At 54.3% G+C, this 69,930-nt stretch overlaps 10 protein-coding genes across 10 annotated transcripts; 7 read left to right on the forward strand and 3 right to left on the reverse strand.

Annotated features, from left to right (window-relative positions):
• Positions 1-3,712: 3,712 nt before the first annotated feature.
• Positions 3,713-7,218, forward strand: IUM83_03864 (Vacuolar protein sorting-associated protein 41; the record flags this gene model as incomplete). Its single annotated transcript, XM_067927897.1, has 8 exons — positions 3,713-3,751; positions 3,912-4,367; positions 4,436-5,057; positions 5,354-6,216; positions 6,296-6,562; positions 6,638-6,709; positions 6,779-6,807; positions 6,903-7,218. 8 exons carry the CDS (start codon positions 3,713-3,715, stop codon positions 7,216-7,218), a joined length of 2,664 nt encoding a protein of 887 aa, XP_067793762.1.
• A 418-nt stretch (positions 7,219-7,636) lies between these two features.
• IUM83_03865 (ribosomal protein S4) lies at positions 7,637-8,215 on the reverse strand (the record flags this gene model as incomplete). Its single annotated transcript, XM_067927898.1, has 1 exon — positions 7,637-8,215. The coding sequence occupies one exon, from the start codon at positions 8,213-8,215 to the stop codon at positions 7,637-7,639; it is 579 nt and encodes a 192-aa protein (XP_067793840.1).
• Positions 8,216-8,526: 311 nt separating this feature from the next.
• IUM83_03866 (Prohibitin-2) lies at positions 8,527-9,690 on the forward strand (the record flags this gene model as incomplete). Its single annotated transcript, XM_067927899.1, has 4 exons — positions 8,527-8,917; positions 8,991-9,115; positions 9,213-9,574; positions 9,672-9,690. 4 exons carry the CDS (start codon positions 8,527-8,529, stop codon positions 9,688-9,690), a joined length of 897 nt encoding a protein of 298 aa, XP_067794007.1.
• A 456-nt stretch (positions 9,691-10,146) lies between these two features.
• Positions 10,147-10,858, forward strand: IUM83_03867 (Mitochondrial Protein Translocase (MPT) Family; the record flags this gene model as incomplete). Its single annotated transcript, XM_067927900.1, has 2 exons — positions 10,147-10,555; positions 10,641-10,858. 2 exons carry the CDS (start codon positions 10,147-10,149, stop codon positions 10,856-10,858), a joined length of 627 nt encoding a protein of 208 aa, XP_067793752.1.
• Positions 10,859-11,408: 550 nt separating this feature from the next.
• Positions 11,409-18,666, forward strand: IUM83_03868 (putative transmembrane protein; the record flags this gene model as incomplete). Its single annotated transcript, XM_067927901.1, has 3 exons — positions 11,409-12,127; positions 17,422-18,163; positions 18,241-18,666. The coding sequence occupies 3 exons, from the start codon at positions 11,409-11,411 to the stop codon at positions 18,664-18,666; spliced, it is 1,887 nt and encodes a 628-aa protein (XP_067793839.1).
• A 236-nt stretch (positions 18,667-18,902) lies between these two features.
• IUM83_03869 (Methionine aminopeptidase, type II) lies at positions 18,903-20,374 on the forward strand (the record flags this gene model as incomplete). Its single annotated transcript, XM_067927902.1, has 3 exons — positions 18,903-19,445; positions 19,545-19,649; positions 19,718-20,374. 3 exons carry the CDS (start codon positions 18,903-18,905, stop codon positions 20,372-20,374), a joined length of 1,305 nt encoding a protein of 434 aa, XP_067793838.1.
• A 728-nt stretch (positions 20,375-21,102) lies between these two features.
• Positions 21,103-22,142, reverse strand: IUM83_03870 (uncharacterized protein; the record flags this gene model as incomplete). The annotated part of the gene is made up of 3 exons (XM_067927903.1): positions 21,103-21,502; positions 21,640-21,773; positions 21,855-22,142. 3 exons carry the CDS (start codon positions 22,140-22,142, stop codon positions 21,103-21,105), a joined length of 822 nt encoding a protein of 273 aa, XP_067793654.1.
• A 1,149-nt stretch (positions 22,143-23,291) lies between these two features.
• IUM83_03871 (uncharacterized protein) lies at positions 23,292-24,134 on the forward strand (the record flags this gene model as incomplete). Its single annotated transcript, XM_067927904.1, has 2 exons — positions 23,292-24,018; positions 24,100-24,134. 2 exons carry the CDS (start codon positions 23,292-23,294, stop codon positions 24,132-24,134), a joined length of 762 nt encoding a protein of 253 aa, XP_067793655.1.
• A 9,231-nt stretch (positions 24,135-33,365) lies between these two features.
• On the reverse strand, positions 33,366-33,773 carry IUM83_03872 (uncharacterized protein; the record flags this gene model as incomplete). The annotated part of the gene is made up of 1 exon (XM_067927905.1): positions 33,366-33,773. One exon carries the CDS (start codon positions 33,771-33,773, stop codon positions 33,366-33,368), a length of 408 nt encoding a protein of 135 aa, XP_067793794.1.
• A 2,522-nt stretch (positions 33,774-36,295) lies between these two features.
• Positions 36,296-37,228, forward strand: IUM83_03873 (putative secreted RxLR effector protein; the record flags this gene model as incomplete). Its single annotated transcript, XM_067927906.1, has 1 exon — positions 36,296-37,228. One exon carries the CDS (start codon positions 36,296-36,298, stop codon positions 37,226-37,228), a length of 933 nt encoding a protein of 310 aa, XP_067793653.1.
• Between the last annotated feature and the right edge of the window lie 32,702 nt (positions 37,229-69,930).

Consider the following 69,930-nt stretch of genomic DNA (forward strand, 5'->3'; position numbering starts at 1 on the left):
CGAACGTTTTGCCATATTGAATGGAGGTTCGCAATCGATTCGAGTCAATTTGCACCGGGGTAAATGATGGGTTGCATACGACCGTTTTGGCATCAGTAGGCCCAAATCTGGGTGAGCAACACAGAACGCTTGTGTGACATCACTTGATAGAGACTCACCACACCCATGAGCAATATTTGCATGACGACGACGCCGGGTAACACACTGATTCCTACCGTATCAGCGTACCGAATCCGATATGAGTTGTGCGCGATGGCCGTCCAGTTAGGGTTTTCCGCGCTGACGGTGCTGATTACTTCCCACTGAGTGTTGAAGTAGTTGCGAATGCAGAGGCCACCCGTGCTACACAGAGGCAAATCTTCTGGAGTCTGCACCATCAGACCATAACTCTCCAGTGCTTGGAGACCTCACAGGAATCTTCGATGTAGACACCAGTGGTATGCACTTCACGCACTCGACAGCCACCGTAATAAGCGTTCATCTCGGGTTCCAAAACGGAGGCAGCTCCGTATTTTGTATTCGAGGCTCGCATCACACGAGACCGTGCGGGCATGCTGCTCGTGAAACTATAAGGGTAGAGCTTCAGTACATCAGGTACATCAGAAAGTAGATCCTTGTTGTCGGTTGCGTATGCCAGCTTTGACCCGACAAGATTATTGTTAATGGCCACGTCTGGGGCGACACTCCGTGTACTCGGGGAACACAGTGATAGCCCCAGCAGAAATCTTGCCGAACTGCGCTTTACCCACCTCCTTCGTGAAGTAGAACAGCCGCACAATGGCCAGAATGCACCAGTTGGTCACACACTCAGCGTGCTCAACGCCCATCTCGAGCTCGCGCCGTTTGTGGTGGTATGTTCAGGTCGAGTACCTTGACGACGTCAAGATTTCCTGGGGCGTTGCTGTCAAGATGCTGGTGATGGCCCCCCAATCGTTGATGCCACTTTGGCAAATCGCGTCACTCTTATCGAGGTCTCTCCGAGCGCAATCGCCTCAGGACTCAAAGTGCTGAAGTTGTACAGCGATTCCTTTGGGATCGTCCCATTAGCGCTGAAAATCCAGGTGCACTGGTGATCGCCTCCCCGTTGAAGAATGCATACTTGAGGTAGACCGATCTTGCATGGACCGATCTGTGCACCTCCAGCCATCGACGGGTCGTGCTGCGTGTACGCAAAGCTGTGATCGATCTGGATGAGAACTGTCCCGTCCGAGAGGTAATTAGTGGCGGTAAACAAAAGCAGCATTGCGATCGGCCCAAGGATAATGCGCTCCAGCAATCGCTAAGAACGCAGCGAAGACGGAGGGGTGGAGTAGACTCTTCCGCGCTTTCGATTTATGCGTCGGAGGTTCTCTTGGTGGTAATACTGCGTTGCCCAGTGCAATGAGTCGGAGTCGTGAACTTGAGCATCAGACATGAGGGAAACAGCTGATGAAGCAACGCTAAATGAAAGTGCAGCTCATCGAATCGCTTCAAACTGTTCGCATTTTACACAACCTTGGCCATGCTTTTTTTTAACAACGTTACGGATTGGCGGGGGTTGGTCAGACAATGGACTCTTATGTACCAACAGCAACTGACTCAACTATTCGCGGCTGTGACGCAATAACAATACGAATAGTTGAGTCAGACAAAACTATCTTTATCATGCACGACAATCATCTTGGCTAAACCGCTATCACTTTTACTATTGAGTTAGGGATACTACGTAAAAAACGATTTGAAAAATCGGAGAAATGGACTTAAAGTCCGATTTTGCCACCGACAAATTAGCTGAAAGGCAATATGTGACGCTATCTTCTAATATCTGTACCATATATGAAATACAATAACCACAGCTTGAAAAAACTAGCCCATGAGCACCAGTTTATGTTCCTCCTTTCTTGCAGGAGTGCACATGTGTCAAGACGCCTGTCTTCGGATCCATGTACCAGCGTAGGATGGTCAATATTCCATAGTGATATTAATGAAGTTTGTGAAGAATCTGGGAATGAATAATTCAATTATTTGCATTATTTTGAGCGAACGTCTGTATACAAATAACATTTGAAATTGGCACTTCGTGTTTGTATGCCCAATTATTGTGCCTTTCACACATTTTGGCCAAGTCGAGGTCTTAAACCGGGAATAAGATAGGCGAAACTAGGTGTAGGGTGGGATTTGCTATGACCTGTGCTAAAAGTTAAAACTCAGATTAGGCAGTCGAGAAAGTCCGAATACCGCCAATCACCTGGCCATTCGGGGTTTTCTCGCTTACAATGACTTACTCCGAAGACCTAAGATGGAGGCCTGTTATTTTGCTGTATGCGTACGACACTCCGGTTCATATGGTATCTCTCGTGCTTGGCATTGCAGAGCGCACTCTTCGGCGGTGGCTACTGCATTTTGCTTGATTGGAACTCTTTGGGGGGCATTGTTGCTTGGTTTCAAATACACTATCGTAGTTTCGTCAAGCGGTTTCCGTATAGCCGACTCGAACTTGGTTGCTACCTTCGCCCGCAAAACATCAAGCACATCACCGACTGTGAAATCAAACCTCGCCATACGTCCCTTGTCACGGTATCTACTCAGTGCTTCACTTTCTTTATCGTCAAGCAGCAACGAACCGTACAAGGGATCGTGCCTTCTTCTGCTCCAGAGAGGGGCTCTTGCATGTTGCTATCTAAAGTAACGTTAGTTCTGAGGGCTAAAGTTATTCGGTCTGAAGTCTGTTTTACAGTTTCATAATCTGATTTTATCACCATGGTGATTATACTCAAAGTCCGATTAAGAAGCCCTGATAGGGTGGCAAAATTAGTGAAAGTGGCAATATATCTTGGGCTGCAATTTCATGAGAGCATTGCAATTAATATCCTGAAAGCACTCTTAAAGGACGTAGTAGGTTTCCTCGCTGTTGTAGGCTTGTTAAACCATCAGTAGGCGGGAAGATTATACGTAATTCAGCAGTAGTGACCACACGAGTGCAAATTGACTTGCTGATATTTTTAGATGCATAATGTACAGCAATCTGTAGGTATATAGTGTTTGCTGTTCACATAGCATTTTTGAAAATGTTACAACTATGCGAAAAACATATTTCCCTCAAAAATAAATAATTAAATATGCAATACGAGGTATTTATTTTTACTATATTTAACCGTCTTATTATTTTTTATGAATCACTGTCGCGCACGCCAGTTACAATGACAGCGCTGCACTACGGTTGGTGCAGTTCTTCTTACGGGGTATCTGTACCATGGCAAGCACATTTATCAGGCAGCTTCGGTCCTCGTAAGATCGACTTGCGCAGGGCTAGTGGTGTGTGCTGCACATATTTCAAGCCAAACTACGGCCACTGAACTGAAACGCAATCGACTCACTATTTGTGGTTGCTCCGGAAACATGGCGATTTCGAAAAAAAAATAGGTAAAATAAAGATAACTCGTGCATTCGCTATTTAGTGAGAAGAAATGCTCTTGCATCCATACGAAGTTTCTAGTACGGTAAAGCTTACTAAAGCGGTGATAAGCAGTTCTTCGCATCGCAACAGAAAGAAACGACTCTATTTTGTGTCTACTCTGTACTCAGTGAGTACAGACTCAGTGAGGACAGAGAGAGACACAAATTAGAGTCGTTTTTTTTTGATCCGGACCAAAATAAAGTCGGCTCTGTTATGTTTTATTGCTCCCTCGCTTTCTTCACTTTACTCAAGATCGCGGCTCAGTGACCATCGCTGATGTCGACCACGCCCGAGAGCGCGAGCCAGGAAAACAAGGTGCGTTGTCCCCGGGTCATGTGCCTGCTTCCCGTGCTCCCTCCCTCGTTATGCACGCCTGAAATGCGCCCTCCATCCCGAGAAAATAACAAGAAAACATTCCATGCTAATCAGATAATCATCAAAACATTTTATTATTATTATTATTATTATATTGCAGGAGGAGCCGGCGGAGCCGCTGCTCAAGTACGAGCGCGTGGGCGGCCACTTCCACGCCATCTTCAAGGACGACTCGCTCAGCTGCGTGGCGCTGCACGTCAACTTCGTGTGCGCCGGGACGTACGGGGGCAACGTGCTGCTGCTGGAGCTGGATGGCCGCTTCATCCGCCGCCTGCACCAGCACTACAAGAAGGTCAACCAGGTGTGCATCGACGAGACGGGTCAGTTCATCGCGTCCTGCTCGGACGACGGCACGGTGGCTGTGTACACGCACACGCTCTTCCCGGCGTCGTCTGCAGCAGGAGCAGGAGCAGCAGGAGGAGCTGGGGCCGCTTCGGACATCAGTGGGCACAAGCATGCCAGCAACCAGGGCAAGGACGTGGCGGCGAGGCAGATCTCCGTGTCCAGCACGGGCGGGGAGGTCAACATCTACAACTACTTCAGTGCAGTCTACGCGGTACAGCTGGAGGACAGATACGCCATGAAGCGCGAGAAGAGCTTCGCGTGCGGCGGGGTGGGGGACAGCTGATCATCAACAAGAAGGGCTGGATCATCGACAAGGGAGAGCACACGGTGCACGAGGGAGAGGGCCCCGTGCAGCTCATTCGCTGGAAGGACGGACTCGTCGCATGGGCAAATGACTGGGGGGTGAAGGTCTACGACTCGGACAATGACCAGCGCGTGACGTACATTGAGCGGCCGCCGAACTGCCCGCCGATGGAGCTGTGTCGGTGCCATCTTGAGTGGCAGGGTAGCGATGTGCTGCTTGTGGCGTGGGCGCACACGCTGCGTGTGGTGACTTTCAAGAAGGGGCACTCAGGGCAGCCAGGGTCGCCTACGTCGGCGGCTGCGTTGGATGCCGTGGAACACTCAGCTGGGACTATTACAGCGGAAGTGGTGGCACTGCTTACGTTTGACTTTTTCGTTGCAGGAATCAGTCCGTGGGGTGGTGGCTCGGTTGTGTCGGTGCTGGCGTTCAGACCTCCAGGCTCGGGATCAGGTCCGCCGATGGCTCAGGGAAAATCGACCAAAATTGAAGGCGAAGGCGAGAGCGGCGAGATGCCATACCCCGAAGTTCACGTTGTGCGATTGGATGGAAAGCAGGTCAGTGCAGATCTGCTGAATCTCAAGGGTTACCAGCGCCTGCGTGCGTCAGATTATATGATGCCGACGCTTCGCTACGCGCACGCACACCAGTTGAACTTGGAATCGACCGATCCGTCTTCAATTTACGATGCAGGTTATGGACAACTTGCTTACGTGTGTACTCCGAAGGACGTTGTTATTTGTCGCCTGCGTGACGCCGACGACCGCGTGCAATGGGCATTGGCAAGAAAACAGTATGCCAGAGCACTTGACGTAGCTCTACATGATCCACGTGCTCTTCGACGTGTGGTGATCACGGATGTTATGGAAACCTACCTTGGTGACTTGTTGCGCCAGAAAAAATTCCAGAAATCCGCAGAGGAGATTCATCGACTTTTACCGGTGGAGGCGAAGAATACGAGAAGCTGTGGGAAAAATACGTGTATGTGTTTGCCCAGCGTGGGCAGCTAAGCGCTATTGCGCGCTACATGCCAACGGCAAGCCCGCGGTTACCTAAGGTGCAGTATGAAATGGTGTTGAAGCATTTCCTGGATTCAGACCCGGGTCAGCTCCTTGAGCTCATTCGGAAATGGCCTAAACCCAGGCGGCAGGACACCCCCGCGGTGAAGCAACAATCGGAAGGGGACGTTGCACCTGAGTACACCGAGACGACGCATGTGTTCGATCCATTGTATGACGCTCAGGCATGGATTAACCAGCTAGAGACAGTTGTGCGACGTCGACGCATCGCCGAAGCGGACGCAGATCGGTTGAGCGTGGAAACGATGTACCTGATGGAGGCTCTTGCAGAGCTGTACACCGCCACGGAGCAGTATGACCACGCGCTGCGTATTTATCTTAGCCAAGGCGAGTTTTGTTCCAACAAGGACTTCGCTTTCAAGTTGATTACCGAGCACCAGCTGTGGTCACTCGTCGCCAACAAGGTGGTGAACCTCATGCGCATCGATAAGGCGATTGCAGTGCGTATGCTGGTCAATCAGACCGAACAGCTCAAGATCAGTGACATTGTTGCCCAGCTTGAGGGTGAGCCCGAGTTGCTGCACACGTATCTGCACGAACTCGTGTTACACCGCTTGGGTGAGTACAACTCGGAGATCTATTCAGCACTACACGAGAGGCAAGTTGCATTGTACGCCGAGTTTGCACCGGATTTCCTGCTCAAGTTCCTGCAGACAAGCAATTTTGTGCCATTGGAAAAGGTAAATTACGCGTTGCACTTGCCGTGCGGTCCTGTGGTGTGTGAGGTTCTAACATTCTTTGTTTTGTGTGGACTGGTAGGCCTACAAGTACTGCAGTGAACACACTCCTCCTCTTTGGGACACAATGATCTACATCCTGGGTCGCATGGGACAGCACAAGAAGGCTCTCGACCTTATTTTGACGCAGCGTGGCGACATCAACCAGGCTATCCAGTTCGTGCAGAATCACGACGAAGGCCTGTGGGATTACCTCATTGACCTCAGCCTTACGAGCAAGGACAATGTGGAGGAGCTGCTGAAGTTTGCTTCGCAGCACAAGATCGACCCGATCAAGCTGATTCGCAAGGTACGCAACGTGCTCCTGATGACACCTATCGAGCAACTTTTGCCTTACATACTGGTTTGCTGTGCCATTTGGCAGATCCCAGATGACATGGAGATCGAAAACCTCAAGCAGAAGCTGATCGCGATCATCACCAACTACCGTGTCCAGGTATGTGACCCTTGTTTCTTAGAGCACAGTGCCTGGAGCTGATGTTTTTACGTCGCTTATTGTCAACAGCAAAACCTATGCATCGGCTCTCGCAAGGTGTTCGACAACGACCGCGTGGAGCTGCTCCACCGCCAAGTCGCAGCGCACAAGCGTGGACGGCGCGTAGCAGCGAAAAGGCGTGCGCAATTTGCAGCGAGCTGCTGCGCGCGCCGTCGTCCGGCATGGAGACCGTCCACGCGTGCGTGTTCGAGTGCGGCCACTGCTACCACCTGCCGTGCCTCGAGGAGAGGATGCGCATGTGGAAGAGCGCCGAGGCCGTCGAGTCGGGCGACTTCAGCCGCGCGCTGGGGTGCTTCGTCTGCGACCACAGCACGCGCGCGTACGCGCGCTCCGGCGACTTCAACCAGCAGATCGCGGCGCTCACTGCCGCGCCGGCCCGAGGGGTCACGGAGGACCAGCTGCAGCGCGCCAAGGACAACCTGCTAACCATGGCCAGCGTCGCGGAGTAGGCCCACGTGACAGTTTGTGTAAAGGACCCTTTTGGTGCGCGTTTCAATATATCGGTTGCGTCAGCAGCTGTCGAGTCCAGCAGGACCAACGCGGACCAGCTTGGTCATCGATCGGTAGCTGCTGCAAGTCCCTGTGATCCCTGTCCTGTACCCTGTCCTGTGACCTGTGTGCTCCTGGCCGCTGCGGCTCTCCTGCCTCAAGACACAAGCAACAGACCCCGAGCGCAAGCGTGTGAAGTCCCAAATTCGCATGATATTTTATTTATCGGACGCCATTGCTGATCCCCCCGAAACAAACTCCGCAGCTGGCTGCTCGCCGCGCGCGTGTCGCCTGTAGTCGGTTCTTCCGCGCGCGCGCGCCGCAGCTCAGCCGGGAGAGAAAGCCAGAGCACGAAGTCACAAGCAGAGAGAACGTAGCTTACTCCTCGTCCTCCTCGCCGCCGGCGGCAGCGCGCTGGGCGGCGCGGCGACGCGCGACGCGGCCCGGGCGGCCCTGGCCGTAGGGCGACGTGACGGCGAAGTCGATGTGCTTCTCCGAGTCCATGCGCACGAGGAAGGAGGGCACGTCCACGAGCTGCTTGCCCACGCGGATGTGGCGCTGCTTGATCAGCACGCGCGCGTGGTGGATGGACTTGGCCAGGTTCTGCTTGAAGACCTTGGTCTGCAGGCGGCGCTCCAGCAGCTTCTGCACGTTCAGGCGCAGCACGAAGTCCAGCTCGTTCTCGTCCTCCGAGAGCATGCCGTAGCGCTTGAGGCGGCGCAGCAGGGCCGAGCCCTCGAACAGGCGCTTCGGGTCCTTCGGGTCCAGCGTCAGCAGCTCGCGCGCGGCCTTGCGCAGCTTGGACAGCGCGTACTGCACGCGCCAGATCTCGCGCTTGCAGCGGAGGCCGTACTCGCCCAGGAGCTTGAGCTCCTGGTCCAGACGCTCCTTCTCGAAGGCGCGCGACGGCGTGCGGTAGGTCTTGCGGTAGTTGCGGTGGCGCGAAATCTTCGGCATTTTGGCGACTTCTTTTGTTCAGGCGAATGCGATGGGAGTGGAGACGGCGAGGGCCCAAGACGCGCGTGCGCCCAAGCCCGCTGGCCACCAATATCCGCCAGCCAATCGGAGCGCGGCACCTGACGCGTACCGCGATTGGGGTACAACGTACCGAGGAGTGGGTACGCACCCACCGTACCGTTTTGGGTGGTACATGTACAGCCAGGGGGGAATGATGGTGCTGGGTGGGTACCGATAGGATGGTACACCGGAGCCTCCCGCCGACTTGTGTGGCTCCCGTGACTTTCGACTTGGAAGGGGAAGCAGGAGATATGGAGAAGGGCAAGGCCGCCATGGAGAACATGAAGAACATGAAGATGCCCCCGGGCAGCAAGGGCCCCGCCACCGCGCTGGCCAAGGTGGCGGTGTTCACGGGCGCGGCCATCTACGGCGCCTACCTGTCTATCTACAACGTGCCGCCTGGACACCGCGCCGTGGTCTACAGCCGTATCGACGGCGTGGGCCACCAGGTGATCGAGCAGGGCACGCACTTCCTCGTCCCGTGGCTGCAGCGCCCGCTGATCATGGACGTGCGCACGCGCCCGCGCACCTACGCGTCGCTCACGGGCACCAAGGACCTGCAGATGATCAACATCTCCATCCGTGTGCTGTCCAAGCCCGACCGCTCGCGCCTGCAGTGGCTCTACCAGAACCTCGGCCTCGGTACGCGCTGCGGCAGAGCAGCCTGGATTAAACATAGGGGGTGCAGGAGACTGATGACTTGTACTTGCTGCAGACTACGACGACAAGGTGCTGCCCTCGATCGTGAACGAGGTGGCCAAGCAGGTGGTGGCCCAGTTCACGGCCGCCGAGCTGATTTTCCAGCGTGACCACGTCAGCCGCCTCATTATCGAGAACCTGGTGCGTGCTACAGCAATCTCTGCTTACAGGGGAAGCAGTGACTGACGTTGCTGTGTTTGCTTCTTCTTGCCGTGGATCGGGGTTGCCACTCGAGCAGAAGCGTCGCGCTGACCGCTTCGCCATCATGCTGGAGGATGTGTCCATCATCCACCTGACGTTCGGTGCCGAGTACACGGCCGCTATTGAGGCCAAGCAGGTGGCCCAGCAGGACGCCGAGCGCGCCCGCTTCGTCGTGGAGCGCGCCATCCAGGAGAAGAAGAGCACGGTCATCCGCGCTCTCGGTGTGTCCAAGTCGGCCGAGCTTGTCGGCGAGGCCATCAAGAACAACCCGGCCTTCGTGCAGCTACGTCGCCTGGACGCTGCCAAGGAGATCGCCACGGTCATCTCGCGCTCGGCCAACAAGGTCTACCTGAACTCGGACTCGCTGCTGCTCAACATCCTGCAGGACACCCAGCAGTCGTAAGTGTCTTCCTGCCTTGCTAGATGTGGTGGTTGAAGTTGTGTCTGACAAGCAGCACGGAACTAACCACTATGCTATCGTATGCATTTGCTGCAGGTACGGCAAGAAGAAATAAGTTGGCGTAGCGATACCAGGGGTCGACAGACCGCGGGAGTCAGTGGCGTGGCCGGTCTCGTTAGGATGCGGCAGTAGTTCCTCGGTACGAAGGCAGGGTTAAAGTCGGATAACGAAGGATCTGGCCGTAGATCGGCGCGTGCGTTGGTTGATACAGAAAGCTGCATCCGGTGGGGCTGACGTGCATGTTGACGTTGCCACTGGCGATTTGCTGGTGTTCGAATGATCGGTACTTTTTGATGGGTGACACACCATCGAGGTTTGTAGGGTGAACAGGAAAAACCTCGGGGACATCAAGGTTTTATCGAGAAATGGTGTCTCACCCACCAAAAAGAACTGATCATTCGAGAACACCTGGGTGGCCACCGCAGAAGCGCAAGCGACGTCAGCGAGCAGCTCCGCTCGCCTCCTCCTCCTCCCTCCGCGTCAGTTTCGCCTCCCCACAGCCCTCGGCAGCATGAGCAGCAGCAGCTGGAACTCGGACGACCGGTGGCAGGACTCGAGCGCGTCGGGCGCCGGCGCGGGCTTCGACTCGAGCGCCACGAGCGGCCTCGAGTTCCCCGTGCTGCCCACGATCCCGTCGGGCAGCATCGACATCGGCGCCATCGCGCCCGTGTTCGGCGTGGCCTCGTACGACGACGACGCCGACTACCTGGACTACGACAAGGCCGGCCGCCCCTTCATGGAGCAGATGAGCGGCTCGTGCGGCACCGCCTACTTCTCGGGCATCATCGGTGGCGGCGCGTACGGCGCGCTCACGGGCTTCTCGCGCTCGCCCAGCTCCAAGTTCAAGATCCGCATGAACTCGCTCATGAACGGCGCGGCCACACGCGGCTCCAAGGCCGGCAACGCGCTCGGCTGTCTCGGTGCGTCCAATTGGCTTCGGGTGTGCGGCATTTTGGAGCTTTGTTACTGACGTTTTACTGTAATTTGTGTCTTTCGGCACTGCAGCGATGATCTACAAGGCCTTCGAGTACGTGGCCGACTCGGCGGAGATCGAGAACATTGTCAAGTTCGACCAGGTGACGCCGATCCTGGCGTCGGCGGCCACGGGCGTGTTCTACAAGTCGACGGCGGGCCCCAAGGCCATGGTGCTGGCGGGCGCGCTGGGCGCCGGCCTCATGACGGTCGTGCAGTTCGGCATCAAGCCCTTCTACCCGCGCCTATAGACGCGTCCGCTCGGTGTGCTGCTGTATTTTTGATCGATCTCCAGCGAGCCAAGCCGGTCAGTCAGTCGGTCGGGCGACAGACAGGGGCGATCGATGCAAAGGCTAAAGCGGGCGATGAACGGCGAGCGATCTCTCGCTCGCCGGCAGCGCCGCCCTTCGCCCTTGGATGAAGAGGTTGAGAGACTGGTAGACGCATGGCCGCTCCACCGACCGCAGGACACGGATAGTTAGAGGACAGGCAGAACCGAGGCAAGCTACTGCAGCAGAGTTGGCTACGGAGGACGACGCGGACGTGCATATGTAAGTTAGTACAGCGGATTTTCATCTCACTCCTCCTAGTGTCCATCTACTTGCAATCTGAACGGTCCATTCGAATGGCGTTCGTCTCGCACTTCAACGTCTTCATTACCGCCGATGCGAGTAGCCTGTCATCCTGCTATCCTTCCTATTTCATGTACATCCGCCACACCAACCTATCTCTCGTCATACTTCTCCTTTCCCGCTGTTATTTTCCCGCGCTGATTGGTTCAAATTCAAACGTCGCCGCAAGATGCAGGCGTCGTACGCGCTGGAGCTGCACGCGCTCAAGGCCGAGCTGCAGAGCTCGCTGGCGCGCCTGGGCCTGGAGCCCGTCAGCTCGTCCTCCTCTTCCTCCTCCAGTCAAGACGCCTCTCCGCCAGCCACGCCGCGCGTCACGCGCTGGAACCGGCGGCAGCTCATGCGCGAGGTGGCGGCGGCCTCCGAGCGGCGCCGGCAGCTCGAGCGGCAGCTGCGCAGAGACCAGCGCCAGCTCGAGCAGCAAGAGCAGCAAGAGCAGCAATTGCAGCACCAGAGCGGGCGCAGAGCCGCCTGGCGCCAGGCCATCGCCGAGCTGCAGCAGCAACACGCGCAGATCCAGCGCCAGATGGAGCAGGAAGCGGCGGCGGGCGCAGACGCAGCGGCAGCAGCAGCTTCAGAGCAGGAACAGGAGCAGGAGAGGAGCAATGGTGTGGTGCACATGAGCAGCAGTGAGTCGGCGTCAGAGATGCAGTACTCTATCGGTGGGGTGGTGACGCTGGAGCCGCTGTCTTCGTCGCAGCGGCAGGCGCTGTCCTTCCACGCTGCAGGACTTGCTGCGCCGGTTGCTGCTGTCGTTCCTCCTGTTGCTGAGGCTCCGGCGCGGACGGTGGATGCCGCTCCGAGAGTGCACTACAGGAACACGCCCGACGCGCTGAACGACGTGTTCTCGCTGCAGTTGAAGTTCGCGGAGACGATGCTGAAGCTGGAGAAGTCGGTACAGATGAGGGATCAACTGCTGCAGCACGGCGGGGCGGTGGTGCAGAAGCGCAGAGTGGGGACGCGAACAAGAGAGGAGGGTGGGGAAGGGCGACGGAGAGGGCGGCTGCATCGTAAAAGATCTTTTGAGAGCGGAGCAAGTAGCGACGCGAGTGTTGTGTATCGGGAAAAGCAGAACAGTGAGTCGTTCAGCTCAAGCGCGTACTCTTTTTCGTCGCTGGATTCGACGCCGCGACGTGGGCAGACGGTTCGGGTGAGATATCCGAACTTTGGAGTGTCGAGAGCGACTACGGCGGAAACACTTCCACCTTCCTCATCGGGTGTGGACAATTTGTCTGGTTTAGGGTTGACTGGAGTAGCTCCACCGATGCCATCTACCACCACAACGTTTTCACAGCAGGGTTCATCGCCTGATACTCTTCGGGGTACGGCTGCAGGTACGCGAAATGGTACTGCTGACCATGCAGCTCCAATCGAACCGTCCGATGAGCTGCAAGCAGAGAACCACAGAACACCCACCTCAGGTAGCAGTGTGACTACCCCGACCACCGGTAGTGACCAGAAATCCGCTGCTTCATCATCAAAACAAGTTCGCTTCGGTGATGACGCGTACGCCACTCCCGTGATCGCTCGCAAGTTCAATTTCGATGGGCTGTCAATCGATGAAGACGAGGACGACGAGAAGGAGGAGGAGAGCGTTCTGAGCTTTCTCGGTGGATCTAGCATCACCAGCGCTGAGCTAAATGACGCCTCTTTCCTGCGAGCTTTCGAACGTTTCCGTCGCGAGTTGACTGTGCCCAAGCATAACACTGTCGCACAGGCACCACAACAGCAACCCCTTGCGAGAGAGCTTTTTCCAGTGGAGAGCATGGTACAAGAAGTCGTCGCTGTGTCAGAAGTAGTGCCTAGCAATGCAGCATCCACCGGGTTTAGATCTGATGCACAAGATCAAACGACCGAATTTCCAGAACTGGAAGGCCTGGGTGTTGAAGAGTTGCAAGAAAGACGCAGGCAACTCTGCCTCGACATCCAGGCTGCAAGTGCACAACTCGTTTTAAGTTTCGGCGGAGCGCAGAGCATGACTGGCAGGACGCAAGCCACAGAGAACACGAAGGACCGCCTGATATCATTGCGAGATAAACTTAAAGCTATCGATTCCCGGTTAAATAAGCTGTAATAGAGGGATATCGCAGTGGATTTACACCAAACGATGTCGTATTAGCTCGAGATTTACTTGGGGGTTGCAGAACGATATCCCGATGCAAGTGGTAGGGACTATTATTCATGTTCGTCGCGCTGGTGTATTGTTGGCAACATGGATGAGTTATTAGAACCAGGGACTCTCAGGAAAGCAATCTATTAGAATCGCAGTACGATAGCGACGAAGTTGGCGATGCGTGGTTGTCTTCCCTTTGCAGACGTCGCACATCACGTGACTAGTGCAATGTGTGATCGACAGACTGGACGACAAATTCCTACGAGCAAGAGCAACTCCGTCGGAAAACTCGAAGATGGAGAAATCAGCTTCACCCGTCCGTCTTTGGTGCGAGCTTGGCCATCATGGGGCGCACCATCGTAGGACCGGTTGCCCTGCTGTTGTTATTTATCTGTACAGACTACCTCTCATCAGCAGCTACGTTCCTCATCACATCCGACAACAGCTTCTTTGCGTTCACTGAGCGCGGTCTGTCGCTGGCTGGCGGGTGCAGCGATTGTCGGGGTCCGTGCAAAATTGTTTTGCTTAAGTACAGTTTGTTCGAAGGGAGGGCACTTACCAGTGCACCAGCGTTTGCTGCATTTGCAGGCCAACCTACAACGGAATCGCTGTATGATTTCAGCTCTCTTAGCCCCGAGGTAATTGCGCTTGGAGAGTCTCTTGATGCAGAAGGCGCGATCTGGGAAAGCGGAATCAACGACTGGGGATCCGCCATCAGCGTCGTTACCGCTACACCGCAGCTAGTGATGAATGTAATCACGATAATGAATCTCAACATTCCTCCACAGTCGGTAAAAGAACTCCAGGCGAGCATTATTCATGCTGAAGAATGCCCGACGACATGGACTATTATGGCAATCCCGCGGCAATTTTCCTTACCAGCGGACAGGAAAATTGTGGCCCCACGCATTTTCGAGTTCAGGAAAATCTCGACAGTAGCCATCAACATATTCCCCGACTACACCGAGTGCTGGCCAGACACGTCTGTAGACGATAACTTAATTGTGTCGAAGCTGGCACTAGCGACGAATGGCCAAGACTTACTTCCGGTTGTCCCCGGACCCTTGACACTGTTTCCGTACGGTTTCAAGAGTAGCATGAGCCCAATCTCACGTATAATCGAAGCTGTGGACACGAAATTTGAGGCTAGCACTGTTCTAGAACCTCCGCAGCAAGCGTATTATGGCGGTTGCCGCGTCCGAGAGGTGAACACGACCGGTGTGTACATCGAAGGCGACTGTGAGACTTCGGGGCATTGGAATATCTACGGCTTAATTGTAAGGACCGAGACGTGACGAGCACGTCAAGGCCCGCACATCTAAACTACAACATCCACTACGCAAAGACAAGTGGGTAAGTAAGGAACATGCACTAGGGTGCATGATCTCTGTCGTGTACATTTACTCTTGTATAGCGCACGTCAACCCACTTCAACTTGAAGTGGATTGACCAATCAGATTCATTCATTTTAGCACCGCCTTGGGCACTGGCCCAGACGGCCGGCCACAAGGCCTTAACCAACTAATATCACTTTGCAATTTACGCCCAACTACCTACACGTTTCCACATCGCGGTACATCTTCACTCGCGGCCTTCTACGTATCAAGCCTTACATCTGGTAGCACTTACGGTCATTTTCGCCGGGCAAGTGGTCAGAAGATCTTCAATCGCCCGACTCGACTCGCTACTTCGGCTGACTACTGCTACAGTATCCGGGTTAGGGTTACTGCTTTCGCACTTACTGCTACTCTACGTGTTCCCTGACTTAGCGGCATTAACGCTTTTCGCTAGCCGTAAAGTCTTGCATAATCGACATTAACGCTTTTCGCTAGTCGATTACGCTAACTAGCCTCACGCTTATTGCTAACCGTTAGTTATCCGAAGGATTTGTACTAGTTTAACGCTTTTCGCTTCACTAGATCCAGCAAATGCATTTGACCTTGGGACACGACCTGCGCGCAGCGAAAAACGCCAGTCGGTCATGTTTGCTTGCCAAAAGTGCGCAACATCGTGAAAACACTCGCATGCGAAGCGGTTGGGCCGGAGTGGAGCAGTGAGTGGCTGCCGGAAGGCCCCGATTTATCAATTATTAAACAAGAAAGCTTGCTGTGACCGCCTCCACTTTGCCAAACGCACCCTAGTTCACAATACTACCGTTTGACGAGCATCCTGCACAATTCAACAAACATGTACGATACCAGACTGGCACGGCTCGTACCTGTCGACTTGATGCCCGAAAAATACTCGCGCCACATGCGGATCATGACCAAGCTCAAGCAAGTCTGCAAGGTACAGATGTCTCGCTCGACTACAGCAAAAGGGACTTATGTTATCGACGTGTTCACTCCGTCCCAGTCCACGAGCCGCATCCCGACAAGTCTCAAACTTGCAGATGCACAGCATTTTGCCATACTCTTCACCAAGCCAGACACCCGCATCGAAAAGCGATTCTTCGACTTCGTCCACGTGCGTGACGCGTTGTACGAAACTGCCTACCCCCACGCGAATTGCTGGTTCTGCAATGAAGTGATTCGTTACCTGCTGGCAGGAGCAGTGCTACCAGGAGCTTTGTCGACATGGATGCTGTCACACCACCAACGAACGATGGCTATACAGGGTTTATCGAGTCGCTACTACTACTTGCTACCCAATGCCCAGTCATTGACTCAAACGCGTGCTCATGCCATGAAACACTCCCAGAATTACTCTACCGACTGCTCTTCGAAATACAAGACCCGGTAGTGTGAAGTTAGTGCGCCTGACGAAGCACGAAATACCCCCGAACCATGTTTCTTCACTTTTAATCCGTGTTTTTCCGAGTTCGTTCTGTGGTTACAGAAACGCTCAAGAGCGAATTCGAGAACCAGCCCACTTCTCACATTGTCCGTGTTTAGAAGACGTTTCTGGTGCAGCTCTCATACGTCATTCTTAGGAATGTTCAGAGCTTGTCAATGAGCCCTATCGTTATATGCTCGAGACTATGCAGATCACGGAAAGGGGCGAGTACGTCCGAAGCAGACCGAGATGACTCGGAGAACTGGATGACAAATTACTACGAGCAGGAGAGACTTCGTCGTCAGGGTCACGGATGGAGAAGTTTGTTGCACCCGTCAGTCTTGGGTGCCTATCTAGCCGTCCTCGGGCGAACTGTCGTGGGCCCAACTGTGCTACTGCTGTTGTTTACTGCTACAAACTATTTATCCTCGGACGCCACCTTCCTCATCACGGCTGACAACAGCTTTTTTGCGTTCACTGAGAAAGATCTATCGATGGCTGGCGGGTGCACAGATTGTTTGGGTTCATGCAAAATCGTGCTATTGACGTATACCCTGTACAATAGGGTAGCTCTGACCAGTGGACCTCCGTTCACGGCTTTCACCGGCATGCCCCCAACGGAATCGCTGTATGACTTCAGCTCTCTCAGCCCCGAGGCGATTGCATTGGGCGAGTCTCTGGACGCCAGTGACGCATTATGTCAGAGTAGTGTCAATGAGTGGGGGTCTGCAATGAACGGCTTGACCGGAACACCCCAGCAAGTCATGGACGTCATCACCACGCTAAACCTCAGCATACCGCTGCACACACAGCGAGAACTTGAGCTGGGTATTGAACGAGTTAATGACTGCGTCACAACGTGGAGCATCATGACACTGCCTCGATTGTTTTTATTCCCGATCGTGAACAGCACCGACTTCGGCGAAATCCCTGCTGTGGCCATCAATATCGCCCCGGATGTGACTGAGTGTCGCCCAAACGTCCCCACAGATGAAAGTCTGCTCGGTTCGAAGTTGGCACTCGCTACAAACGGTGACGACTTGCTAGCTCAAGTACCCGAGGCACTCACACTGTTTCCGTACAGCTTCAATAGTAGCATGACTCCAGTTTCACGCGTTGTCAAAGCTCAGGAGACGAAATATCAGGTTACTAGCGTTCTCGAGCCTCTACTACACGCCTACTACGGAGCCTGCCGAGTACACGAAGTGAATACGACAGGTGTTTACATTGAAGACACGTGTGAAATCTCGGAACACCTGCTAATGGTTTAATCTCCTGACGACATGCCACTATGCAGCACTAGTGATGTGTGTGTTCACAACTACTACAACTCGCAGTGGGAATGGATAAGCGAAACCAGTGCGTCAAAGCCGAATCGTGTCGCCATGTACATGAACACATTTCGAAGTCGTTATGCCGATACTGTTGGCATTAACGTCCTTCCTGGCCTGGTCGTCATGCAGATTTTCGTCATGGGCGTTGTCAGTCTCTATGAAGTGATGTCGCACAAAAGATCTGTGCTGCTCACTCAGATCTGGGCGTATCGCTGCCAGAACGGCACCACCCAGGTGATGTACCTAGCCCAAGTTGCCTACCACCTCATTTACAACTCGGAGTTGTATTTGCTCGGGTTTTCCACGGGGACATTGACGACGGAGTCGCTCGCGAATCTCACGTGTTGCTTTTACGCCTTTTCGTACTCGTTCATCAATCTGGCAAAGTCACGTTCAGGAGACCAGCAACTGGATCGACACTTTCGACTGACCTGGGAGGCCACCCAGGTTGTCATTACGGCTTGTGTGGTGACTGCACTGCGAGTGGTCCAGCGCAACCCGATAGAGTCAATTATTTCGACGAACGCGCAGATTTTGCGGAAGACGTCGGCACTTGGGGAAGAATACTGCGGTCTGAACGACGCCTGCATCATTTTCACTGTGAACACGCTTACTATCATCACCCTCTTGTCTGCCCTTCTGGGCCTGATAGCAGTCACCACCTCGCTGATAGTGAAGAAATTGAGCCCCAAGTTGAAGCGCGTCGTGCTCTCATCTCGCGACTCGATAGGGAGCTTCATCATGGCCAATCCGATCCGAGAGTGGCTGTGTTGCCGAAGCAGACTTCGATCATCGCTTTCATGTCGTCCAGTAGCGCTCGCAACCTACTTGACGCTACTCCATCGAGCTCTCGCAACAAACTCACGTCCTTCGAGTTGAATTGTCTCGGCATGCCCTTCGAGAAGCACTTTCATGACTGCGACGACATCGCCTACGTGACGTACAATGGCAAGCACTGCTCCACCGTGGAGGCTCTGCTGCTAACGGGGTACCTCTACCACGGCGAGCACATCTACCAGGCTTCGTCTGTGCTACTCCTCGTTGCAGCTCGGCTACTGCCGCAAAAACTGCTGCGAACCTTCAACGTGCTCATTCTGCGCTGGCACTTGAACCTGGTCAAGGGCACGCTCACCCACGCGCTGTCCTGCACATGGCACACCGCCAGCACGGAAAAGCACACGTTGAACTGGATCACCCCTGTAGCCTAAAACAGTACAGTTGCAGTGCCCAAACAGTCACGGTACTTTTAGCAGTACCGTATCCGCCATGAACTTTATTAAAAAAGCGGCCAGACTGTGTATCTTCCACATAAAAACACGCGGGTGTAACTCGGGTGGGTTACCCTGGGGTACGTGGGTGAAACCGTAACCAGTCGTTTTCGCGACCCAAGCACTGCATCCATCACTATCCAAGAGTCCGTCCAAAGCGCAAGCAGACGTAACCCATGGCGAAGCTGGAGGAGCAGGAGCAGGCGGCGGCGGCCCCGGAGGCGCAGGAGGACGTGAAGATGGCGGACGCCGAGCACGGCGGCGAGGTGGCGCCCGCCGAGGGCGAGAGCGCCAAGAGCAAGAAGAAGAAGAAGAAGCACAAGAAGAAGAGCAAGAGCAAGGCCTCTGGCGCCTCCGCAGGCTCCAAGCCGCCGCCGTTCCGCGGCGTGGCGGGCTTCACGGACAGCTACGTGGGCGTGGGGCAGACGGAGCCGCCCTCGATCCCCATCGAGCAGCTCTTCCCGGACGGCAAGTTCCCCGAGGGCGAGATCCAGGCGCACCCGGGAGACTTCAACACGTTCCGCGCCACGAGCGAGGAGAAGCGCGCGCTGGACCGCGCGCAGGAGGACCTGTACCAGACGGTGCGCCACGCCGCCGAGGTGCACCGCCACGTGCGCAAGTTCGCGCAGAGCATCATGAAGCCCGGCGTCAAGCTCATCGACATGTGCACGCAGCTCGAGAACAAGAACCGCGAGCTCGTGGTCGAGGCCGGCTTCGCTGTACGTCGCTGAGCTATCCAGGACTGGACTGGTGCATACTGTTTTGGGGTTGCGTAGTGACAGTATTTGTTTTTTTGTTGTTGTTGCTCATTTCGGCAGCGCGGCATCGGCTTCCCGACGGGCTGCTCGCTGAACCACGTGGCGGCGCACTACACGCCCAACTCGGGCGACGACACGGTGCTGTCGTACGGCGACGTGATGAAGGTGGACTTCGGCACGCACGTGAACGGCCGCATCATCGACAGTGCGTGGACCGTCGCGTTCGACCCCAGTTCGACCCGCTGCTCGAGGCTGCCAAGGCTGCGACCAATGCGGGTATCGCCAGCGCCGGTATTGATGCGCGTCTCGGTGAGATCGGTGGCGACATCCAGGAGGTTATGGAGTCGTTCGAAGTGACTATTGACGGTAAGACGTACCCGGTCAAGTCCATCCGCAACCTGAACGGCCACTCCATTGGCCCCTACCAGATCCACGCCGGCAAGAGCGTCCCGATTGTCAAGACGGAGGACCAGACCAAGATGGAGGAGGGTGAAATTTTCGCTATTGAGACGTTTAACACCACCGGCCGCGGTTATGTCGTCGAGGACGGCGAGTGCTCGCACTACGCCAAAGCCTTCGACGCCCCCCACATACCCCTGCGTCTGCCGCGCGCCAAGAAGCTGCTCGGCCACATCACGCGCACGTTCGGCACACTGCCGTGGTGCCGCCGATGGATCGAGCGCGAGGACGGTGGTTCGGCCACGATTAACCCCAAGGGCGCCAAGCAGGAGAAGTACCTGATGGCTCTGAAGAACCTGGTAGACACGGGCATTGTCACGGCGTACCCGCCTCTGGTTGATGTGAAGGGCAGCTACACCGCACAGTACGAGCACACCATTATCCTGCGCCCCACGTGCAAGGAAGTTGTGTCTCGCGGCGACGACTACTAGATCTACCCCTAGCGTCTCTTACTACGGCGTGAAGACGTCGACGCAGGCGACTCCCCCACCCTCCCTCCCCTGCAAGTCGTTCGTTTCTTCAGCTGGCGCTTACTTATCTTGGGCAACCAGGTTTTCGATTTCCTCAGAGTAGTTTTCGTCAAACGTCGCTAAGTCATTGGTTAGCTTTGTATTTTCGTTTTCCACCGGTGCCGCTTTCTCATGCACCTTTTCAAGCTACAGGTTCTTTTGTGCTGCCTAGATCGAAAATGCAGCTCGATACAGTAGGTGTAACACAGCGGGCTGAAAACAGGCAAGTTGAGGCTTCAGCAAAAGCTTTGGGCACTCATTGCTGCACCCAACTCGTGCACATGGGACGGGACAGGATGGAGTTACGACACCCAAGCAGCACCCATCCCACCCAGTTGTGACCGTTTGGCACCCATTCTGTGCCCACTACAACACCCAACTCGTGAGAGCCTGCGTAAAAGTTATACACTATACGCGTATATCCGTAAGGTTTAAAAGAGCCGGAGCGACATGGCATTGATAAGTGGCGGCAGCCAGAGTCCGAGGCAGGAGAAATGTTCTGCTGGGCAGGTTTTCTCCTTCGATTTCTAAAGCCCACATCAAACATATAACTCTACAAACATAATTCAATGCAACGATTTCAGTGACTTAGCTGCTGCTACTCCTACTTATTTCGTGCTAACAGCCTTTAGCTACTGCTACTTCTTTCTTCATTCATGCACATGCGCAAGTAGCGGTAGTTTGTAGACCGCGTCCAGAAACTTCCTCTCCGCCTGGGCTTGGTAGACCATTATCGACACAATGCACTCATCCACTTGCATGAAGGAGTCCACAAGCTCTTTCAGCTGCTTCCACGAAGATTCGAGACGGTTATTTGTGTTGTTGCCTTGGGTGCAAGCATTCTGCCTTTCAAACGCGCACCACATATGACGACAGTTATCCCAGTTTTTCACGAAGTACGCCTCAAACGGGTGCTTGCACTCATCACGCGTTCCACCAACTGTGCCCAACTCCGTCTGACGTGTGCCCAACTGGTCACCAACGATGCCCAACTCCGCCCGACTGGTGCCGAACTCAATACCTCCAGACCAAGCCGACACAGCTGACACTCTACCAGTCCCGACATCGATAATATGGCGCATGTACTCGCGCAGTCGCAAGTACTGCCGCTCTGTCTTTGCGTACACCAGCAAGTTGATCAATCCGACCCTTGTCGCTTTCTCTTTCCTTGGCCTCGCGGCTTATACCTTCCTGCGTGGGTGCAGACGAATGTCTTTGAGTAGTGAACCCACTCCTCAGGCACAAGCAGCTTCGTGGACCCGGAATCTTGAATCTTCTTGTTTCGCGCCTCGACCTTGTTGTTTGTGCGAACACGGAAGCTCTGCATGAAGCAGTTGAATGAATAACAAGTTAGATTATGCGAAACCGTTGCAGTTGTCCTATTCAGAACAGCAAACGTTACCTGGTACGTCTCGGCTGAATATCCTTTTAGATACTCGTCCAACGCTCCCCAGGAAACAAACTCGGTCATCTCGGGGGACGGCGCCATCACAACTGGCCGTTTGTCGCTCTGCATTGTCTGGAGACGGTCGAAATCATCCGAACGACGCTGCTTGGACGTGGAGCTGCCGGTACCCGACGACTCCGCCGACACTTCAACCCACTCCTCGTCGCTGTCCACAACTACTTCCCTGTCAGTCGCCCACCCGTGGCGCGGCAGTCGCACCACCGCTTTGACGCGCGGCGCCATGGCTTCCTGGCTGCTGGTAATTTCCCCCGCTTTAAAAATGAGTGGTGGGAGTACCGCTACATATACGCTATGCGACGTATACCCGCAGGACGGATACGGTTTCCAAGGGTTAGGGAAAACTGGGGTCCTGTCCCATGTGCACGAGTTGGGTGCAGCACTCACTCTCAAAGCTTTGTACCAAAACCGCGTCGTCGATCGTCAAAGAACAAACCAGTGCTCTTGAGCTCCAGCTTCTCAAAAGAATGATCCAAGGTGGAGCCAGGGTGCGGCCTCAAGTCCTGAAGCTGGAGCTGCACGCAATGGTAGTGCACTCCCTAACGCTAATAGTTGCTACTACATGTATATTAATTATAGTTATTATACTTCAAATAGTACCTAACGGATTTCACCGAATAGTACCCGGGTCACTATTTACTTTTGGCCACAAAAAGCAATCACATTTGGGAGGTGGGGCTTCCAATCTGTGTAGGGTTACTTAAGATGCCGTAATGAGAAGCACTCATAGAGAAATAATTCCAAGTCGACAAAGAATACTTTTCCAGATTCACTCCATAACAAGGTTACATTTTTTTCGGTTCGTCTGCGGATCGGGTCGGGCTCTGGATCTGGGGTTTTAGAGAAGTTGCGTGCAGCTGATTTGAAAATTACGACCCAAGCCCCTGAACCCGACCAACCCTAGACATCCTCCGACATGCACACAAAACGAGCCGATAGGAGGGGTGTCACGATACAATATCCCCCAGTTACGCGCTCCGTGCGATCCCCAAAACCCTAAAGACTCGCTGCGCTCGCTGCGCCAGAACCCTAAGCCCGCTGCGGCTCGCACGCGTCGCCTCCGCTTGCTAGGGAGACCACTGCTGGGTCCTGGATTTGCAGCCGCGTGCTCCGCACACGGACTGTCAAACCGCAGGCGGGGGCTCACTGCGCTCGCTTCGTGCCATCCATCCCCAGGTTCCGACCAATCAGCAAACGGGGCAAATAATCTACGGCAAAGCTCGCGTCCAGGTATTGAGTAGCAGGTATTTGACAGTCCTTGAAACAGGTATTAGCCAGGTATGTAAATTGAAATAAATTTCCGAATTTTATTTTTTTCTTACCACCCTCCAGCCACTCATTCACTCAAATCGGCGGGAGCGGCACGTGGCAACAATGGCACGCACCCACAAGACGGCGCTGATCAAGCAGCGCATGGCTGATGAAGCTAGAGAGGAGCAGGAAGCCAGGGAAGCAGAGGAAGCACGCAGAGAGAGCATAAGGGCGGCACGGACGAGGTCGGAGAAGGCACAAGCGATGGCGAAGGCTGCTGAAGAGCGGAATGCTGGTGGACCACATGTGCCGCGGTCTAGTAGCACTAGCAATGCCAGCGAAGATGAAGGGATGCAAGACGAAGATGAAGGGATGCAAGACGAAGATGGGAGTGCTGAGGCTGACGAGGAGGAACGAGGTGAGGACGACGAGGAGGAACGGGCGGAGGATGACGAGGAGGATCGCAATGATGATGAATCTGATGTGGAGGAAAGGTCAGACGAAGCAAAAGCTGCAGCAGCAATCACATCCCGTATTAAGAAGAAGCGCGCGCTGAGTGATGTCGAAGACGAAGTCACGGTGACAGCTCCTGCATTAGGTGCAGAACAACGCAGCTGGCCTCTTTTCGAGGATGCCCTCAAAGATTACATGAAGAACACCAGCCAGGTTCTCGTCGTCAAGGAGAATATTAACGTCAAAAGACGCAACAATGCACTGCGTGCGCAGCAGCAGTACCGAGGCAAGTCAGACGACGAGATTCCTCTCATTCCAGCTGAGATGAAGCTATACCAGCGCAAATACATATGCACCCATGGGTGGGGCAAGCGCGAGCGATCTACCACCGGTAAACGTAAGGTTCACAAGTTACGACGGGCAGATTTCCCCTTTCAGTTTCTGGCTGTAGTGGGTCTAACTTGACTCACTACTTTAGCTTACACGTTGCGCAACGTGTATGAGGAAGCGTAAGTACTTAGTAATTACTTAGGTTAATTATATTTGAATACACAAATATAAGTTAAAATAAGACAGGATTCCAAGTGACTTAGATTAGGTAAAATGAGAACTGTATTGTTTGTAAATTGATCTTCCTCTAAAATCTGCTAAATCTGTTTATCATCTATGAAAGGGGCTGGCAGCGGCTGGCTGTCAGAGCCCTGCTAATATGCATGTCTCTGATTGGTAGAAAGATGCTGCTTTCTACCAATAGGATCTTTTTGGGTATGTGTGGACCACTCACTGTGGTGGCCCACTTCAATGTATCCATTGGTGTGTCTTACACCAATGTGATGAAGTATCCAAAACTTTTAATAGATAACCTATCTGTTAAATTCACAAGTGGCTTGCAGCCACTTGTACGTGCAACCCCGTTACACCATCCCCCCCTTAAGGTTAGACGCGCGGGGTCTCCGCACGTCAATCTTCGGAATCGACCATTCGTCAATTCTCCGCGTTTGGAGAAGAAATCAGCGCTCATTCAACGATGAGCGCGCCACAGAAGAAGACCTCGAAGTCGGTGGGGAGTCATCTCTCCATCGACGACTACTTCGAACGCCAGAAGGCGAAGTACGGCGACGTCGTCGACTTCGACGACGACGATGAAGATATGGAGGGCGAGGAGGACTCGCCCTCTAAGCGCAAAAACTCAGTGTCGAGCGAATCGCTCGACCCTCATGCCAAGAACATTCGCCCACGTGAAGGGGACGAATCGGACGCTTCGAGTTCGAAGCGTTCGCGTACTGAGAGCGATACCCCACTCGCTTCCGCTGGGGCTCTCAGTACTCCGCGCACTGCTGCTACAGCGCGTGATGTCAAAGCTCAAGGCTCTCCGCGCGCTGCGCCTGCAGCGCGCGACCCGTGGATGCCATCCGCGTCCGAGATTGCGGACCGCTATGGGAACTCGGTACCTCCGAATGAGGTACCGCTGTACGTATGCAGCGCCATCAAAGATGACGCTGTGGCTGCCGAGCTGCACTTTGATGCGGAAACGCATCAAAGGCGCGATTACTACATCGGACTCTTTCATGAGCTCCGATGGTTTCAAAGCAAGAAGACCTCTTCTCGCAGCAAAGTGCCCGAATGGCAGGCACTTTGTCAAAGTTGGAACGCCTTTGTTGATAACTTCAACAAGAGGCCGAGTGCTTACCGTGATCGGATTAAGCAAGCGCGTGATCGCTTCGAGACGTACTCGAAGCGTGGAAAGCTGGAGCAACTTCATGTTGCTGTTGAGGAGGCAAATGTGCCGTGCGCTGTGCCCGAGGGCTTTCAGTGCACGAAGTGTTTCCCAGGCGCGGTCCGCTTGAGCGACCGCGACCTGAACGGGTACACGTCGTTCCGTGAGCCCGAGAGTCTCAAAGAGCTCCGTGCTAAGTTCTTAGCACGTGAGGGTTCGGGCGCTAGCGATGATCGCAGCGCTCGCACTACTTCCGCTGCGCCAGCGCGTACTGTTCCTCGTACGCCCTCACCATTTCCGGAACGTCCTCCATCAAGACGTTCCGCGGCTCCCATGTATCTCGATGGGGAGGAAATCCTCTCCAACGAATACGAAAACGAGCCCCTTGAGGGTTCGTTTTCGGGATACTATGGTCAACAATCCGCTCAACAATCCAGCGGGTTGAGCCGCGGGCGTCACAGATCGGCGGTGGCGGGGGTGGGAACACGCCCCGGGTATGATCAGCCCCGGGCTGATCAGTATGCGCCTCTCCACGACCGGGTGACCGCCGTGGAGCGTCTGCAGGGCGCTGAGTTCGCTGCCCTGAAACAGGAGCTGGCGAACCAGAAGGCCCAAGTCGCGGCGGTCTCGCAGACCGCGAATATCCAGGTCGAGTTGGGGACCCAGATGAAGGGGTTACTCCAGCGCGTCCGCGCGCTGGAGGAGAGACTGCTCGTCGCCGAGGCCAAGTCCTCCGCTTCTGCCTCGGCTCCTGCCGAGGCTTCGGGTCAGCCGAGCTAGATGGCTCGTGCTGCAGGTATGGCTTCAGCCGTCCGACGTAAAAGGTCGGATGGAGGCGCATGCTAGACGGTATGTCTAGCGTGTATGCGTTGCCGTGCCGTGCCAACACAGTGAACGGCCCGATGAAGCGCGGAGCAAGCTTGCTTGCTCCGAAATCCGAAACTGCATGTCTAGGCAGGTTTTGTGTAGCTAACAAAACTAATGAACCAACTTTAAATTCATTTGTGTTGCTTCTGCCGGCATTGTCTGCGTTCAGCTTCTGTTGATCAACAGAAGCTGCTATTGTGTCTTGGACAAACCGAATTACGGCTTGTCTTTTGGTGATGAAACTGATTGCATCCGAGCTGAAGTCATTCAGCTCGCTCTCCGCTAGAGGCCCGGCCTCTGCGTGGTTCTTTGCGGTGTCTGCGCCCTGCGCAGACCCGTGGTTGTTGTCCTTGTTGGTGGAGGAGTCTGCGCCCTGCGCAGACTCATGTGGTTTGTTCATCGTTGCAGCTGACACTGTGCAAGTGTCAGCGGTTTTCTGCGGCTGCTGTATTGCAGTCGTAGATCCTCCCCCACTTAAAGTGGGAGCCATCACTCCGAGTAAACTCGGTAGACGTGGATGCCGCATGGCATTCACGTAGAACGGTGTATGCCCTGTCGAGGCATGCACTGAGTTATTGATGGCAAACTCTGCCATCGATAAGCACTCGCTCCAGTATTGGAACGAGTGAGCGTAGCTCTTCAACATATCGACGAGCACGCGATTCACGCGCTCGGTTTGACCGTCCGTCTGCGGATGATCCGCAGTCGACATTGAAAGCTGGCTCCCAAGAAGTGTAAACACTTCTTGCCACAGGTGCGTTGTGAAACGCGGGTCTCTGTCCGACACGATGTCGGACGGCATGACATGGTGTTTGAACACCATGTTGACGAACAGACGGGCCGTCTGCTTCGCGGTCACCTCTGCCGGCACTGCAGCAAGATGTACCATCTTGCTGAAGCGGTCGACGAAGACCACAACACCGGTATTCCCTCCGCTATCCGGGGGAAGACCAAAGATGAAGTCCAAAGACATGGACTTCCAACACTCCGACGGAGTCAGTAGTGATTGTAACGGAGCCTGTGCGAATGGCGCAGGCTTTACGCGTTGGCATACCTCGCAAGCACGGATGTACTTGCGCACCCACTATACTGGTGGTGCCAGTAGAAGTCGCGCGTGAGAAGGACGTATGTCTTCTCACGTCCGAGATGTCCCGCAGTTGGGGCATCGTGATACTCGTACATGATCCTGAGTCGCAGGTCATGGTCATTTGGCACGACAACGCGATCCGCGTTGTCGTCGACTGATAATAAAGCAGTAGTCCGTCGTGTACACGAAAGCGGTGTGCACGCGCTCGAAGGTGCTTGGGCAGCTTCTGACGGGACTTGTCAGAAGGTGCTGTGCCATAGGCCAGCAAGAGCTTCGTGTCCGCGTCGTGCGCGTACGCGGCCTTCACATCATCCAACAGAGACGATGTGGGTTTGCTCGATCGCATGACGTCAATGGCATTGACGTCAGCAGCTTCTGCGTAGTCCGGCCGACGTGATAACGCGTCGGCCACTACATTCAATCTTCCGGGTTTGTATTCGACCCGGAAGTTATACTCCGCAAAGAATGAGAGCCATCTCGCCATTCTTTGTGATATGTGTGGCGACTTCACTGCGGTACGCAGTGAAGCATGATCGGTGTAGACCACAAATGGTCTACTTCCAAGCAAATACACTCGGAACTTTGCGAGTGCGTACTTCATGGCAAGGAGTTCCTTGTCATGTACCGGATAGTTGCGCTCAGCTGGCTTCAGCTGACGCGATTGGTAGTAGACGACACGATCACGGCCCTCGTGATCGTGCTGCATCAATGCGCATCCGATTGCGAAGTCGGATGCGTCACATACGACGTGAAATGGACGATCTTGGTCAGCCACTGCCAAGATCGGTGCCTCGGTCAAGCCCCGCTTGACTGCATCGAATGCCTTTTGGCAATCGCTTGTCCAATTCCACACAGCTTCCTTCTTAAGAAGCTGTGACAGCGGGCGGATCTTGCCCGCGTAATCCTCCACGGACTTGCACAAGTACGTGGCCAAATAAGGAACTGCCTCAGCTCCTTGACACTTGAAGGCGTTGGCCATTCATTTATCACTCTGACCTTTTCCGGGTCAGGGCGAACGCCATTCTTTCCGACGAGACACCCGAGGACGGGTATCTCGCTTGCCCCGAAGATACACTTCTTCAGGTTCGCGTAGAGCTTATGCTTTCGCATAAGCTCAAGTAGCTTCCGGAGATGCACCCTGTGCATCTCTACGTCGGTCTTCCCGTCCACAGCCCGGCTGTGGATGAATACATCGTCGAAGTAGCTCGGTGCGAAGTCGCGCACCGAGCGCAACAAGTGCGTCACGCACCTGTTGAAAGTCGCAGGGGCGTTCTTAAGCCCCTGTGGCATTACTAGCCATTCCCAGAGCATGCCGCTTGGCGTGCTCACTGCCGTGAGAGGGATATCGCTCTCACGCATTAGGATTTGATAAAATCCATCTCGCAAATCGAGAGCACTGTACATGGTGCTCTCGGCCATCGAATCGATGATAACATCTTTTCGCGGTATCGGCGTCTGCGCCGGTACCGTCGCATCGTTCAGCTTGTTGTAAGCATGAACGATACGCCATCCGCCCTGTGGCTTTTCGACACAGAACGTCGGAGCACTGTGCGGGAACTTCGATTCCCGCACTTGTCCTGCTTTGCGACGACTTTCAAAGAAGTCGTCGATCGCCTTGACTTGCTCTCGCGGCAGTGGCCACTGCCGCGTGACACAGTACTTCGTGCCCGGCACGAGATCAATCTCGTGCTGAATGCCCTTATCCTGCGGAAGCTCCGCGAGAAATCTCTTCCGGGAGTACGTCTTTGTACTCCCTCAACAATTCGTAATAGGGACTCGACTTTAACGAGTCCCAACCTTGTTCCTCGAAGCGCTCTCGCTTCGTCTTCGCACTGAGAGTGTCTTCACTCAGTGGTACTTCCCATGAAGAGCTGCCTCAGCTCTTCGCTCTCGCTCTCCGTTCTTTCGCTGTCCGAAAGAACGCAGACTTGCTCGATGCGTCCATCGTGCAAGTCGCGCGTGAAGCGCTTCCAGCTCATGGCTGGAAGCGAAGTCAACTCCGACGCCATCGTCGGAGGACTAGCGAGTCCCATTTCGCGATACTGGAATCCAGTATCGGTGCGCGTCAAGACGCTTAGCGTCTTGACATTCGGCGTCACCGCCTCAGTCTGCCCAGCAGACTGTTCTTGTTGCGTCTCGGTCCCGGACCGAGACTTGCGCAGCGTTTTCCGCTTGCGCCGTCTTCTTGTTGTGCGGAGCCCGGCTCCGCACAGTTGTTCTTCTGGTCCAGGCCCGGCCGTGGACAGACAGTAGTTCGCCGGCGGACCCTGTCCGCGGGCGCGCGGTATCAAGCCCGGCTTGATCGCATGGCGCTTCGTCGTGCAGCCCGGCTGCACGACAGCATGCAAATTGCGTCAGTGCGGTACGTTTGCAACCGTCCGCACTGTTTGCAGCGTCAACTCCCGGAGTTGACACGCCTTCGTCACCTCGACGCCATTCATTGGTGGAGCCCCTCATGACCGAGGGTGCGTCTACTCCCGGAGTCGACGGGTCGTCGTCGACCTGACCTCTTCGGGTCAGGGACTGTCCCATGCGCACTTGAACGCGAGTGTTGGTTCCCGGAACCGACACATCTTTTCCTTCCGACGTCGGCAGCATTGCCGACGTGGATTCCTCTTGTGCGCATCCTCGCGCACCCCTTGGGCACTCCGGGACAGCGGCATTAAGCGCTGTCTCGACTGGCGAGTCGCGCGCACCTGCTGGTGCGTGCGCTGCGGTAACAGGGCCATCGCTCTCTGTTCCGCTGTCGAGTCCGAAGCGCACGAGCGTGCGCTTCTTCCAGTCTATCACCGGATCATGCCGTGCAAACCACGGCATGCCCATAACAACGTCGAACTTATCGTCCAGGTCCAGGACGATAAAGTGTTCGACAAACACTCGTTGTTTGTACGAGAAGCGCACGTTCACGACGCGCTTCTCGGTCTTCACGATGGTACCAGTTGCCAGTCGTACCTCCAGAAGACTTCGAGGTACATTTACCTCCTCGAAGTCAAGTCTCGACAGGCTTCGTAGTCGAACAAAGTTGTTCGACGCGCCTGAGTCTACCAAAGATCGAAGAGAGTCGCTCGCTCTCTTCGACGTTACCTTCAAGATGACCAGGTTCGGCCTGTCATCTTGCTTCTTGCAGCGAGATCTGATCTCACTGGGGGCTGCAGTCCTCAGTGTCGCGTGCCCAATGTCGGCACGCGTGACTGCATTACCAGTAGGGCGCCCCGCGCCTACTGGATGTTCACGTTTTTTGTTGGTCCGCGGCGATGCCTAGCATCGCCACGACGGCCACCTCCAGGGGGCATGGGAGCTGTACACTCCCGTGCAAAGTGACCGATCCTTTCGCAACGGAAGCATCGCACGTTACCTCCCTGCTGCTGGTAACCAGCAGTTGTTGCGTTCGAGAGGCCCATTGGTTCCGGACCTCCTGTCCTCGCTACCGGGCGCGGTTGCGGCCTCGGCACGTTCACATGCAGTTTAGCCTGCCGCAGGCTAAACTCTTCTTGCATGGCAAGAGTAATCGCAGCTTCGAGAGTACTCGGGTACTCTCGGAAGAGATAGGTCTTCACAGGCCCATCTCTAAGCCCCTTCATGAACGTGACGACCTTGGTCGCCTCGTCAATCGGGTTAGTCACGATATTTGATACCAAATATCGTGCGCGCTGCGCGTAAGCATGGACGTCATGCTTACCCTGCTGAAGGACGAGGAACTCCGCCCTCGACCGGAACTCGTTTTGCGGGGGCTCAAACGCTTGTTTGAGCTCCTCTTTGAACACTTCGTACGTGCTGAAGCACGTAGGATCGGAGAGTCGGCGTCCATACGCCCAACTCCTTGCGCGTCCGCCAAGGCAGGACATGGCGAATGCGACCTTCGACAGCGGGTCGACGATGCGTCGAGCCGCTATGGCTGTGTCGAGCTCGACAAGCCATCGGAGGAGAGGCTCGCCCTCTCTTCCCACGTAATTGCTTACGCTCAACTTTAATGGTTGAGCACGCGGTGTCGTCCCTGACGACGCCGTCACTGAGGAAGCAGCATCACGCTGCTCCTTCATGATGAATCCTAGAGCAACACCATGTTGCTCTGTCGGCGATAGCGTACGCAACATCGTAGCTATCGCCGCTTCTCCAATGACTGTTGACAGTCGTTGGAGGGCTTCCCACTCTGGGTCAGACAGGTGGGGGCCGTCTGCGCGTGCAACATGCGTTGCAGGCGTGTTGGAGCTCTCCATGGGCACCTCCGTGCTCATGGGGTTCTCGGCTCCGCGTTCGTACACCTCGTACGAACGTCACGTAGTCGGTCGTTGGACGGACTACAAAGTGCTACCAGGTGTAGTGGGCCTACTTTGGCTCACTACTTTAGCTTACACGTCGCGCTACGTGTATGAGGAAGCGTAGGAGTTTATTAATAATTTAAATTAATTATACTTGAGTCCACAAGTATAATATAAATCAAATAAAACACCAAGTAGCTAGTTTAAGGTAAAATGAGAACTGTTTTGTTTTGTGAATTGATCTTCCTTCTAAATCTGCTAAAACTATTTATCATCTATGAAAGGGGTTGACAGCGGCTGGCTGTCAGAGCCCCGCCAATATGCACGTCTCTAATTGGTAGAAAGATGCTGCTTTCTACCAATAGGATCTTTGGGTATGTGTGGACCACTAATTGTGGTGGCCCACTTCAATGTATCCATTGGTGTGACTTACACCAATGTGAGGAAGTATCTAAAACCTTTAACAGATATTCATCTGTTAAACCATAAGTGACAAATGTTATGAACAAGTGACAGCTGTCACTTGTGATCGTTGTCATGCACAAGTGACTGTTGTCACTTGTGTGTGTAACCCCGTTACAATTCAAAAGCTGTGCAGAAGGTGTTGAAGACAATTGCAAACGAGGTCAATAGTGCAGTGTTGGGTGAAAAATACACCGTGAGTGTCGTGAAGCTACCACGTCAAAAGGATGGAAGTAGTTGTGGCGTCTTCACCTGCATGCATTTTATGCGCCAGGTGGCAACTCGAGTTCCAAAGGACTTCTCGCCATCGGGCATCGTAAAGCTACGCTGGCAGATGATGGATGTGATTTTGGCGACGAAGCATTGCACAGAGTAGCACCTGAAAGTGTTATCTGAAGTAATTCATCGTCAATACATGGACTAAACCTGGTAAATACCTGGGTCGAGACAAATGTTAGCGTGATGATTTGCTTGCTCAGATAGGTACCGACGATTAGCGTTCTTCGTCATTTGCACTTTTGCCAAAGTTGCACAGATATGATTTGTCCAGGTTTTGGACCCGGGCAAAACCTGTACAGGTAATATAAGCCAAAATTACCGCACTGTTTATGTGTAAATTCGATACCTGGTTTAAACCTGTCGCCAGACCTGGAAAATACCCGAGTATAGTTGACCTAACCCTTCGAAATACCTGGACGGCAGCTTCGTCCAATAATCTATCTGGGAAAAGTCCGCATATCAATTCGGTAAGGGGTAGGGCAGTCTTTTTATGCTTCGACGGGATTTGACTCGAAATTTGTATGATGCTCGTCTTAAGTGCGGTTAGAAATTTGGCCATACTGTAGCGACAATCGCTAGTAATTAAAACTGACTCTAATATTCGGATTGGATCGGGTTGTCGATTCGAATTTACTGGTAATTTACCGCAATAAAACCCAAGACCCGGAACCCGACCCGAACCTCAGACGAACCGAATAAAATTCTACCCCATAACAACTGCAGAAAGAATCCTCCGTTACAAATATATCGGATTAGAATGTGCTATTTCGCAATATTGACTGTGCTACAATACTCCAAATATCGTGTATATTATCTCGTCGAGCACAGTGTTTAACGAGCTCCTGCGACCATTCGGAAAAGGGTACACCAAAGTCTCTTCTGTATTACAGTCAAACCTGTTTATATGAGGCCCCGTTGATGGCCATCTATAACAATGACTCATATAAAATGGACTCAGTTAAAAAAATTATGTGGTGCACGTACAGAAATCGCGCATAATTCGCTGCCGCTTTGCCTTCACCGTAGTCTCCCGAACCAAAGCGGTCACGGTCTGTAAAGCCCTTCGTTCTCTATCAGTCTGCTCTCCGCATTGAAGCAGAAATGCAGACAGCTCCATGCAGTGTCTCAGAGCGATGGCAGGTTGAATCGATGCCTAAGCGCTCCGCCAGCTCATGCGCCTTCAGCAGGAGCACGTCGTCCGCCATTGCCGTTTCAGCTTCGTTCTGAAAGAAAAATTCCCTCAGTTCCCGCTCGAACTGTGGGAATTTCACTCGGCGCCGCTTGGTTGCACTCAGGTCGACGTGGCTGAAGTAGGAAGAAGGCAGGTTGCGCAGTCGGGCAAGTGTGGCACGGCTGACCCGGGCCTTGAACGTCGCGTAGATCCACTCAGCGAGCATGGGGTTGTTCATGCCAGGATTCTGCTTGAGCTTTAGGTGCACTTGGAGCTTTTGTTCTAGCGTCAGACAGGTGCGAGGAGACATTGCGAGGGAAGGGGGCTTGCGTTGGGCGTTGGGCGTTGAGCAGTGGGGGCTTTGAAGAGTGTGTGGTCGTGAACAGTGTGAATCAAATAAACAGGTTAGACCTAATTGGTCCTCCAAAATGTGACTCATATACCTTGTATACATATAAACAGCGGTTATACAAAAACTAAGTAAAATATTTGGTAGCAACAAAGCTTGCATCAAATAAATGGCAAGGATCAAATAGGGAGGATCATATAAACAGGTTTGACTGTATCCATTTTCGTGGTTGTACAGTACTGACGTGTATAGTTTTGAGCTAATACCCACTAACATAGACGACGACAGACTAAGTTTGAACAAGAAGAGCGCATAAAGGAGCTACAAACGCAAGTGCTGGAACTAGGCAAACTGAAAAGACAGAAGGACGCACGAAATGAGAGGTGTTGCGACCCCGCGTTGCACCATAGAGGTGGACAGATGCGAGAACACCATAAGTTGCGGGACTCAGTCCTGCAGGGAGAAAGACCAACGGCGGGTTGCGCGCTGCGGTTGTTCTCGAGAAGTGAGTTGCCCCGACGCCAGCCAAAACCCAGAGCTTGTATTACAGAAACATGTAGTACTGTATAAGGCAATCAACAACTAGAACTTAGATTGTGGAGCACTGGCAGTCACTGTTCCGTTGGACAAGCACTACAAGCATGCGTGCACAGGGAGGGGACCTGACCGACACAGCAAACCACAGTAGTCACCATAACATCCATTGGTGACCGCGCTCCACTTGGCTGGGGGCCCTTTCGGAGCCCACGCATCAAGATAACATGTTCTGGCGAGTACGCAGCTCGCTGGAATGCTTGTCGCTGGGACTGCAACCGCAATTACCGCGCGGCCCAGCTGCGCGGGCACCCCGCGCGGGTTTGCTGAGGTACGCTTCCCGGTTTGTGTCGAGTCGCATTTTACTATGTTTATCAGGGATCATATGGTGTTTATGATATTTTCTCGTGGTACGGTGCACCGTTCGGAGCTGGGGCGCTGATCTGGCTCTGCACATCGTCTCGAGGTTCAGCTACTACTACTGTATGTACAGTGTGAACCGTACATGATGTACGGTTCACATGTAAGCTTACACGTATTATGCTTTGCAATGCGTTTGTCGTTTTCACCTAGTGATTTGCCCGAGTTATAATATCTGGCGCCCGATAAACAAACAGATGACCATTACATCCTCCAAGTTATAATCGCCAGCCTCGATATCGATATCGATTTACGCTATCTGTGGTCGAATTGCCGATCCAAAAACGCAATTCGGGTCGATTATTTTAAATCGCGATGGCTGTGTACGGATTATAATACCGCGCTTTATATATATAAAATATGCAATTGGACACTTACATCTGGACACTTGACGAGTGGTCGGCAGATCGCGCTGCTGATCTGTCGAAGCACCGCAGTTTCCGAAAACCTTCACCTTGAACAAGTGCAGCATGTACTCTCTCGACTACCGTTGGCGAGCCGTTTTTCTTATGCATGTGTATGGAATATGTATGCAGTATGTTAGTGATATATTTGGGCCTAACGTGCGAACACTGCAACGTTGGTACAAGTTGTTTTTGACCGATGGTGTGGTTGATGAAGGAGTTCGAACTAACCGCTCGTCGCGTTGGCCGAACGACGTGGTAACCCGTGTTCGAAAGTACGTGAAAGCCCACCCTACATTTTATTTAGAGGAGCTACAGCAGTTCATACGAAACGCTTTTCCTAAAGTAAAATGGTAGCGTAGTATCGACATGCGGTCTTACATGGCGGAGTGCAGCTTGCGCCACAGACAAGCGGAAAGCCCAGCGATACAGGAGCCGCTAGTGCACTCACAGACGAAGCTAACGAGCCGTTAAACACGTCCAACAGAGCCGTACCGGAGCAGCGGTAGCCGGCGACGTTACCTCGGTGTCCTGAGAACCAACGATGCGTCCGTTATGTTAAGTAGGAAGAGGTGGTGCGACTTACCTACGCCTGGAGGTCGATTTACTACCGTCTCGCATTTTTATGTCTTCGAATTATTTTATCTCAGAGATCGATCTAAGCCCTAAATCCGAGCGACAAAATATCTGCAAACCACAATACTTCAGCACATCATAAAATCGATGTCATCATCGAACTGTACCTTACAATTCTATGTTGTTTCGAATCCCCCGTGTAAACGCTTCTTCCAGCTACACTCCGATTTGACAGATGTATAGGGAAAAGTATGCGTTATGATTCGTCTCATTTTCTCGATAATGCATACAGTATGATAATAGCACATACGGTATCATTGTACTATGATAGCACGGTTCTGTTGAAAGTGTGTCGCACAGATGCCGATCCCTACATGTAGGTATTACTACTACAACCACCAATTCAGCGTAAACCCTTACAACCACACGGGCCTTGGGCCCCAAGGCCCCATTGGGGGGGGGCTGGTGGCATTACCCCGAAGAATTGTCATTTCGCAATTTGCTTGCTGGTCCCCAGCGCGTCCAAGCCCCAGCAAGTCCGTACCAACGATGGGACTCAACTGTATTGCAGTCTTGGTTGCTGTTGCTTTCGTGACATGCGCTAATAGCGCCTCGACAGTCTCTAAGACTATCGCGAACGGCTTTCAAGCTACCGTCTTGTCGAATGCTGACAACGACAAAGGTATCCCGGGTGTCAAGAGGCTGCTGAGGGAAGTACAAGGCGAGGAAACCGAGGAGAGTGGAGTGCTCTCCGATCCGATATTGACTTGGAACTTGAATCGTTGGCTTAACAAGGGCAAATTTCCGAGTGCCGTCTTGGTGAAACTCAAGCTCAACGGGGGAGTGGGCGAGGCTCTTGTTGATAAACACTGGAACGCTCTGGTCAGGTATGTGGACATGTTCAGCGAGGAGTACCCAAACATCGAAGTGTCATTGGTCAGGACGCTCGCGGCGCACTACGGAGAAGATGTAGTGGCGAAAGCTCTCGTAACTGCGAGGCAGTCAGGTAACACTGCGCATATCGCGACCTCGTTGCAGAGGCAACAATTTGAAGATTGGCTGAACAACAGAAAATCCGGCGACGACGTTTTCGAGCTTCTGAAAATCGGTGGCATGGGGATCAAATCTATGGACAGCCGAGCGTTGGTGACGCTGGACGAGTACCTCGAGCAATTCAAGGTCCGCTTTCCTCGTGCGGCAAAGGACTCGTTCACGGTATTAAGGGACGGTTTCGGCGAGGCGGCTTTTGCTGGTATCCTTGCGGACGCCAAGTTATATCCCGTGTCACGAACTATGCTCGAAAACGCCAGCAAGTACCAGGAGAAGTTGTTCACGGACTGGTCGAAGAGAGAACACCCACAGCCGCTGCAGATACTCAGCAATCTGTTTGGTGTGGACCGCTTTGCCGATGCTAACCCTGAGGTTAAACTGGTTATCAATAACTACAACGCGTTCTACAAGAGACACATGGCAGGCCAATAGCCTTCACGACATCTACCAACAAGGTAGTCGCTCTTAGTTCGACCAATAGATACACTTCTGTGAATCAATACAGTAGCAATTTGCGTTGCATTCATCTTGCAACAAATACTGGCAATATCAGTATTCCGGAATCGGCTCCGTCATGGACTGCATAGGTAGAAGCACCTTTTTACGGAAGGACTTTTAAAATGTGTCGCCTCCAACAGAGACCATTTTTCCTATGTGGTCCAGTCGATTTGGTTTGGAAGTTTTTTTTGGTAAAATCTCTGATAGCAGTTCAATAATTCAAGTTTTGTCCGCTAAAGGGAAGAAAGTTTGTGGTATTACATAGTTTTCTGTCTGGTGTTTGATTTTGTATGCTTTTGATGTTTACTTGTCGGATCAACTTCCAGCTGGGGCTGCTGGGATGTCTAATACAATATACGAGCCATTCGCCGCCGCTACGCGGCGGTAGGTCTATGTTGGGTCCCAGTTGGGTGGGCCCGCCCGCCTTCGCTGCGCTCCGGCGGGCTTGGCCAAAGCCAAGCAAAACATTTACCGTAAACAACGGGTCCAACGATCGTAAAAAGTTCCCGTCCTATATAATTTATTGGCAAATTCTGTGTTTTAATACCAGTGTAGCTTTCTCCAACCGCACTTCCGTTCCCATTGCACGTCCACCGTGCCCTTTCCGTTCTCCCAGCAGAGTTGACCGTCAACACCTAGGTCAGCGAGTAGGGGCCGACTGCCAGCAAGCGCGAGCCGTAGTAGTCAACCAGACAGCTACTGGTCCATCGACCAGACGCCCTCGAGATAGGGACGGCAAGGAGGGAGCGTTTTCGGCACCTGGGCTCCGGTATCCACAGGCTGCCCCCAGCAGGTCCAGTCCGGATATACAACATGCACATGGGAGGAAGAGGTCCGTCACCACGTGCCGTTGCGGCTCGCTCGGGGCTCTTCCCACTCGACCAAGGTGCTCCTCATCTCCAAGCGTTCCTCGTGCCCCCGTGGTCTCCCCCCACGGTCCCGCCACCCTATTCGACTAACATACGCTCCTTGTGCGCTGCCCGCCACTATCGCCTACCTCACTGTTACTCCGTGCGCTAGCCGACCTTCCCCGCGGTCGCAGTACCAGACGCTGGAACCCGTGCTCTTGCGGCGCAACTCTGTATTAGCTGAGACCAGTTACAAGTCTGTAACCAAATCGCAACTGAGGGTCGAGCTGCACGGTGCCCCCACTTAAACTACCCCCCGTCGACCTACCTACTCCTACCTACGGCGCCTTCCTACTCCTACAATCTGGACCTCTCCCCCCCCGGGGTCTCATCCCCGCTCTCGTCGCTTGCTGGCCGCTCGCTGCAGCCGTCGATGTCGCCTCGCCTTCGTCGATACTCGCTCTCCGTCGCCGTCCGCCGTTCACCTCTCCTCGCGATCTTCTGCCGTCGCCGTGCTTCAACTTGGACCTCCTTGCTGTGGCTCGAGCCAGCTGGCTCGCTCCAGTCACCGTCCGCCGCCCCTGCCACTCATGTGGTCACCGTCCGTACCGCCGCTCGCCATGTTACTCGATCGTCAAGTCGATCACCGCTGGTGTCGACTCAGACTGCTCACGTTGGCCACCGTCACCCGAATGACGCGACTCCTGCCTACAGCAGTCATCGCACAATTTGCGGATTTGAAGGAATGCTTAGCCTTTTCCATACAATTAAGATAAAGACGTTGTGTCATCCCCATATATCTGATCTCTGCACCGTTTTCCCCAAAACCTGACAGTTTTTACGTGTTGCATTGAGGCCGTGCATTGCCGTGAACTGGTTAACGGTACACTCAATGGGAATCGAACCCGTGGCCTTATGGTTGCAGGTTATCCATCACCCCACCTCATCAAGATTGGTAGTCGTGTACCGGTCGGTACCATTATGTAAATAGATTTCTTTACGAAGTGGCAAAACCGGTAGACGCACTAAACATTCAGAGCCGCAATGATCCAAACAGCTACACTCTCGTTCCTATAGTATATATTAGGTGTCTAGGAGTACAGTAAAGGAACGCCAGATAAATATGAAAATATAATGGTATATTTAGCATTAGGGGTTGTCAATGTCCGCAGCAGCAGCTCAGTTTTTTTCGATTCAGCATGTCGGATTTTTTCCGGGGCTATGATTGGCCAGAAAGAAATCCGCTAACGGAACGAAAAGTCGTTCCCAGCAGCACCTTTTTTTCGAGCAGTCCAAAGATCTAGCAGGGCCGCAATGACCACACACAAGCCGAGACATGTCGCCGCGTGGAGAACCACCGCTGAAGACTCGGCCCTTGTCTCCTGTGATGCCAGCAGTTGCGAGCAGAGCATTCATAAGGTCTGTCCATCCTTACTCGTGTCATTGGACACCGAGGGCTCGTTTGATCTGGTTGTGTGCAGCAAGCGTTGCTGCAACACGATTCTAAAGTCGGAGCGCAGGGCCTCAGCGCAAGCAGTCCGAAAGAGTCCCCTGGCACAATGGCTAAAGCGGCGCGCAGCTCTCGCAGCCCGTCCTGGCGCGCTGTCGGTAATGGCATCTGAAATCCTGATCTGCTGCTGCCCAGAGCAAAAATGGAGTGGTCACACCTCTGTGCTCGCGATTGGTCAATACACATTTTGATTAAAAAAAATGTAGTTGCTGCTGCGGGCGTTGGCAACCCCTATTAAAGGTTGTCTCGCCAACTTAGAATGTACTGACGTATTGTGAAGGAAGCTAGGTGATTAGTGGAGTATATAATACTAAAACAGTCCATATGAGCGGTAGCGGGTGTAATCAGAGGCGAGTGGAGTATAAATTGCTGTGTGCTCCTTATCGAGGCACTTTACTGTATCGTTAAGAGTTCAGGCCAAGTAACACAACTATACTATTAAGAAAAATTAAAAAGAAAAGTATGGTGTCTTCCCGCCGCGCCTTTCAACTTTGAAAATGGCGCCAAAATATGTTTTTCGTATGCTTGGTGTGTGCCACAAATGTTTGGTGTGTACCACATAATAAATTGGTGCACCACGTTAATAAAAGTACACAACAAAATTTGTTTTGTCCAATCAGATCCGCCTTCGCTGCACTCGGCAGCCAATGGTTGTTTTGGCCAATCAAAAGACCGGATTCGCGTGACAGAAATCACGTTGCTCGTTTTAGTAAGTTAGGGCTAGCCGAGCGCCGCCGCTTCGCGGTGGTGGGTGTGGGTTTGGTCACAGTAGTGTGGGTCGCCCGCCTCCGCTTCGCTCCGGCGGGTTGGTTGGTTCGCTTACACAACGGTTTATCGTTGGGGGATGGGCGATGGTTTCGTCAAAGGAATACATAGTAAAACTGAAACGCACTTCCAAAACAGACATGAAATTATGTACTTATGAAGTGTGTACTGCTGAATGCCTACTCCGCCTAAGCATCTTCGAATATCTGCCTGTACGCAATGTTGTCAGTGTATGCACCGTCGCCTTCCTCCAGCTCTGGATACTCGATCAAAGCCTTGAACTTGGACCTGGATGTAACCCGCGACAGCGCCACATAGAGCTGCCCGTGGGAGAAACAGGGTGTCGCCAGATACAAACCCAAGTTCTGGACAGTTTGGCCTTGGGCTTTGTTGATGGTCATGACGAACGCTGGTACAACTGGAAACTGCTTACGTCGCAAGTGGAAGGGGAACTCGCGCGCGTCTCCATCGCTGACGAAGACGATCCTTGGAATTAGAACATTTTGGCCTATGCGCTCGCCAGTCATGATGGTAGCATGAATGACGTGGGGCTTGAGCTGGACAACCCGTAGTCGCGTTCCGTTGCAGAGGCCCAAGTCGGGGTTCTGGTTTCTCATCATCATAATTGGGCGCCTTCCTTCAGTGTAAGCTTGTGTGGATGAATACCGTTGATAGTTACCGAATGCAACACGTCCGGCTCGAAGAAGTTGCCTTCGTTGTCGTCATCCACGGATTCAACCGATAGATACTCGCGGGCCTCCCCGGAGAGTCGTTCAGAGACAGCTTGGTTGATGCGGTGTACCACGGCGTTGGTAGTCGTCAAGATCGTCCTGTTGGCGAAGTACTCGTCCGTCGCATCCTTGGGATCGTTGATGTCGGCATACATCTTGTCAATAATGTTCTTCAAACCCCGTGGAACAGCTCCAGGTGCGATTTCTTCGTCTTCATTGTCGTCTCCTTCTTCGTAGATGTTGTCGATCAGCATATCGCGCGGAATCTTCACATAGTCCCTGCCCAGGGACCTGTTGACCTCGTGCCTACCCTCTCCGACTTGTAGGAGAAACTCAGAGAAAGCCGCGAGCTCTGCGGCGATGCTTTCGTTACTTGCCGATTGTACACGCATGTTTTCCGTGAGATGCAGCTGCCTGAAGTGTCACCATAGCATATATGACTTCAGACACGTGTCGATGGTCTCTGCAGGTGTACCGCGCACTACCACCGGTAAAATCTGGCGGAAGTCACCCGAAAGTACAAATACTTTCCCTCCAAAAGGCTCCTGGTCGTTACCCATGACGTCACGCAAAGATCTATCGACCGCTTCGAAGGCGTGCCTGTGAGTCATTGGAGCTTCATCCCAGATAACCAAACTGGTCCTCTCGATCAACATCTTCAGGCGCAACTGTTTGTAAATCGCGCATGTCGACTTGTCGTTTAGCTTGAGAGGTATCTTGAACGTTGAATGCGCTGTACGCCCGCCCATGGCAACAGCGAAGCAATTCCACTCGATGCCACTGCAATCGCGATTGTGGTGGAGCGATCTCAACCCATCGATCAAGGGCAAGGGATGTAATACCTCGGAAGAGTGTCAAGGTCACAAGAGAGATGCCACGGAAGCCGGAAACCAATATCTGGCATATTCGATCAGAATCGACGATATGGATCTCGAAAGGGATGACGCTGACATTGAAGATAGACATCGAATCTCAGTCCCACTGATGACGCAAACACCGTAGAGAGAGTCAGCGAGGTCCAAGGAGCCAGTAATAACGCGCCAAGATTAGTGGTGTGGGAGAACAAGCAGGGTCAGTACTAGGACATGGTAACACATTAAACAGAGTTGATTTTTCCTTCTTCATCACAAGTGGCCTTCGCCTTCGCGCTACCGGGCACGGGATATACTTTGGCCCACCCGACGTTCCGCCAAGTCCGCGACGCCACCAAAATCGAATCACCCCGGACGCCAGGATTGCTTGGCCCAGCGTCCGTCAACCCTCGTTTCAACCCACCGCTAGAGGAAGCGGCAAGCAAGGAAAGGCAAGACAAGGTCACACACCGACCACAAGGCAACTCCAGGCCAAGATCAACATCGGCCTACGAGTCTCGATCCAGGTAACCCAAGATCAACGACTCGAACCCATACTGGCGCAGCGCGTAGAAATATCCCCGCTGCTGCCACAAGTTCCCGCTGTCCTTCAGACAGTCCAAGTCTCGGCCGCAAGCGCGTCTTCCGAGATCACCCGAAGAGCGATCCAGCCCACCGACGGGTACACAAGGTGAGGATCAGCAACTTCACGGAAGATCGGAGTACCCCCTCCGTTAGTCGGCAGTTCGGGCACCGTGTGCAAGAGGAACCCCGCGATCTGCAAATTTCGCGGAGCCACTTCGCCACAATGGTGCGCGTGCCCGGATCTTTGGTTGACTCGGGATTTCACCGTGAGTCCCCTCAAGAGCATGTGCAAGGCGAATTTGGACAAGGGAATGAGGTGTCGACGGAGATCGGATCACCGACGACACCGCTGAATCAAGATCGATCCGCGGAGCGGCAGAGTTTTGGGAGGAGCTCTACCGACGGAACAGAGGGAGGTCCCGCTACGGACCTCGAAGACAAACCTCAACCTCCTCCCCAGGTCCCCTCGGGGACCCCTGCGGGCCTAGACTCACATCTAGACCCGCCGGACGAAAGTCCACCGGCGAAAGCCGGAGTACGATCGTCCACCCAACCACCTAGTGCGAAATCGACAGCAAAGAAGAAGACCGCTAGACCGAAGTCCTCGCGGAAGAAGATCAAGGCACCAGATTCGGAACCAGAAGATCGTGGTGATCTCACGTCGATCGTGTCCGAAGATCAGTTACTACAACAAGGAACTGCATGGCTTCTTGATCCAGACACCGTGATGCGTGTCCTTCGACCGAAGATTCTTGGCGAGCTCCGAGGACCCGTGTCGCTACCAGTGCCTGGATCGAACAAGCTTACGGCAGCCAATGCACTGATGCATCTCCTAAAAGAAGGTGGAATAGTTGCCGGGTCATTCGCAGCGGAAGATCTATTCGATTTGGAACTCAGCGAGATCGAACACACCATGCAGAGCCTGTTCACACTGCTGACACCTCTAGTGGGAGAAACAAAGCGACCACAGGAGCAATCGGCCCGGTCAAAGCAGATTACAACCGAAGTAGTGCTGACGCCTGCAAAATCGACCCCGGTTACACCCGGGGAACGGACCGCAACGTCATCGCCTTACGTGTCCGCCACCGAGGATATCGAGTCAGACAATTCGGAAGACTCGCCACGCATGACACTAGGACCTTCTGGTGCAGCCATGTTACGAGATCTGGCTGACCGTGCAGACCGAGCGACGCCTACTCCCAACAGAACACTCAGGAAGGCATCAACAAATTCAGATCGTCACTCGCCAGAGAAACTGGAGTCGTTCTTCCAGGCAGCAATGGAAAGGTTCCTGAAGGAACAGCGTGTGTCCCACGGGCAGCCGAAGTCAAGATCGACAGGGGATCAAGATGTCGAAATGGAGTCGGTTGGGTCACCAAACCAACCCGCCTCGTACGGGGAATACGACTCCGACGACCTTGATCTCAGCCAGCCAGCCCGAGCGGCAGTCGCTACTGCGACGCCCACTACAAGCGGACAGACACTGTCCACACCACGTATTCGAGTGTCAGCGATGTCCGAACTGAAGGAGTTTTCTGGGAAAGACGGCGATGAAGATCGAGCCCGATCTTGGATAAGCAAGGTAAAATCGGCATTTGTCCGCGACCAAGCACCAGATGAAGAAAAATGCCTGGTAATCGGAAATCTTCTCACGGGGCCAGCACGAAACTGGTACCGCCAGCTGAGCCGCACTACCCGTAGCTCGTGGAAGGATCTACATCAAAGCTTTCAGATCCAATATTGTGGTCGAGGAGACTCGGTGGCACGACAATACTATCATGCCCGAAAACGATCCGATGAGTCGCCCCTGGAGTATCTGCACCGCCTTAACGTCGCTGGCCTTCGTGCTCGTCTGCAAGTCAAGGATGGTTCGCCCGATGTCAGGCGCGAGCACGTCGAGCATTTTATCGAAACGCTCGACGACCGCGACCTGGCCGACCAGTTAGCCCTGCTGCGAATCCCTCACGCTGACACGCTGGAAGAAGTCTTGCGATCTCGCCAGCGCGCGAAAGCCAGGCAGAGTATGACCGTGTATGGATCGATCAAGCCCCACCAGAAGACCGCAGCTGCAGCCGCTGGTACGCAGGCGGTACGAGAGATCCACGTACCCAGTGACAGCAGCGATTCTGACGAAGAGTCAGGTGAATCGGCGGACGAGAACTTGCACCGAGTATATCTGGCGGCGACTACGCAACAAGAAAGATCACATGATCAACGTCTACGTGACCAAGCCCAAGATCCATTAAAGCAAGATCGTCGGACGGAACGGAACATTAGATCGACGGACGAGGGGACGCCGCCTCCGCAGTGTTCGCATTGTGGGTCAAGGAAACATGACGATCTCGGTTGTTGGAAACGACTGACCTGTCACAAGTGTGGGAAGAGAGGCCATCCATCAGATCGATGCCTATTCGTATGCAAGGCGTGTGGTGAGATTCACGAAGCCGGCGAATGTCCAATGGAAGAATTTTACAACTTGATCCGTCGATGGTATAATCCTACCAAACACGGGGGAATGCTGCCGGAGTCGGCGGAAAAGATGTTAAACTAGGACGCTCGCCGGGTTGGAATCCGGTACGAGCCGAGCGTTCTAAGTTCTGCATCTATGCATATGTCGAGAGGCAGTCGGAAGCGACGGTAAATGAGGTGATCGACAATACATGTGAACTTCATGGGAAATCTACTGCTGCGATGGCAAGCCTTCACAAGATCGATGAATACTCCAGATCAAACGTGAAAATGGCGCTGGATATCGCGCACGGAGAATCACGAGGATATTGGAAATACCATGCGCCTGACAAGAAGTTCAAGCAGGCCAAAGCTATGGGGAAGATCAACAATGAGAAAGCGACTTTGTTGTTTGATAGTGGTGCCGAGGTGTCTATTCTAGAATGCCGCCTTTGCTCGTAAGGTGGGGTGCTACGTGGACAATAGTCGAACATTAGAATGTGAGGGAGTGGGAAAATCGCCGTACATGGCTGAAGGACGTGCGTGTCTCAAGATCACGCTTGCTGGATCGTTAGTTTACTTTTTCGATGCGTGGGTGGGTCCCCCGACCGGCAGCCAAGACCTGATCTTAGGCATGGACTTCATGGTTCCGGCCGGTATCCGTCTCGATTTGGTGGATGGATTGGTTTGTCTGCCAGATGAAGTCCGAATTCAACTCGCTGGACGACGTCCCCTGTATGGGGACAAAGTGGAACAAGTAACCTTGGGTAGACACTGTGAGATCGATGTTGGTGGATCAACAGAGGTGAAGCTACATACCGTGCCGTCGGATCGCCGGAAACTATGGGTCACTCGTGGAGATCGCTGGGTGCTTACTGTCGCTGCTGGTCCCGGTAAGATCTGCTACCTGCAAATAGTTAATGTGAGTGACCGCAAGCTAGTGCTCCAGCGGGATACAAGGATCGCAATGTGGCTAACTGGGGATCGCATACCCCGCATACCTGGATATATCTCGGTCGGGTCGCGACGTTACGCTGAGTGGCAGAACTTGGCCTACCAGGCGACTACCGACGCAAATGGCGCCACCCCAGATCTAGAAATTTTGCACGGACCGGCCGTGGATCGTCCACTGTACAAGTTACCAACCGCGATTTTGAAGCGCCCACCGAGTTGATCTGGAGAGGTGGCGATCGTTACCCCAGACGATATAATTAATGACTCCACCGCAAGTGATTTCCATGGCACCGACACGCGGAAAGGTGATTCCGCCACGCCGACGAACAAGAAGAGCGCTCGAGCACTGATATCGCAAGTGTGCGGTGCTGCCCATCCGGTATGTGACACCGCGTGTCGCGCAAAAAATTCGGCCGACGGTTCAGAGGGGCGTAAACGTGCACCCACCGAACATGGGGACGAACAAGTCTGCATCAAGGAAGGCGGCGATCTCTACGCGGAAGATGTCGAAGGACACCTAGCGGTACTTCCGGAAGTCACTCCCACAACAGAAGATGTCAAGATTGAAGATCTTCAGGTGGGAGACTCAAGAGACAACACTCAGGAAGAGATCGACCAGCTACGGAGCATCATCTGGCGCCGGCGGCATTTACTGATAGGCAAAGGCAACGCCTTACCACCAGCCGCAAAAGGGGCGATCTGCGACATAGATGTGGGGAACGCCAAGCCTATCGCTCAACGGGTCAGGAAAGTCGCACCGCAGTTTCGCGAGAAGCTCTTTCAATTGATCAAGGGTCTATTGTCAGCCAAGATCATCGAGCATTCTACTTCACCATGGTCATCACCTATTGTGGTGATCATCAAGAAGAATGGGATCGACATCAGACTTTGCATCGATTATCGCGTGGTCAACAGCTTGACACGCCTGATGGTCTATCCCATGCCATTGATCAATGACCTACTCGACGATCTCGACAAAGTACTATGGTATTGCTCACTGGATATGGCAAGCGGGTTCTGGGTCGTATCTATGACAGATCGAGCCCGTGCGATATCAGCATTTATCACACCATTTGGACTGTTCGAATGGAGCCGAACGCCCTTTGGATTGAAGAATGCACCTCACATCTATCAGCGACTACTTGATAACGCGCTGTATGGCTTCTTGAAGATCACAAACGGCCAAGATCAACAGACCCAAGACTTGGGAGGTCAGGACCAACCCAACCCGGTAGATCTTTTTCGCGAAGGTGAACCCGACGTGGGGAAGAGGACCTCAGTACTAGGTCGTCGATCTTATATCGACGATATCTTGGTCACGGCAGGGTCGTGGGATGCACTGTGTGACCGAGTGGACAAACTTCTGGATGCCTGTGAGGAGTGGAATCGGTCTATTAGTGTGGCGAAGAGCTTTTGGGGGTTGAGGAAAGTTGATTACCTGGGACATAAGGTCTCTGCGAAAGGGACGGAGGCTCAGCCTAAAGACTTGTCGTCCCTTGCTGGCTTGCCCTTCCCAACGACTCTGAGATCGATGCAATCATTCCTGGGTAGCCTCAACTACTATAGCAGGTTCATCGAAGATTTCGCGATCTACGCGTCAATCTTGTACGAACTCCGGGAGGCTGACTTTTTCGAAGCGAGTAAGGTGTCTCAGATCAATACCGCAGTCAACCCGACAGGGGACGATGACGAGGAGCAAGATAAGTGGGTCCGAGCAACCGAAGCATTCGCGGTACTGAAGAGCAAGATCATCAACGCACCCATCCTGCGACATTTCGATCCCGATCGAGAACCGGTGGTGATAGTGTATGCTAGCAAGTGGGCGATCTCGGCTGCATTGGTGCAAGAACATGATGGCATTTATTACCCGGTGACCTTCACCAGCCGCACGCTCAAGGTAAACGAGATTAACTACGGTATTGTGGATAAGGAAGTGTTGGCACTGCTCAGAATGTTGGATATTTGCTACAAGCAACTCGTGACAAGATCGATCAAGGTGTTGACACGTCACTCGACGTTGGCGTGGCTGATGAATTCTGCAGGGTTGCAAGGCCGGTTAGGTAGATGGGCGGCATTGCTGTCGAGCTGGACGTTGGAGATTGTGAAATGTACAAGAGGCGAAGATGAGATTTTGGGTGTGATGGCCGCAAGCATCACGCCCCGAGAGAAAGTCGATTCGATCCTGACCTCTATAGCACCCAGGAAGCAGCCTCGCCAGATCATCTCGATGCCCCCACCCACGGTGGAACCTGATGAGGAACTGCTAGTGGTTAGTTTGATGGATCAGCCCGGGTGGAACGTAACGGCGGAGCCTTCAGCGCGATTGTGTGGAGTCTACCCGGGTGGCAAGTAATTTCGGCCGCCTCGGAGTATAAGACTGATCTCACGGTGAATGAGGCAGAATATCACGGTCTGCTCTTGTGTTTCGATCTGCTGGCCGATCTACATGTAGACCGGGGACGACTGATAATCTGAGTTGATTCCAATCTGGTTATCAGGCAGATGCGAGGAGAGATCGAATGCAAAGCCCCGGCCTTAAAGATATTACGCCAAACAGCCATGGAGCGACTACGACATTGGCCTAATCACGAGTTCCCACATATGAAGCGAGATTGGAATCAGAGCGCAGACCGACTGGCAAGTGCAGCTTTGCAACGGGAAGCGGGTGTGGTGGTTACTTCAGAATCTGAACGCAGTAATTTAGTAACGCTCAACCGGCTCAACAAATTGTTGGTCCCGCGATCTCAGGGGTCAGTAGTCCAGATCGCGACTGTAACGCGATCACGACGACGACGAAGCCCAAACGTATTGCAGGAGCCACTGGTGCAACGAATGCGAATGGAGCGGATATGCCGAGCACAGGACGAAGAAAAATGGATCGTCGATCTGAAGAAGTATCTCGCTGGGGACGTGCAGGAGCTCTCCGCAGCGGACGCCAAGTCATGCGCCAAGATCACAGAAGACTATGAAGTAGACGAGGCTGGATTATTATTCTATTGCTCCCCATCTAAGCAGTCCTCCGAAGATCGCGATCTCGTGACCAAGCTGGTGATCCCCGAAAACCTGCAGGAAGATTTCCTTCATCATTATCATGTGAGTCTCGAAGGTGGACATCAAGGCATTAGAAGAACGTACCAGCGTATCAGAGCTCATTTTCATTGGCGAGGGCTCTACAAGAACGTACAACGTTACGTTGGTCAGTGTGTGGATTGTGAAACGGGAAAGGGCAGACCAACCATGGAAGGAGAGTCACCTGGCAATCTACAGGCCACTTATCCATTCCAGATTATTGCCATGGATCATATTCCGTCCTTGCCGAAGTCCTACAAAGGCAATACAGAGTTGTTGATCTGGATCGATCTTTTCACCGGTTATGTGATAGCCAAGGCAAGCGCGTCTCGAACCGCTCAAACCATCGCTGAGAATTACGAAGAATGTGGGTTCCGTCGATTTGGCGCTAGCGAAGCCATATGTCACGACAGAGAGCCTGGGTTCATGGCGGATTTTTTCCGATCATTTAACAAGGTCGTCGGTCAGAAGCAACGCGCTACGATGGCCTACCGGCCACAAGCGAATGGTACAGCTGAGCGTATGGTACAGACGTTAACTCGGTCTGTGAAGATGTACGTCTTCGATGTCAATCAACGAGACTGGGATGAATATGCGCAGCGATTGACGTTCGCGCTCAATACCGCTCACGATCGAGTACGCGGCGATACAACCTTGTATTTGGTGCATGGGTGGGACCCACGGACTACGTTGGAAGCGATGATTCCCCTTGGATCAACACGCCGACGAGATCGCGAGCCGCGCCGTTGGCAATATCACGTCCAGCGACACTATCAACAGGCTCGAGAAGAAGTCAATGGGCGCCTACGTGACGCGATCCAAAGTCGCGCAGATCGACATAATGAGTCAGTTCGTCCCCATGAGATCGAAGCTGGTACGCAGGTGTGGCTGTATCTCGACAGAGTCAAGGAGGGTTACGCGCGCAAGTTGGCACACATGTGGCATGGGCCGTTCAGAGTGGCTGAAGTGATCAATACCTACGCTGTGCGTCTCGAGATTGCTGGTACCGAGTATCGGCTGTTTCCCATTGTACATGTTGCCAAGCTAAAGCCGGTCCGCAGCTTCCCAGACCGCCCAAATATTCACCTCACGACTGAAGACCAAGATCGACTCGATTTCGACGAAGGATTACTCCCAGAAGATAGCTGGGATGCTGCTTTGGCTGACGACAAATATGAGGTGGAGCGTATAGCCGATATGCGATCTGGGCGGCGGACCCGCTATGGACGCACGTTGAGAGAATTTTTGGTGTACTGGAAAGGGTATGACGAACCTACCTGGGTTGATGAAGCTGATTTGAATTGTGGAGCGTTGCTACATGACTACCTGCGAGAGCAGGCCAACCGGCATCGATTTGAGGTTATGCAGTCACATGAAGATCACTAGGCGTGAAATCGCGGATGCGTCGGTCATTGCGCGAATGTAGTTGGGATGAAGGGCTTGTAGGAGGGCTGCAAGTCAGTTGGACCGGTGGTGTATATGCATGTTTGTATATGGTCAATCTGGGTGTCACCTAAGATCGACGTGACGACTACGGTCGCCTAAGAAGGAAGTTGATGCAAAGAATATGTGTATTACTATGGGAAAGAACTCAAGTCGACCGCATCGGACTAGTGGAATGGAGATTATTAATTAGAGATCGACGACAGCAGTGCCCTGAGCATGTCGAGGGTCGAGGAACTTGTCACGAAGTCGAGCGATTCCCATGGCTGGATGATTCTGCGGACTCTGCCGGTATTGGAGTCGCCATGGTTCGGCGAGATCTACGATCTTGAGCGCGTCAGCGAGCGTTGATGCCCCATCAGTAAATTGCGGGAACCAGTGCTTCGGGACGCGCGATTTCGGGAAGTGCAAAAAGAGGGGATCGAGCAGGATGTCGAGGTCACACTGGCGCTGTCGCAAAGCTGGTATGACGTGTTTCAAGAGAAATCTGCGCCAGGCAGCACCCGCCCTGCTTCGTCTCTGACGCCGCTGCTCGTGATAAGCTGCCAGGATCGAATGAGTCTCGCACATTGTGTCTGTGATCGGCAGGAAGTGTGTCGATTCCCAATATGACTGCAGATGCCGTTCTTCAAGCTCCAGATATGCTTGAGCGAAATCAGGAGGTAGCGGTCGACCAAAGAGATGGGGGATGAAAGTCAATGGAGCCTCGTTGTTGTCCAGATCCGCCCACGGTGGGGAAGGAGTATCCATCAGCGCGGTCACAGTTGCTCCGGTTATCAGTGGTTCGTATGTACGTGGGGAAGGATGGGATTCAAGATCGATCTCTGGAAATAGCCACTCGGAAACGTTCACCAAAAGCGTAATCAAAACACGGAGGTCGATCTGGGCCACATGCAGGTGACTCATGAGATCAACGTCCCAGGGCGTAACGTCTGATGCGCGGAACAGTCGCTCCCGACGAAACCCCGGAATCCACAATCTTCGGGGCACCACAGTGGGTGGTAAGGTCGCATCATCAACTCCACCGATCTCGCGAGTAGCCTCCGTCAGATCACGCTCAGCACCTACATCAAACTCTGCCGCTTGATCATGCCCGGGCGCTGGTTGTCTCGCTGCGCCAGGTCCACCTACGGTCTCGCCAGGAGCAGAAGCAAGCGATACATCATCGCCGGAATCAGCGCTGCCAGAATTGCCCGAGGAGCTGCCCGAAGGACTGTCAGGCGTTCCACCAGCACCGCCCACATCGATAGGTTGGCTGGCAGATCCCGGACCAGAGGACGATGAGCTACGGCGACGGTCGGAGGAGCGGGAGCGAGACAAGGCGGCCAAAACTTCATCATCAACCTCTTCATCAGGCTCTTCCTCCTCTCTGACACTCCCCGGGCCGACGGTGTCCGTGTCCTGCTGCTCGTCGCGGGCGGTGCTTCTTTCGCCCTCGATCTCCGGTACTACATCATCGGAGAATTCGTCCGTGACCTCGATCTCTTCATCCTGGCTCGATCCCGAACGGTGCCGATCTTCGGGCCTTCGACTCGCAGGTCCCGCGACCTCGGAGACGGCGCCATCACTTGCAGCGTTGAGATTACCTCCTGTGGGAGATCTGACGCTGGTAGATGTCTTCCGCGTGGGCGATCGAGATCATGAAGTGGGCACATTTCGAAGTGCCGCGGGGGACGCACCTGTGCGTGTAATTTTTCGGGCCCTCCCAATGCGCGTGTGTAAATCATGATGTGGGAATGAGGAAGGATCCGGGAAACCAGCATCCATGCCCATGACAGCTGCCACAGCTGAGAAGCGGTTGTAGGCATCGAGATAGTGAGTCTGGAGTGAATGGTAGTCGGCGACAACGGCATTGCGATCTTGGGCGGCAGCGTCACGGTTCTGGACCGCGGTATCACGATCTTGGCGATGTAAGTCGGCCTCCTGTTGCGCGACATCTCGAAGTCGCCCGTTTTCGATGCTGGTACTACGCCACTGCGCCATCTGCTGCTCCAGTCGAGCAATAGAAGCCCTCATCGAGGTGACATGCGCCTCTGAAGACGAAGATAACAGGAAGATCAGGGTGAGCATGAATGCCGAGACAGATCAATGTACCGCGGGGCGAAGACGAACCTTGAGTCTGCAGATCAGCCCGTCGCCTGAGCACCCGCTCGGACTCCATCTTGCGCATTTCCTCCGCCCGATCACGCTGGCGTAAAGCATCCGTTAGTCCATCTTGAAGACTGTCCCTCTCCTCCCGAAGGCGAGATACTCGGCGGCTGAGAGACTCGGTTTGTGATCGAAGCCTGGTGGCAGCCTCGACTAAGGCGATCTCGGACTCCTCGAGCGCCTGACAACGTTGCCGCGCCGTAGTGAGGGCGGCAGCAAGGTCTTGCAGCTCTCGATCTTGGGCCTGCAGTCGGCGCGCCAGAGCTGGAGGTGGGACCGGACCTATGTCGGGGTGTTTCGTCACTGCCGTGATCTGAGCTTCAAGATCACGAATATGGTCGCGCAGGTGCTGGATGGTATTGTCGGATTCTGATTGCCGCTGCTCCATCTCACCCCGGCGCTTGTCCACGCGTTCAATCTGCTCACCGAGGGCGTCTACATCCGCCGTGCGCGAAACTAACAGCGAATTCGCCAACTCGAGCTCTTGAATCAGCGCGTCATGGCGATCTTGGCAAAATCGAACAAATGAATGGGCGCTGGCTTCGGCTGAATCAAGGCGACGGTGCAGCTCGGCTGAATGACGAAGCAAGGTTGTGTGGGCACGCTGGAGATTGGCGTGTTCATCCTGAAGTTCGCGGGATAGCGTGTCCCACGCCACAGCCTCTTCCACACGCTGGATTGAAGCTTGGATAGCTTGGACGGAGGTACGGATTTCAGCGAGGTCAAGAGGGGGCCGATCTACATGCACGGTCGGTGCGCACGCAGCCTGGGCGTATACAGGACACGGTAACGGATCTTCCGGTGACGGGTGGTCGTCGAAAGCGTCGCCAGAGTCCTCGGAGCCCGCAGCAGCCGCCACCACAAGCAAGCCCAAGCCTGTCGACGACGATCTGGAGCTGGAAGGAGGCACGCGATCTGCGGAAGACGACGGAGGTTGATCCATGGGGCCTTGATCTGGAGTACCTCGATCTGGAGTGCGCTGACCGCCGGGCATGGCATCACTGCGATCCATCGCAAGCAAGAACACGAAGCGCGCGAATGGGAGATGATACCGCGACTGAGAGACGATGCAGCGAGAGAATACCGTTGCGCAGTGTTCTCTCGTGCAGGGGACGATTGTGGTGGAGCGGGGAATTAAATTATGCCGCGATCTCAACCCATCGATCAAGGGCAAGGGATGTAATACCTCGGAAGAGTGTCAAGGTCACAAGAGAGATGCCACGGAAGCCGGAAACCAATATCTGGCATATTCGATCAGAATCGACGATATGGATCTCGAAAGGGATGACGCTGATCTTGAAGATAGACATCGAATTTCAGTCCCACTGATGACGCAAACACCGTAGAGAGAGTCAGCGAGGTCCAAGGAGCCAGTAATAACGCGCCAAGATTAGTGGTGTGGGAGAACAAGCAGGGTCAGTACTAGGACATGGTAACACATTAAACAGAGTTGATTTTTCCTTCTTCATCACAAGTGGCCTTCGCCTTCGCGCTACCGGGCACGGGATATACTTTGGCCCACCCGACGTTCCGCCAAGTCCGCGACGCCACCAAAATCGAATCACCCCGGACGCCAGGATTGCTTGGCCCAGCGTCCGTCAACCCTCGTTTCAACCCACCGCTAGAGGAAGCGGCAAGCAAGGAAAGGCAAGACAAGGTCACACACCGACCACAAGGCAACTCCAGGCCAAGATCAACATCGGCCTACGAGTCTCGATCCAGGTAACCCAAGATCAACGACTCGAACCCATACTGGCGCAGCGCGTAGAAATATCCCCGCTGCTGCCACAAGTTCCCGCTGTCCTTCAGACAGTCCAAGTCTCGGCCGCAAGCGCGTCTTCCGAGATCACCCGAAGAGCGATCCAGCCCACCGACGGGTACACAAGGTGAGGATCAGCAACTTCACGGAAGATCGGAGTACCCCCTCCGTTAGTCGGCAGTTCGGGCACCGTGTGCAAGAGGAACCCCGCGATCTGCAAATTTCGCGGAGCCACTTCGCCACACGATCTCCCCGGACAGTCGCACCTTTGCCAGGATATGCCGCAGCAGCGTTGACTTTCCTGTACCTCCAGGATCGTCAGTAAAGAACACCTTGTTGCCTTGAACTGGTGCTTCGGCTGCCTGGATGATTTCGTCGTAAATAGCTCGTTGGCCATCGTTCACCTGGCTTTCTTGGTCCACAATGGCTTGAAGGGTAGAGTGCTGGTACCCCTCCAGTTCGCGTCGAATGAGGTTGTTCCGCAACAGCGAATCCAATACCAGCCGCGGGTATTCATGCAGCTGAGGGAGGTCAAAGTCCGCCACTACGTAGCCACTGATCTGGAGCAGGTCGTTAAGGTCCTTGAGTGTGTAGAACCTGATCGTGTCTTCCTTCTCCTGTCCTTCCAAGTCCTAGTATGTGAGCGCGAAATCTTGTGAAAGAACCTCGAAGAATCGATCCCATAGCTGGCGAACCTCCGAAACTTGAGAATAAACAATGATAGTCGCGAAGAGCTGGCGGAGTTGGTACGGCATCTAGAAGGCCGCCGCTTCTTCCATACATGCAATCCACTCTGCGTCGTCTTCAAGGTAGCCCAGTTTGAGACCGGCCTGGCGATACGACGCATACCTAACACCATCCCCTGTCCTAAGCTTGGCGAAGGACTGTGGTCCCTTGCGGTGGCACATCAGTACACGCATGTGGAACCGCTCCATGTCCCGAGGGGTCACATGTACCATCCGCCCAAGCGCCGCTTGGTATTGTTTGCGTCGAACCCATCGCTTTGCCTTGTCATCCCAGCGGAATAGCTTCGGAATGTCTTGGTACACCATGGTCTTTGCCACTTGGTTCTCCGGGCCCTCACTCGCACACAGTTCGAAGAAGAGGGCCAACATCGTGTGGCGGCCGCGTGTGAGAACTCGATCCGGGTTGTCGCTCGAACGGAAGGTCACAAATTGCTCGTTCTCCAGGTGGATCGTCAGCTGTACAATGGAGTGTGTCTTGCCTTGAACAGAGAAGTCGAGAAGCCGCATACATGCCTCTATCGGATATATATACCTTGCGTTCAGGTACCGAAGAATCTCGTTGGGATCCATCCTTGCGCCACGCTACTCCCCGCCCAACGTTTCCACAGTGATTACAGCCTTGTCGGATCCCTTGCAGACGTACTTGTACAGGTATTTGACTGCCGTGAGGGCCGTACAGACCTCTACGTTGATATGACAGTTGTACTTTTGCGAAAGGTGGGGTTGTACGGAACCACCCACTGGTTAATGATGGCGTTGTCGTACTCCCTTCCCTTGAACTTGATTACTCCTGGAGGCCGGCGGCGACGTCTGCAGACAGGAAACCCGTTCACATTTCCTTGTGTAACCTCTACTAACGGCTTCGAGTATCCCTTCGTGCACTTCCCGCCCTTCATACAGGGGCTGGAGGGGTTCGCCGCGCCACATGGACCATGCATCATGCATGTGAGGATGGTCTCGTATAGCTGGGGGTTGATCTCGGCGTCGGGAGGCTCCGCAGAACACAGCTTGTCGATGATTTGCCTTCTACGCGGTTTGTCTTCGTCTGCGAGAATAATCAGAATGTGTGCGTGTGGGAGGCCCCGCTTCTGGAACTCCACCACGTAGATCCTCGCCAGAGCACGTCCCAGTACGCCTTCATCCAAGTCTTTCAGCATAGCCGCCAGTTTCTGCTGCCAAACACGGGCTACGATGTCCGGTCGGTCTTGAGCGCTTTGGTTTGGCTCCGGTATCTTTTCTTGGATCTCCTCCCACGTAGGGTTGCACGTCATAGTAACGAAGACGTCCGGTTTTCCGTACTCTCTCACGATAGCCATAGAAGCTTGGTAAGACTTGTACATGGCCCGCGGACTGCCCGAATGCGTAGCTGGTAGAACGATGCGCTTGCCGATTTGGTCCAGAAAGTGTCCCGAGCGGCGCTGCGGTTCATCTGGGTGCTGTAACGCCCCCGTTTGGCGGTTGTATTCCGTCAGTAGAGCTTCTCCGTCGCGCAGAACCGCTGTATTTTCACTTAGAAGCGCGTCTCGAACCCCGCTGTACTGATCAGCTTGATGGGACGCCACCCAACGCAGTTGCTCCTGCTCGCACTTGGCTCGTTGATCTACGCAGTAGTGCTGGAATAATCGTCCGCCTTGGTGCAGTGCAGACTCATCACCGACTTTCTGGAATAACCGGTAGGCTACGTGCTCGCGGAGGGACATTTCACGCTTCTTTCTGCGCACCACGTTGTTTGCATACACGTCTGTGTAGGTCCAACCCAGTTCTCCATGCGGAAGAAGTAGGGGTACTCCAACGGGTCATACACAGAGTGTGTCTCGAAGAGGTGCAGCAACGAGTGATCTTTAGTGCGCAGAAGGATGTCGCGCGGACTGTCCCAGTTTCCGTCCTCGATAAGAGTCGCCCCAACTTCCGAGACCGTTGGTAGGTTGTGGGTTCGCGGGTTCGACCTCTTTTCGTGTAGCCGGAACACCATATCAACCACCTCCTTTCCTGCTGCCTGGTCGGCGCGCAGCTTCTCCGCGAAGGTGAGAAATTGTTGCGCGAACGGATTGCGCTCCTCCATCATTTGCTCTATCTCCAGCAGCGCTCCGGGATGGAGATCAGCGAAGATACGTCGGCGTCGCTCCGCACGCTGTTGCATGTCTGGATCGACGATGTAGATCTGGGCAAACTTGGGAGGCATGGGCTCGATTGTGAACGTATCGATACGCGGAAGTAGAGAGCCCAGGTAGTGCCCCATGGCTCCTTGAATACGATACGTGTATACGCCACGTTGTCCAGCAACGCTCTCGTCTTGGTTCACGTCCCTGAAGTTGGACCGGTTGCTACAGGAAGCACGAATCGACGTGAAGGCAAACCCTTGGTTGTAGGCACGAATGCGGCGACGAAAATCGGCATCCGTATACAACTTGTGCAGTCGCGGAGGCGCAGCTGGTAGTGAAGGTAGCTGCACCGCTCCCTCTAAACAGCAGCCTTTCTTGATCTCCGCAGGCCATTTCCACGCGTTGCAATGAGGGCAGACCGTAGTCGGAGGCAGTCTGTGGCGCCCATTGACGATATTGTCGCCGCTGAGCATAGAGACTCTGAAATCCTCTTCATTTGCGAGTGCATGACCTCTGCGAAGCGTACTGCGCCGTATACGCTCCTGTTGTCGCCGCTCCTGTTGTCGCCGCTCCTCTCTCTCCTCCTCCTCCTCTTGAGCGTCGCGAACCGTGGCTTGATACTCCCGAAGAGCCACTCGCTCTGCTTCCACTTCCTCTTGCGTCAGATTTGCCCGACGTTCTTCCTGACGCACACGCTCGCGTTCCTGGCGTTCTTCACGTTCATCAGGTGTTTCTTGCTGTCGGCGTTGTTGCTGTCTAAGTCGATCAACCTCCAGTGCAGTACGCCGTTCATTCTCTGACTGACCCTCACGTATCGCCGACTCTTCATTGCGCGTACGCTCACGATCGGACTCTGTTAGTAAAGCCCTACGTGCCCGCATGCGTTCTGCATCTCTACGTCCTTGACGCTCGCGTTGGGATCCCGTCATGTTAGCCCTTCTAGCTCGGGCTCTCTCTCTTTCGCGTGCACGATTTCGTTCTCGTTGATACTCTGTCATTGCAGCGCGCCGCCTACGCGCTAGCTCCGCTGGGGTTGATCGAGGCGCTTGTTCGATATTGCTGGTATATGCCGCTGCAGCCATAGAAACAACAGGCGCCGCTGTCTGGACTGGAGGCTGTTCACTCCGGACTGGCAGAGGCTCAGCAGTCGTGTTCCCAGTCGCAACGTTACTCTCGGCTGCCGTGACAGTTGCGGCTGTGTCTATCACGTTAAGCGCTCGAAATTCCTTGTTCAAGTTGTATCGTTTAGCCCGCCGACGTCCCTGGCGGCGCTTTTTAGCGGCAGGCTCCTCTAGGCCAGCGGGAGTTGCGTTGATACGCTCGTTTTCCCGCATGGCCTGCTCGATCTCTTGGCGCGTCCTTTTCCTTTTCGTTCGAGCCATTTTGGCCTGCGCACACGTAACAGAGTCACATGACGCGTTAGGCATAAAGTCTAAGAACACCGTCGCCGTTTCCTGGGTCCTATACACGCGCCCCGCCGCGGACACAGAAGTGCAAATAGGTGCGTCCACCTAGAGCGCCGGTCCCATACACGACCACTGGACCGGAGATAAGGCAGGTCACCCGTCTTCGCCGAGATCTGCCCCATTTACCTCGGATTGGTATGAGATTTCCCACGCCGCTGGCGGGCGGACGTGGGCACCTCAGGGTCGCGGCTCCCAAGAGCGGTCGCTGCGGCAAGGGCACGCGACATCCTACGTCTGCGGCGGGTGCCAGCTGCAGTCATTCTTATCATCTTAAAATGGGTATTGTTACCCACTTTAGAGAAAGTAACGGTCAGTATAGTGGAGAGCTGCAGTACCCAAATGCCATTCCCCACGGTAATTAAACCCGGGGTGCAGGTAAGTGAGCAATGTTGCAGATTCGGGACAGCCTGCTTGGCATCTGTGCATCAACGGGGGAGTCTCGACTACATTGCCGTGTCGTGGAACCCACTGCAAATCCCCCGTGGCCCCACCGGAGTAGGCACCAGGCCGCCCTTAATCCCACACTATAATGCTGCCCTGAAGCTACCAGTTACCCCAACAGGCGGAACTCCCGAAACCGACACTTCTATTAAAATTAGGAAACTATGAGCTAAGCGTACCTTAGTCCCTGTGCGGCGCTCGCAGCGGCGCCCGACGTCCGAGCTCTTCCTCGCTCCACCGCCCGCGAAATTCAAAAAAGGAAATGTGAAAGCTGAGCCGGAATCGGCCGGCCAATCAGAACGCGTTATAAATATAACGCAAGGCTATGTTGTAATATCGGGCAAAGATAAGACAGGCAGGAGGATGGTGAGATGCTATAGGGTAGGTCAGTAATAGGCGGCCTGGACAACACCCATACGATGGTGTAGGGTAGGCTGATGCCGCAAGGGCGGGGACAAACGAACAGTGGACATACTTACAGGATACTCGGTTAGTTGTAGGGGATTGGGTATATATTTGATACTAGCCGATCGCAGCCGCTTCGCGGTGGTGTATGTGTGGTCAGTCACAGACGATTACGCTCGCTGTTCCAGCTCGCTCCACTACTTGGACTACCATTCTGTCGTGTAGGAACACTTTCCCTTGCACCGGGTTGGTGTTTCCTCTTTGCATCGAGCTTCCGCTAGTCGACCGACGGAAGACTCAGCGTCACCAGCCACGAGCAAAGGCTAGCGCGCTCTCACACACAAAATATACCTCGCAGGCCCTCAGAAGGAAGGGTCCTGGCCTGTTACGGCGTGATACGAGGGTGCCGGAGCTATACTCCGGCGGGAAGAAATAAATGGAGTGCGCTCTCGCTCGTCCAGTTCCTGGCGACGACTCGTCGCTACCAATACACCGGCCACTAACGCTTGGCCCTGCCAGGGATGAACACACGCTACACTAGTAGATGTGCCCACCGACAGTCATAATCCTACCTACCAGGTTTACCTTGAGCAGGTCGTTCACTGCAGGCACCGGTGTCGCCCTTGCGTGGTTGGGAGGAAAAGCTGTTCTGTTATTGTTGCCCGAAGGCTTATCTAGTCTTCTCTTAAGTTTCATCTCGATCAATACAAATATCAAGTATAAACGCGTCCGTTTCGGACCGCCAAGTGTAACCCACGACTCTTCGGCCCTTTCTCATCGACGTGACGGCACTGCCGACGACTCAAACGGCCGCTGAAACTCCACCGACGACTGGGGACAGGCGCTGACGCCTCATAAGTTCGGATCTTGCCAGTAGGTTCGCACCGTACTTAGCGAGCTGCAACCGCCCACGCTTGACTTGGGACCGTCGACGAGTCATCGTCACTGACCAATTTACACCAATCAGCGACCTGGGCGTTTGGTCCAATGACTGGCGATGGGTTATGACTTGCCAGTTGGCGCTGGCGCCTCGAGTCTTCTTCGCCCCTTGTCTCGGCTTTGGGTTTTGGCTTCGGCTTCATTTCCCAATACCACAACTGCCCCCACCGTGACTCGAGGTGCGTGCTGGTGAGCGTCGGGGTGCTCCTGCGCCATGGTCGCTGCCTAATCCGCCGTGTACTCGGCGCTCAGGGCTCTCGGTGTGTCTCGATCTTCGCTCCAGGTAAGCCGTCTTCTTCTTGTTCTCTTGCCGTCTTCACTCCTAACCCGGATCTTGGTGTCTTGGTCAGTCATCGCCTGGTCGAGAAAGCGCGCTTGGTGCTGGCAGTCCGCCTGCTGCTCCTGCTACCTCACAGTCGGCGGTGTCCGAGGATGGGAGCGTTGCTGAGCCGACGGCCAGTTCGGCCACGGTGAATTTCCTGCCGTCTTCTCGCCTTCTGTCAATTTCACGCGAGGTGCCGATGCTTGGCGGCTTTGTGCGTCTGCTTCCCAGGTTGTCATGTCATCTCCGGGGTTGAGTTCACTCGCTGGCGGTGATACGCCGAGCCAAGCTTCGCTGCAAGATTCTGCTTAGTCGTCCGCGTCACTGGCCACCTCTCCTGCTGCTCCTTCGGTACGTCTCGTTGACTTGCACCTTGATCTTGAGCTGTTCTCGCTTACCCTCGAGCTTATTATTTTCGCGTCTTGTTTTGCAGGACACTTCTATGGTTGATGTGCCCGTTGGTAATGCTGCCGGCGATTCGGTTGCGATCCAGTCGTCGCAGCTAGTTGCTCGGTGTTCTACTTCGAGTGCTGAAGCTGGCTGTTCCACCACCGACGACTCGCTGATCATGGTGTCGCGTGAAGCTCTCGAACACATCGCCATAGAAGCCAGTGCTGAGGCGTCGGAGCGTGTGATCGCGGTGTTGGGTCCTCGGCTGGATCTCATCGGCCGTCTTAATCTCACCCTGTACTCAGGTCCCAACATTCGTGGAGACCGCCACGTGGGCTCTCGCTTGGCTGCTGCTCGCTCGCTGGAAGACGTGGTGGCAGCGGCTCAGCCCATCATGGGAGTCCATGATGACATCAACTTGGACTTGGCTGTGATGCGAGGCCAGTTGCATTCCACTGAAGCTGCGCGTGCTGCCGCCGAAAACTCGGCGATGAAGGAATCGTTCAAGCACGAGAACACCATGGTGTTCCTCAAGCAAGCGCGCGCGGAGCTCGAGCACTCCAAGAACGAGGTCAAGCGTTTGCGGGTCTTGGAGACTTACTACCTCCAGGAGATGGAGGGTCTTCGTGGAGCCGTGGATGCGCACACCGAGACGGCCGCCCGCTTGGAGAACCGCGTTAGAGTTGCTGACGACGAGTGCAAGCGTATGGCTCTCCAGCTCACTCGCGAGCAGACGGTGTTCAAGGCTGCCGTGGCGTCGTCGACTGAACAGAGCAAACGTCTTCATGATCTTATGGCTCGCTTGGATGCCGGCGATGACTCGTCGTCGACTCGCCTCCAGCGCCGAAATGAAGAGCTTCAAGAGCAGGTGAAGCGGCTAACGCGTGCCAACCGGACGCTTCGGGCGCACGTCAAGTTTGAAGACATGGACCCAGACGCCCTTGTGCTGATCTCCGAAGGTTCGTACTGGTTGTTGAGTTGCTGCATGTGCTGGCTTGTGTTCTGATTCTGTGCGATGACTCATGCCGTACAGGTTTGTCGACTGGCGAGTTGGACTGGGACATGCTGGACATTAGCCACGAGACTCGGCGAGTCCTCAAGGACATGTTGGCTAATGCCGATCCGTCTCGCACCGGGGATGCCATTGACGTTGACTTGGCCCGCGCTGCCTTCCTGGAATCGGATTCTCATGTTGAGTTGTCGTCGGAGGAGCGGTCGGCTGAGGCGAACAAGACAACGCCTGGAACTCGTGCTGCCGACGTCGAAGCAGACCGGGCTTCACGCGCCGCGCAAGTTGGTTGCTCATGCAAGCGCTCTTCGCAGGAGGAGGCTGGTTCCCGTCATCTGCGCGGTCGGTCAAGCTCCGTTTCCCGCTCGGTGTCGCAAAAGCGTCTTCGTTCGTCGTCAATCCGTCGCAGTCCGTCCGCCAGTCGCCCGGGCAAGAGACCTCGCCGCCCCGCCGAAGACTCAGCTTCCGCTGTCCGTGGCTCTCGTACGTATTCTCCCCGTCGAGGTGGTAGCCGTGAGTCTTCGGTGACAGCTCCTGGTGATTCTCGGGCTCCTTCTCAAGATGGTGAGCGCTTGGAATTGGAGGTGGAGGTTGTTGTCGAGTCTTCCGGAAGTGTTCCTCCGGCCGCAGAGTCTCCGCCCGCGTTGGCAGTGCAAGCCCCGAGTGCTTCCGGGGCTTCGTCGTCCAAGGGCAAGTCGAGGCGGAAACCCAAGGGGCGATGGGCTCGTTCTCAGCGATCTACTGGTCCGCCCGCTCGTGCCGCCTTCTCCGGGGCCGCTGCCAAGTCTTCGTCGGACAGCTCACCCGTTGTTCCTTCCCGTAAGCCATCTCGTGTGTGCTGGAGTCATCGGATGAAGATGCTGTTTCGTCGAGCACTATTTCTCCTCCTTCCGAGCAAGTTCACGTTGATTCTGGCGCTTCTCTCGAGTGGTTTCCGGACACTGGTTCGGAGGCGGAGAATTTGGTCGTTGGATCAGTGATTGAGTTATCGGTGGGCGTCCCTCAATCCTCTTCTCTCTTGGAGCTCCCAGGTTCCGAGTCGTCGGGAGCTATCTCAGGTGCTGGTGTGGAGCCTAAGAAAACACTCACACGAGTCACCATCGACAACCCCGTCGTTCTTCCGTTCCACGCCAGTCTGCGTCTTTCGGAAGCAGTCGAGTCGTCGCCACTTCGTCGTCCACCCCTGGGTCAGATTCCGGCACCCGACGTCATCCGGTGGTACCGTCGCCGGCGCGGGGTCAGTTACCCCTCGTCCGATTTTCCAAGCAAGTGGCCAAGTGGGCTGTGCCGTACATCGAGCCGCCTTTTACGCGTCCTGGGGCTCTTAAGTGCTGGACCCAGATGCTGAATGCTCGGTTGCCTGCACCGGTGCCCCGGGATCTCCGAATTATTTCCAGTCCTGAAGGCATCGCGGCATTCGCGGACTACAAAAACCCTGATCATCCGTGGCAGAAGCTTCGCCGGCGACTCCCGTCTCAAGCGTGTCTTTTTGACACTTCAGAGTTTGATCCCGACTCCAAGGTATCCCAGCGGGCTTCGCCGATGACTCGAGTGATGGGGTACTGGAGCAACTTTCGTGGGAGCGGTGACTCGGACAACGTCGACCTTGGTTTCTCGCTTTGGGAACGTGATCACTGGATCCGTCCGAAGGCAGTGGAGCCTACGTTCTCCGCAGTTGCCGCTGACTTGGACATGATGGACTGGACTGCCGCGCGGAAGACTCGGACGCGGAAGGACTTGGATACTTTGAAGGCTGCTTGGTCGAGGTACGTGGTCGAGCGCAACAAACGTAGCGACCGTCTCCGCGCCAAGGTGGCCCCGTACATCTGGAAGTGGGGCAGCAGCCAGCATCCTGGCTTCTCGGAGGTGAAGCCCGAGTTCATGCTCGATGGCTTCAACTTCATATTCTCCTGCCACGTGATCCGGCTCCCAGCTGTCTTCAGGGAGCAGCTCTTCGTCAAAGTCTAGCCGCGTGTCGTCAACAATTCCGGGCGCGAGGCGAGTCTTCGGTCGATCTCCAAACTCATCAACAAGCTTCAGTCGGGAGGTATGGACGACTGGATAAAATCGGTATTCACTGCGGTCCGGTAACTCGAGTTCGAAGGCATATTCTTCGACCCTCTTTTTGATCCGGAAGGGTCCATGCCACTGGTGTGCCAGTTTCTTGGTAAGGCCGGGCTTGACTCTCTCCATGTACAACCAGACCCTGCTGCCGACATCGATCGGGACCGGCAGCATTGATTTTTGACCTGCAATCGGCTCAATTCCGCCAGTCTTCGGTGGACCCACCCTGTCCCGAGAGACATGTCCCCCCTGTCCCACAAACGGTTGGTGTGGGGCACCCGCCGACGTCTCGCGAGTCGTCGGTGGCAAATGCGTACTTGGTTTGGGCGACAGGTGATTTGGGACGGGGGTGTCTTGTCCCGTAGACGGTTGGTCTTGTGCCGCCGCCGCCGACTCGTGATCCCGAGTCTTCGCCAGTATTGTCTTCTCTTTCCTACTGAGTTTGGCGTTGTGTTCCCGGGCTCTGCGAGTCTTCTCGGTGGCCTGGTAGTCCTTGGCCATTTCCATAGCAATCTGCTGTTGTCTGTTGACTTCGCGGCGCCACGCCAGTGCGTCTGACTGCTTTGGCGTGCCGTGTCGGAGCGAGGATGACATGGCTTTCAGCGTTGACTGGGCATCCCACCCGTGCACCAAGTAGAATGGTGTTTCCTTCCGAGTCGTGTCTTGTGAGTTGTTGATGGCGAAGACTAAGCGCTCCACGATCTCGTCCCAGTCTTGTTGGAGCGGGTCTTCGGCGTATACCTTGACGGATTGCATTACAGTTTTGACTGACCGATCTTGCTATCCGTTGGCTTGCGGCCAGTAACTCAGCGTTGCTCGGGACCTTGACTGCATCATTTCTGCAGACGCTTGGAACACTTCGCTCATGAACCGTGGGTCGCGGTCATGGCGGATGAGTGATGGCGCACCGAATCGTCGGTATATGCATTCCTCGAATGATTGTGCCACCTTGAGTGCGCTCGTATCCGCCATGGCTTTCGCAATGATGAAACCCGTAAAGGAACATTGGAAGCGTAGCAGGGCTGTGTTGCCCCTCCGAGTCTTTGGCAGTGGTATCACGAAGTCCATAGACACTATCTGGAAAGGCCGTTCCGCCAGCACGTTGTCAGGAGAATATCCTTTCAGTTGGGGGCGGCTTTTGTTGGTGCTGCAGTCGGGGCACGACTTCACGTGCTTCTCCGCGTCGGTGTAGAGTCCCAACCTGTCGTAATCTCGCTTGACTCGCTCGTAGGTTCTCGCCACACCATGATGGCCACCTTCCCGCGAGTCATGGCAATTCTGGAGCACTTCTTGAATCATCGTGGTGGGTACCACCAGACGCAACGAGATCTCCTCTTGCGACTCAGCGTCACGCCGACGACTCGTTCCCATGTAGTGTAGCAAATTGTCCTCCGACAACACGAACTTATCTGCGATTTTCCATGCATCTCTGGCGGCTCGGTATCCAAGTTTCTCCACATCTCCGCGTAACAGGGTCTTCAGGTTAGCCCATCGCAATTCTTCGTCCTGAGCGGCAGCTATTCGTCGTCGTCTTTCTTCTTGGACTTCCACAGGATCAATGTCTTGTCGTTAGGAGCTGCTGGTGGAGCTTGGGTCGTTTCTGGGGGTTGAATTTCAGGAGGTATCCGGTTAGGTCGAGTCTTCGGCAGTGGCTTCGGCTTATCGTGTGTGAATCGGACATGTTTTTTCTTGCTCTTGGTCTGCGCCCGAGTCATCGCCAGTAGCATTCCAGGTTTTGGACGTACGAAATCAGCAAATGTCTTGCGTTTCACGGTCGAGACGCCGCTCAGAGTTTGAATAGAGCCTCCTGGAACCAGGTTTTGTGCTTCTGATCCTTGCGGCGGCGACTCGTAGATCACTTCTTGTATCCGATTGAGTCCGGCCAACTCTGCTTTCCGGGTTTCACTCAGAATGACCTTGGAAACTTTTGACTCCAAGGCTTCTGTTGCCAACGAGTCCGCGGCAGCATTGTATTCGCGTACCACGTGCAGGTATTTGACTGACCGCAACCGTGCTGTGATCTCCTTGTGATGATTCAGCTGTGCCATCGGTGATTCCTTCCGGCAAGCTATCACCCCTAAGGATTGCTGGATCGCGAGTCTCGAGTCTCCCACGACCACTAAGTCTTCGGCGCCGTGTTCGATCGTGGCGAGAACGCCGTTGTTCATGCCGGTGTACTCGGCGATATTGACCGTGGTTTTCTCGAGGTAAGCGTTCGCTGCAATAACTATTTTCCACTCCGGAAGGCTCCAAACGATCCATGAACAACTGCCGTAACCACCGTACTTCTCAGTCTTCGCTGACACATCGAACGAGACCACGAAGCCTGTATGAGTCGTCGGTAGGCGTGCATAAAGCACATTTGGGTCCATGCGAGTCGTCGGTGAGCCCTTAGTCGGCGGGGCAACCAGTTCCAGTGAGTCATCGAGATCCACGAAGTTGGTCACCGTCGACTGGAGCAACTGGGTGAAGGCACAGTCCTTCTCCGTGACTCGTTGGACGATCAGGTGCCACAGGGAGAGCAATACCGCGAATTGTACAGCTCTCCCAAAGAGTGACTTCGACTTGGTAATCCACTCCAAGGTGGAGAAGCGAGTGTAAACTCGTATTGTCCGTCCCGCCAACTGAGTGTAGCAAGTCTTCAGCAGTAGCAACAGTGCTAGCACCTCTTTCTCCGCCGCATGATAGTTCATCTCGGCCTCCTTCAATACACGTCCGCAGAAGCGAACAGGGTGCAACTTGACATCATGCAGCTGTAGCAGCGTGGAGCTTAATGCCCACTCATTTGCGAACAGCATGGCGTACACTTCCTTGGTGCGGTCGAAGTGGCGGAGTATCGGCGCTGCCGCAACCTTGTCTTGGAGAGCTTGGAAACTCCGGCGGGCAACTGTGAGGTCACCCTCCGGCGCGAAATCGTCTTCCTTCAGCTGGTACAGCGCCGCGCCGTAGACAGCGAAGTCTTGGATGAAGCGCTATAATAAATCAGCGCACCTAGGAAGTCTTCGCCACCAAAACAGATATCGTCCACGAAGGATCGCCGGTCGAACACAGGCACCAGCGACGACTAGTCAGCTTCGTTGATCGTAAACATATCGGCCTCTGGGCTGTTAATGATCCAAGTAATGGGTTCAGCCGTCTCCGAGTCATCGCGGGCAGCTGCAAACTTGGTTCGAGTCGTCGCTGTAGTGCCTGGTAGGCGAGGCGACGACTCGAGTCGTCGGCAGTGTTCTGCCGAGTCTTCGGCGGCCTTCATTTTTGCTGCAAAGGCGTTCCAGCCGCCCTTCGGTTGCACAAATCCCCACAATGCGTTGTCTATCATCCGTTGGTAGATCATCGGCGCGTTCTTGAGGCCGAAAGGCATTCGTAGCCACTCGAGGTGCCCCAGAGGACACATAAATACCGAAATCTTGCGCGCACATAGAGTCATCAGGATGGCCCAGAATCCACTGGCCACGTCGAGCGAGCAGAATGTGAGATTGGGTTTTGACTGCGGAATGGAGCCACCAGACCAAGGTCTAACGGCGCCGAGAGTTTGAGAGAAGATGACCGAGGTCTCCTATTGGCTACTCACATTTACCGTGCCAGAGTGACATGAAGCTAGTTAGTGACTGTGAGGCTCGGCGGGTCCTACTAAATTCTCGCCGAGCCCTCCAGGTAGTCATAGTGGATACCCTTTTGCCTCTTATTAGGAATCCGGACTTAAGACGAAGGCTCGTCCGGTTGTAGGAGCAGACTGAAAGCTCGGTCTATATTAGATATGTGTATAGACAGTAGGGATTAGTTATAGTCGAGGCCTCACCGCCTCTAACTATTAAATCAGAGCAGAATATTCCCCCCTAGCCATCAGGGTCAAGTCCGTCTACGGTAAGTCTAGCTAGCTTAGCTGTAGGGTCTGGATACGCTCGGCCGACGCGGGGTATGTCTGCCGGTGAGCTTGAGGTACATTAACAGAAAGTTCGCCCTGGTAAGGCCAAGAGTGGATAGTGGCCGAGTGTTGGGAGGCAGAGAGTCCTCCCCTTACGTTTGTACGTTGACCTGGGTGCGTGGCGTGCCCCCCCAGTGTATTTGACTTTTTGGCCGAGGTTTCACCTCGGCGCCCCTGTCAAAGGCCTTGACCGGCCCGGTACCCTTCCTTTCTGAGGGACCACAGTGGGTTTAGCGCGAAAGCGTTTATATTTACGCACCCCAGCCGTTGCACGTGGCTGGCGGTGCCTGTGTGTGTGCTCTACCTACCTGACCAATACTTCAACACAACGCATATTTCCAGCCCGGTGTATGGGATCGGACCTGGTCTTCAGGTTTAATCCCAGCAATCTTCGCCGACCTTTCGAGGGAAGCGTGTGTTGTTGGTAGGACTCGTCCCATTTGTCGAGGCTGAGGGACGAGGATTCGTAAAATCGTGAATTCCTACACGACAACTGGTGCCGCGACCCGGGACTGGTGTGATCGAGTGCTTGGTGTTACGGTCTGTGTATGTATTGCCCCTTAACGAGCATTGAGGAGATGAAGAGGACGGCGAGAGAAGAGAACAAGAAGAGGGAGAACAAGATGGCGAACGGATTCAAGTCAGCGGTACCAGCAACGCCGGCAAAGTCGACCCGCGGACCCACCGAGTACTCGTCAACCGTCGCTAGGGACTTGACGTCTCGGTTATCGGTGATCACCGAACGGTCGGTCAGCTTCGAAGAGTCGGTGGATGAAGATTCCGACGCCAAGGATGAAATGATGGACTATGATGACCTGGAAGAGAAGTCGTCTGCAGCGATGCAGGAGACGGACGACCAGGAAGGCGCGATGTTGTCCGCGGGACACAGCGGTGTTCCTCGCTCGCTCTCGCGAAACCTCGCCGCCGAATTTGATGAAGTGGCGGAGCCGGACCACGCCTACGACGACTATGAGGACGGCACCGAGGGCTCGAAAGCCCTGGTGCAGGTTACTAAGGGTCCTCAAGTTGCCCAAAGCAACGGGCCGCCGATGAATGGCAGCACTCCAGCTGCAAACAAGATACTTGGACGAGTGTTCAAGCAAATGATGGAAGACAGCGAGTGGATGCAGCAATACTCGCCCAAGTCAGTCCGACGGGCCATTTGGGTGGAGCTGAAGGGCGAGCTGGCTTGGCCAGTGAACTCTATTAGCACTACTCAGGTTGCCGAGGATACGGTGTCGCTCTTACGGGCTATGGGGTGCGAGCCCCAAACTCATCCGTCGGACGCCGCAATCCGCGACTGGCCCCCCGCCATAGCAGGCCGTGAGCTCCAGAAGTGGAAGCACAAGCTGCGTCTGAGCTTTGGCGCCACAGACATCGGCCTGGCTGACCAAACCAAGGCCTCGGCGGAGCGGGAGGAGGACGACCCGTCGAAAGTCCCACTCCCACAGACGCCTCAGAAGAAACCAGAGAGTTCGGCCAGGAGGCAGACTACTGATGGTGTGTTTTCGGTTCGCACCGAGGGTACGTCGTACTTCCAAGACTCGCACATGGTGACTCCCCGGTCAACGAGTCGCGCGGAACGCATTTCGCGTACGGAGGGGTCGACGCCCACTCGCAGTACACAACGCGGGAAAACGAGCCGACGGTTCACCCCTCGGTCGGCCTCCTCTGACGAGGGTGGTGATGATGATGATTACCCGGACCACGGTGACG

This window comes from Phytophthora cinnamomi (assembly GCF_018691715.1).
Source record: "Phytophthora cinnamomi strain GKB4 chromosome Unknown Contig27, whole genome shotgun sequence".
In the NCBI taxonomy this organism is placed as follows: domain Eukaryota; phylum Oomycota; class Peronosporomycetes; order Peronosporales; family Peronosporaceae; genus Phytophthora; species Phytophthora cinnamomi.